Below are 72,089 nucleotides of genomic sequence, written 5' to 3'. Positions count from 1 at the left end.
GGAGCGGTGATGGGCTCCATCTCCACTCTCTGAAGCTAACTGTAGCTGGTGTGCATTCTTAGCCCAACAACACCATTTTTCATCTCATTTCCCCCAATCATTGCACTTCCCTTAACAAGCCAAAAGCCTTTTGAGAGACTCTTCTAATTTTCTACTAGATGAACTTTTTATACCACAGATAAACTCTGAACTCTCATGTGCTTTGGGCACAGCTATGTTTTTTACTAATAGGCAATTTTTTCTTGTTTCTTCCATTAAACTCTATATACGGAATACCTTTTATGTTAAATGAGGTTAGTACACCAATGGCTACTGGGAAGTGGTGTAGCTTTGATCCCACAGGTCTAGTAAGAAGTCATTTTATTGGATTCACACTATTGAAAGGGATATTGGGACCTCAGATGGGATGTGAGAAGCTTCGTCTGCCATATGTTGCATGGCTCTATATGCCTTGTAACCAACAAAACCAGTAAAGCTAAGTGATCATGAACTGGAAATCTTCTAATATACAATATGCAAAACAAACAAACAAACAAACAAAAACAACCTCTTCTACTTTATCTCAGCTACATAACCACAGTGAAAAGAGACTGTCTAAAAGAACTTCTCACCATGTAGAACTAGTTTTGGCCTCCTTTGAGAAAACACACTGTAGTGAGAAACAATGGTTCTTTCCTCCAATGTTCTAAAACTGTTTATGTCTACTCAGACACAAAATCTTAAACCAAACATTGGTTGACCACTGCCTCAAATTCTGAGCCACCATTCCCCAGCACACTTTGCTGCAGGAGAGATGATAGGTCTAGAGTTTTCCATAGCATGCATGGTACCCTCTCATGCCAAAGACACTAGAACAAATGAATGAAGCTGTATTCAGGCACCAGCTTAACCTCTCATTATTCAGTGAGCTGTGTGGTTATTCTTCTCAGCTCTTCTGTCCATTCAGAGAAGCTCCTACTGTGCTAACATCAGCCCAAATTGTTTGGGGATCTAGTATTTCAAAACATGATTATAGTAACAGACATACAGTAAATGCTAACTTCCTCTGTTTCTCCCTCTCCTGTTCTTGTAAAATTATAAAAAATATCTTTCATTTACTCCCACTAGATCCGGCACCACAGTGCCTCTGGTAGATATCTTGCCAGAAACATACATCTCAACTCCCTGCCGCCCAGTGTCTCTGCTGCCACATACTCTCCCAAACTCAATTGTCCACAAGAAAGAACACACAACACAATAACCTCTGATCCAATTTATAAGATGTAATTGCCCACCTAAACATACAAAGCCCTGTACACATCCATCCCTTAAGAATATTCATAACAACCTGAAAATACACAGAGTGAAATCTAATGTCAGCCTCCGTGTTCTCTCCACGGCTTCTCTTCCAGTCCCTCCAGTCTCCCATCCTTTTCATTCCAGACTTCTCTTCCCTCAAACTTTTTTCCTGCTCATCCTTCATTCTCATCCAATGACTGAGTCATCCAATGACTCATCCTCATTCTATCTTATACCGACCTACACCTGCGTGATGACATCATCCCACACTGTCCTCCTTGTTTTTATAACATTCTGAATATATTCCTTGATTGTCTATGCATTCAATTCTATATACATCCTGTTGTCTAAGTACATTACATTGCGGATGCCTGTATAGATTTGTCAACCCATCTGTTTCCCAGTTGATGAAAAATCCAAAGGAATTTTCGTTTTAGTAAACATTATTAAAGGCTGCTAAAATACAGAATAAATGACAAAGATGATATCCTAAATGTTTAGAAAAATTGAGAAAAATATATTATCAGCATAAATTTTACTCTGCACCTCTTTTTTTGATCTTAGGAATAGACAATTACTAGCAAATGTTAACTTATAAGCCAAGCAGAAAAGATAGCACCTCAGATAAGAGAATGTTCCATTTTTCCAGTGTTCTGTCTATGACCACTGACTTCTATTTCATGGTAAGTCTCCCACCATATTACCCAGGAGTGTTTTAACTCTTCTCTGGTTCTTTATGTATTCCCATAGATTTTACCATATAATTGGGCATATAACCACATAACCTTCTTGAGTCTATTTATAGTTGCATAGTCACCCACTGACATGATTGACTATTATATGAAGAAATACTTCTTTAAAAAAAAAAAAAACGAAGTCAGTGCTTCAAAGTCTGAGGAGTTCCTTCTAACTAATAACCCTGGGTCACCAGCCAGCTGGAGCTGAGGTGACCTGAGGGAATGTGAGCTGCTGATAAGCTGGGGGAGTTCAGGCAGTTGTCATTCAGAGATCAGATAAGCAAAAGGCATCAAGAAAACATCCACTCCAGTGGGCAGACAGAGAGAGCTTGCACAGAGTCCAGGTAAATAATTTGACACTGCTGCCAGGCAGCAAAAATAATGTGGAGAGGCAGGCTGGAGGGATAAAGAAGAAAGATAGCTGGTGTGGGAAGAGCGCTTAAGGAGAGCTTGACCCAGAGATGGGTTACTACCTCCCTCAGTTTTATATTCTCTGACTTCATAGCCCCTCACTTGGGCCAGACTCCATTGAATCTGTCTCCGAGCAAGGCCTTTGGTAACAACTAACAGGTGGCTTCCTGTCTCTGTGGCAGACACTGAATCTCTACTTGTTATAGTAGAGGGCAGATGTATTTCTCCAGCCTCGGCATTTCTCCGATGCTGGCGTTGAGATGAGACCACGCACTCTGCTCTGCCTAATGTCGTACACTTTGATCACTGTAGCATCATCACCCATTTCCTATTTGAAGGTTGACAGGCCCTTCAGCCCTTTCCCATGTGGAAATCCTTCTTCTCTTCAAATAAATTTAGGGTTGTTTATTTCAGTTCTCTACACCTCCTTCAATTCCAGTCTTCACTGAGATGAGTCAAGGATATATGAACCTCACCTTCCAGATGTGGATTCCCTACTGTTTAAAACAAGAGAAAATAATATATTCTACATGCCTATAAAATTCCTTTCTGATTTTAGCATGATGTTGGTATCAAATGCACACCCATTTATTAAGATGTTTCTTCCATTAATGTGCACCTGAATTACTAGGGGAAGTTGAGAAAGTCTAGATGCTAATTCAGTTGAGACGGAGTATCAGAACTGCACAACTAGCATGTAGACCACAAAGCCAGTAGTTACAGATTCGTGTGGGAGAGTGTATAGAGTGTAGACCATTCTCTGTGTCGGGAGAAAAACTTTTGAGGGTAAAATGTTCCTCTAATTCTATCTGTTCCCAAATTCCTTCATTTTCTATGTTTCAATACTGATATAAAGTTATACATTTTCCTATACAAATAAATCAGCCTTAAATTTACTTCAAGCATTTACTAATGTTTATCTGACATTAATTTTTCTAAATTTAAATTTTACATACATAATAGTTGCAAGAATTTATTACTTGTTGAAGATATTTTGATTTTCTTACATGTTTCTTATATATATTTTGAGGTTTGAATGTACATAGAATAAAGTTAGCAAAGAAGGATTATTAGTAAAATCTGTAGTATGGGATATTGTGGTTAAACATGATACTCGGGAGTCATGTGAGTAAACATGATGGCCAGAACAGAGTCATGTGAGTAAACATGATGCCCAGGACAGAGTCATGTGAGTAAACATGATGCCCAGGAGAGAGTCATGTGAGTAAACATGATGCCCAGGACAGAGTCATGTGAGTAAACATGATGCCCAGGACAGAGTCATGTGAGTAAACATGATGGCCAGAAGAGAGTCATGTAAGTATACATGGTACCCAGGAGAGAGTCATGTGAGTAAACATGATGCCCAGGACAGAGTCATGTGAGTAAACATGATGCCCAGGACAGAGTCATGTGAGTAAACATGATGGCCAGAAGAGAGTCATGTAAGTAAACATGGTACCCAGGAGAGAGTCATGGCACTAAAGATGAAGCTATCAGATGAAGTTCATGCTAGTCAATATCAACAGAGAGCAAGGAATTCAACTCTTTTTTATCATAGCTCCAGAAAACTCTGTAACAAGACAATGAGAAAAATGAATGGCATACCAGTAACACAAAGAAATGAAGGAGACAGTTTATATTTTAAAACAAAGACACTGAAAATGACAAGTAAGACTCATTATTACAACAAAAGTCCAAAACTAGAGTCTAAGCTAAACAAGTTCAGGACCATTTCCCTCAGCCCTCAGAAACAGAGAGGAGGGAATAGATAATGAGCTCTAACCTAGTATGACTGGGACAAATAAAAATCTTCATCAAAGTTATTTTAGTATTTTACAAATGTCTGTGCTTCCTTGGATCACTTTAAGGGACTGCAGAAAAAGCAACTGCTCTCTTGTATGAAACATCCTTAAAATAGGTTAACATATTGAGAGTTTGTTAGGAGAGACTAATATTGCTTTGGCCATTAGGACTCTTCATAATTAATATGACTATTTTCTATGTTCTTTTGTGCCCAATGTTAATGCTTTCTGACTTTTAACACGTTATTGGAAAAACCAAACCACTCAAGAATACTACTTTTTAATAACAAAATTAATTATAATTGAATTACAATTACTGTCCTCTTCCCCTTGCTCTATAAAGCCTTCCTTGTTTAGCTACCATCCCTCGAAACCCTCTAATCCCTGCCTTCAAGTTGATTGGCATTTTTCTTTGATTATTGTTGGTCCATATTTTATATACACATATGCACACACTCCCCACACACAAACCTCTTGCTAATATTGGTGGTTTGTATATGGCTTCATAGTTGACTTCTCTGCATTTGACAACCAATAGACCACTTGCCCCTGCAAAAGAAAGACTAGCTGACTAGCTTTCCTTCGCCCAGTAGTAATCATTTCCTGTAGTTGGATTTTTTTTTTTTATCTAGGAGTTCGAACCTATGAAATTTCCCCCATTCCATGTTAACGGGTCCATGGATACGGCTGTTTCTCTGGTCTTGTTTATGTACCCATTTTTTATGACAGACTGTCTCACAGATGTCTTGGCATTCTGTCTCTTATTTAAAAATTTCCCCTACTCTGTAATGTTCCCTAACTCCTAGACGCAAGAGATGTGATGTTATTGTTGGCTCCCCCATAATCTGTTGATCTTTGCATTGTGTCCAGTTGTGGTTCTCTTTGATGGGTTTCATTTAACAAAGAGAGGCTTCCTTGATAAAAAGGCAATAGCTACAGTCCTCTGCAGGTTTATGGGGAGGAATTCTAATATAGTAACGAATTATGCGGGTCTATCAAAATGGCTATAGCAGATTCATTTCTGAACTCCATAAACCCACTAGCCCCTGAAAGCTGACTGTATTTCACATAAAAGGCATAGTGTTCCTTGTGTTCAGTGGGTCTTGAGTCAAATTAGTCAGCTATAGGTTGCCACGGACATGTGGATGCCACTTATGTACCTACTCGGTATAGTAGAGAAGAACCATTTCTGTCTCGATATTTGAAGTTTCCTCCACCCAGTGTAGGATCCCATTAGTAAATGCACTTAACCTGCTCTCTTCCTTCTCCTTCATCTAATTGTATGGATTGGGAAAAAAATCTCAGCATGGGAACGTTGGCATTTCTGCTCTTTATAGAATACGCTGCTCAGGGAAGCCATGCCAACAAGTGAAAGATGAGGCTTTGAAAATGAAGGAAGGGTACAGAGGTCAAGGGCTTAGAAAATCTCTGGGGCGATGTCTTTCTGATTGAGGAATCAGTTATAGGAAGTGGATCAGCATATGTAAAGCAATGATTTCCATATAGAATGCAGTAAAGGTAAGAGTTTGTGTTGTCTGTGGGATATTTTGTCAGTATTGTTCTATTTAATAGGGATACCTTTGAATCCAAACATGACTTACCTTCATTCTCTATGACAACTTGAGAAAGCTTATTCTTACAGGAGACATGTTGATGATTATGTATGCATGTTTTACAATATGCATAAACAATTGTCTCAAAAAACAGTAAAAGGGGGAAGTTGACCCTGAAATTTCACAATCTCCAGCTTACTCTTTCTCATACTTGAGAACACAAAACCTCTGAACTTATACTACTCAAGCTTGAAAATTTGAATTATGATGTGTCCTTCCTGATAAAAGCAGCTAGAATTAAATCCATGTGACAATGGATTAGGAAGCATAAAACACATCAAAAAAGTCTGTCGGTACTGTCCTATGTCTATGAGTATATTTAACATTGTTTGATAAGGTATATTTGCTGAGCATAGTGGCAGAGGCTCAGAGTTCTAGAAATCAGGAAGCTGAGCAGGGAAATCACAATGAATTAGACTATAGTCTGGCCTAGACAGTGAGTTCAAAGCCATCTTGAGATACAAGGTAAAATTCTCTCTTAAACATCAAAACAAGGAAATAAAAGGAAGAAAGAAAGGAAGGAAAAGAGAGACAATAAAAATGAATTGTTTTCATGTACACGAATTGTGTCTTTTCATAGAAAAGTGGAATTTAAGTAATTTATACTATCCAGAAGCATTATTATCCTTTATTTACTGGGAAAATTCTTATTATATCTTACAATACACATTTTCTTCTGGAATAATAAATTTTGCCGTGTACACTAAGAATGGAGCGATTTTATATCTAAGTTCTGTGATTGGCTAAAAGTATGTGCTTGTCATATAAAGACCTTTAATTGTGAATTATATGCATATCACTTAGGGAGTTTATCTAATGATGTAAATATCACCTTTTGTTGTTGTTACACATTAAGAGATTTATTAATTTCAGTTATATGTAGTTTTGAATAACATTTGTTAGCCTATTTCAGTGAAAGCACCTTTAAAATGTCAAGCAAGCAGATGTTCTATCATAACCATGAATAAAAATGAGGGCATAGCAAGACTAAATATAGGGTAGTTTATTATGTTAATATTACTTAACATTCAGTAGCATTAAAATTGTATATAATTAATGAGATGACAAGGAAAGACTTCCAAGTTCATAATTTACAAAAAAGTTGGAATGCTGTTAATGATTTTTCAAAGTCAAGTGATTTGTTAGCTTTAAATAATTTTAAAATAAAGGTAAGCAGATGTTGTGAGTAACATTATTTAATAATGCCTGATCCTGATGACAGCCAATACCATCTCAAGTCTAATATTTCAGTCAGTGCTACTATACTTTTACTACAAAGATATTTTCCTCATCCACAGAGGACAAAATTTAAAATTCCCTCCAAATTTGTTAAGGTACAAATAGTGCTAAGACTTTACCTTACTTTCTCCTAGCTGTAATAAAATTATCCCGACAAGACAACTTCACGAAGAAAATTTATTTTTAACTTAATCTTGCAGGAAGATACAATATAGTTCATGATGGCAGAAATGCCCTGGCAGAGAACAGTGAAGGGAGACGTGCAGGTAATACCACCAGGTTAGAGACTCGCTTTGTATCTGTATTCAGGAGGCAGGAGTCACCAGTGCGCATACTCTGCTGGCTTTCCTTTTTTTCTACAGCAGCACAGGGAAGCATGTGTCCTACTTTTAAGCTGGGTCTATTATCTTCAGCCCTACTAAAATAATCTCTTATAGGCCTGGCTAGAAAGTTGTCTTCCAGCAGATTCTAGATTCTGTCAAGTTGACAAGTTAACCACTACAAATTTACATATGAGCTGGTGTAATGGTGCAGACCTTTAATACCAACACTTGGCAGGTAGAGGTAGAGGCTATTTCTGTGAGCTCAAACTTCAGGGCTAGCTTGGTCTACACACTGAATTTTAGGGCAAACAGAACTACACAGAAGGAGACCAACCACACAACAACAACAACAACAACAACAACAACAACAACAACAACAACAACGAACTACTCACATATGTTCTTCATCGACATAAATAACTTTGGGATGTTCAATGAACAGATTAGGCACAGTAAAAAGGCAACAAACGCGTAACAATAACAAAAACACATTGTAATAAACTTGTGACTGTGTCTTCTGTTTCTAAAATTTCTATTTAATATTTTTAACTGTGGCTATCTGAACCCATGAAAAGTAAATCTGAGGCTAAGTGCTGTGTGTGTGTGTGTGTGTGTGTGTGTGTGTGTGTGTGACAGTCATGTCACTATTTGAATATCTGCTTATTATTTGGGAAATTGCTACTGGAATCTGTGAAAGTTTATCATATATAATCTTATATATGTTTTATATATTATATATTTGTTTTAAGTTAAACATAAATAAATTGACAATAATCTTAAACTATATCTCTCTAACTTAATATAGAAAATTCATAAAATGGTGCTTAAAGTGTTAATGAAAACTTCAGCAATATAGAGCAAAGAGTTCCGAGATTATTAATGACATGTATTCTTATGAATATTCATTATGAACTAAATATAACCGCTGCACATGGTACAGGCAACTTTTAAAGTTAGAAACTACATATATAGAAAGAAAAGTTCTATTCTAGACAATGTCTTATCTTTTCAGCTTAAATATCTGTAAATATCATGTTGACAGAATTCTTATCATCATGACCTGAAGGAGGCCTTGTTCAATTCTTTTTTAAAGTAATTTAAAACAAACCCTCTCTAATAAAATATGTAGGTATATATCAAAAAGATTTTTGTAAAATAAGAAACATCTATCCACAATTGTTACCAATTCATACAGAAAGGTTTCTTGTTATTCATTATAATGAAAACATTTTTGAATGATGAGAATATTACATCTATTTACATTATACCTGAAAACAAATCCTGATATAAATATCTCTTCTTTTCTCATACCTTGTCATACAAAGATTTAAAAATATTTAAATAATGGGAATATAAAATAAAAAGGTCAATGTGATAAAAGATTAACATTACTATTATTTCAGAATTTTGAAAGACGTCATTTTAGGCACATAGTTATCTCATAAATCAGGTTTCATCACCATCCTTCTATGGACATTTATAACATAAATATCAAAGAAGAAAGCAACATGCATGAGGCTTTGATCTAAATGAATATAGTGTGCTTAGAATTAAAAGGATAACCAAATTTTCATTCCAACAAGGGTGAAAATATGTCATGCAAGGCAAAAATGTCCTTTCTCACATCCTACCAACCTATAAAATTTTCCAGTGTGTTATATAAAAACAAATCTGTAAAATATATTAAAAGCTTTTTTCGGCATGTCTTCAGTAAAAGTAATACCTATCTTTAAAACATTTGGACAAATAACCAAATATTAACACCAGATTATAAATGGTTTTAAAACATATCGATTGACTTCTAATTGCTGTAGGAAAGCATCACTACCAACCTATTTGGCTAAAAAAATTTTTTAAAATGGTTCAAAGTACAAATTGATAGGAAAGTACAGAGATGGAAAGGAAATTTCCTGTAAGAAACACACACACACACACACACACACACACACACACACACACACGTTACGTTAAACCATCCCACTACTCTACCTCCGGCCCCAGCAGTCTCGCTGCCTCCAGGGCTAGCCCCACGCAGCAACTGCGCATGTTACAAACCCCTGTAACCAGGTAAAATCAAAACTCTAGAGGCTGGTAATTTATCAGTCAGGTTTGTATCTGTCAATTCTCACCCCACAAAATGCCCAAACACGGAACTCAGAGCCAATTGATATTGATATAAACTGCTCATCTAGATAAGACAAATTGTCTTGAAATAATCCACCCCTTATAAGATATTTATAGCTACCTGCAGCTGTTTAAAACCACACGAATCTGGGTTGTTCTTCTCTTCTTCCATATTCCCTCCTTTTCTCTTCTCTCCTATCTCTCCTGCCCCTCAAAAACCCTCATATATATGCACATGTCTCTATCTCTTTCTGTGAGTGTGTGTTATATGTGCATGCTTGAGTGTGCATTCTTGGATGTCAGAGTAGGGCACTGGTATCATCCTCTATCAAACCATACTTTATTCTTTTGATTCAGTGTCTCTCACTCAGCCTAAATCTGGGTTGACGACTAGCAAGCTCCACAGACCCTCTTACTCCTTCCTCCACAGAGCCTACCTGAGAAGGTTGAAGGATAGCTAAACCTTCTATTTAACCTCTTGACGTAATTAAATTCATGCTAGTGTATAAAAACATAACATGCTGAAATTAGGCGGACCAAAGTCGATACTTCTCAATGAGTGATATATTGAAATATGCATTCAATAGACAAAGTATAAGTTCCAGCATGACCTTCACAGCTTAAGTGATTTCTTACTACCAGAATTATTAGCAGATGTATTTGTGCTAATAATTTGAACAGAACGATATACACATTTTCTTTTATGTGCTTCGTAAATTTTTCCTCCATTCTTTTCTTGATACTAAATACAGATCCTAAATCTTCTTAGGTTATTTTTTGTAATAGCACTCCACCACCAGCTAGCGATACATTTGGATAGCTTCCATAGATGTTTCTAAGGAATTATGGCAGAATGTGTAACTTGAAAGATACCAAAAGTATTTTTTTTTATAGTTCTGAATGTCGTAAGTTCCAAATAAGTCTGTTGCTAATGTCAGTGAATTTGGATGGATGATTCTTTCCACAGACTACAGGAAGTGTTTGTTCTTTGCCTCTTCTCACATCCACAGCAATCCCATTGCGTCTCCACTGTGGCCATCCTTTTCCACAAATGCCTGTTTGTCTCTTACTCAATAGCTCATTAGGACATTCTCTTCTTCTTTTCTTTTTTTTTTTTATTTATCGGATAGTTTATGGATTTACATTTCAAATGGTATTCCCTTTCCCGGTTTCCCCCCCTCTCCCATCCCTCCTCCCCTGCTTCTATGAAGATCCTCCCCTTCCCACCCACGCACTCCCACCTCAACACCCTGGCATTCCCCTGTTTTCCAGTGCACCCTGCCAGAAACGCTATCCCTACTTAGATAAGGGCCGTGAGTCCAGTACATCCCCAGTCTGGGATTAATTGCTTTTTTCCTTGTTTACTATTAACTAAGAAAGATAACGTCTTGTTTTTGAGGAAACCTGATGCGCTTGCTTTATATTTGCTCAACACTATGGCAACACCGATGGGGAGAAGTCAGAAAAAGTGTAAGAACCTACGCTAAATGCCAACAGGTAGTTAAAACACACACCTGATGCCACTCCAAAGCAAACCAGCTCACAAACTTAGTGATAAGCAGCAGTGGAATGATGGGTTCAGTTCTTCACTGAATCTTGGGACTTAAACCAAGTCTCACTTCTGTCCCAAGGGGAGCTTCACCACCACCAAAACTGCTTCATTTTAATTTAAGGCTTAATTGTTGGGATCAAATCAACAGCTACTAAACTAGTGTCCCCAGCAAGGAACTTTGGTAGAGCACTATTGTAGCTAATTGGCACTCAGTTTCCATTCCATTCTTTCCCACAACCACTAAACTAATTAATCCTGTGATTTTACGATTCATAACTATTCCGCAGGAGTGAGCTGGAGAGATGCGTCTTCATTTTTAGACAACTTGTTTCTCTTCCAAAAGATCTGGGCTCCTTGGGGCAACAGATAAGCAGGTGGTGAACAGACATTCATATTGAAAAGATAAATAAGCACACATACAGACAATACATTAGAAAACAAACATTTAAGTAAGATGCTACTTAGCTACCCTTTTCTTTTATGATAAGCTCACTTTATTATTTTTTTTTTGTGGTTCAATGCCTTTCTTTTTTTTTTTTATTAACTTGAGTATTTCTTATATACATTTCGAGTGTTATTCCCTTTCCCGGTTTCCAGGCAAACATCCCCCTCCCCCCTCCCCTTCCTTATGGGTGTTCCCCTCCCAACCCTCCCCCCATTGCCGCCCTCCCCCCATAGACTAGTTCACTGGGGGTTCAGTCTTAGCAGGACCCAGGGCTTCCCCTTCCACTGGTGCTCTTACTAGGATATTCATTGCTACCTATGGGGTCAGAGTCCAGGGTCAGTCCATGTATAGTCTTTAGGTAGTGGATAAGCTCACTTTAAATTCACATCTTTCTTAGACAAAATGTAGTTTTCCTAATATGCTAATTGAGTCATGATCCTTTTCTAAATTAACAAAGCTTAGCAACATTTTACACAATAAGCTTAAGTTTAAATCCAAACTCTTTAACTCAGTTCCCACTGATATAAAAATGGTGCATGTCATTTATTTTTATATCCTGTTTTCCTGATCACTTTAATGTAAGAAATAAGTGCCCCTCCCCCAACCTTCTCTGTTTAATACTTACCACAGTTCGTCTCTTTGGAGATAGTCAGGATTGCAAGCGATTTTTAAAAACTGATCTGATTTATTTATTGTTTTTGCTACTTTTTTCTTTGCTTCAACTACACTCAATAGATTGGCAGCCATTAAAAGCTAATTTGCAACATACCCAAATTGGCAGTAGTTTTAATTGTGTAAAAAATAAGGCACATATCACAAATCTAGTGACTTACTGAACGAGTTTTTCCTTGCTAGTTTTAATGTCTATACTTGTGGAACTCTACTGAAAAAAAAGAGTCATATTCTCAATGTCCCTAATTTGTCAACAGATCCTGATGTCTATAAAGCCTTCTTTGAATAAATTATGTATTTTTAGACTTTTAATTTGTTATTTAGATATTTTATACACGTAGATGTTATATTCTGATCACTCCCAATTTCCCAATTAGTCCTTTCCCATATTCATATCTCTTTGATACATTATAAGTCCAATTGAGTTTCAGTAGGGCCATCTGCTTTAACCGACCTAGAAACATTTACATCAGTGTTCATGGGCACTGTGTCTTGATTATGATTTCAATTGTTATGTTACTAAAACTCTTTCATGAAATTGCTTCCACCTAAGAATCTGAAACTGGGGATAACCTAAGAATGTGTTCCTAGGCTTAGGCACTCACATTTGACTTCAGTGTCAAAATAATAAACTATCTCTTGTCCCCTCAAAAGGGACAGTTATATTTTGTGTTCATGTTACTAAAAGCATCATGTTTTCATCTTAGCATTGTTCTCAGCCCTCTCTATGCTCAGTAGAGAAAGGAAAAGTGTCCATCATAATGACATACTATTCTTTCTAGAACACAGATATGCTTTCCTTTAACTCTTTTGGTCAATTACATCCTTTGAAATCTATTTTTCTCTGTCTAACAGCAGTGAGTTCTACAATTAGGTGTTGAAAGGGACGTTAGAGAAAGGCTAAAATCCAACAAGGGGAACCCAAGTACTAAGTCTATTGCTTAAGAAATGACATCAGCATATTTAGATATGGTACATAAACCTGATCACCACTATTTTCCCCCTAGTATCTACATTTTTAAATTACACAAATTTCACTAGCTATTTTATTATGCTTTGAGGAAATAGCCTGACTCAATTACAGATTTTATAATTTATAGCCCACTTCATGTTCAGTTGTGTGTATTTTAGAACATTAAGATGACAATAAAACTTACTAATACGTATAGAGGTAATATATATAGTCTTTCAATATAGGATTTCTCTTTCCTGGAACTTGCTTAGTAGACAAAGCAGACAAGGTGAGACTTGAACTCAGAGATGGTTTCCTCTGCCGACCAATGCTGGGATTTTAGGTGTGAGCCACCACTACTGTCTTAATAGCTGAGTATTTGTGAAGTGCTCTCATTGATTACCTACAAAGGTCAGAAAAATTTATTGGAGTAATCTCTAACAACAAAATGGGTTGTCAATACACAAGGGGAAAAATTTGTTGTTCTGCAGGAAAAGTCTGAGGAAATGTTCAGGTAAAATTGGGAGGAACTGTGGCTGTCTCAGTTTTTCTTTGTGTTTAGTACTGAAGCAGGGAGGTGAGTGAAGAACACAATGTCAGTTTACCTAAGGAAGGTAGACATTTTAGTCAGGCTCACGAGTCCAATATATTCTGTGTGGATTTTGTGCATAGAACTAGCACACTGTACAAAAAAATTAATAAAACCAAAGTAGAACCCAAAGAAGTTAAGCTCTCATATATAGTTGCAGAATAACATGATCTGCAGCTAGTTCTGGACTGGGAACAGTCTTGTAGGCTGGTTCTCTTCTGTGTAAGATGTTTCTTTATGCCCATGTGTTTGAACCATGTGTTCTATGTATTGCAGAAAATTAATCTTGTGATTTTTTGTATTTTACATAATATGCAATATTTATTTTATAGACAGACTTCTTTCCTAGAAAGGATTTTTGGCTAGAAAATAGAGAGGCTTATTCTCTTTGTGTTTCCTGTAAGTTGGTTTGCAATAAGAGTAACTGTAAAAGCGTGTGTTTATTATGACCCAGAAAATTTGGAACCGCACACAGAGAGTAACGGGATTAAAACTGGACACAACAAATTACTATGAAAAATTAATATTCGTTTTCACTGTTTAAAAACTTTCCTACTTTCCTACTTTCCTCTATTTGCCATATCTCGGTGCCAACAACCATCCAGATGGTTGGTAGATCTTTGGGACTTGACATTATTTAAAAGGTCACAGAGGAAAATGACAACGGGCACCTTGTTCTTATCAGAGACCGAACATCTGTGTTCTCGCTCCAGTTTTGAGTCATCAGTGGACCAGGTTCCCAGAGCAGCTCTTTCCAACTTTCTTTCTATATGAACTATGTACACTACTTGACTTTTCTCTTTAAAACCGTCACGTACACGACATGTACCACAATGCACAAAACATGCTGTCACTTACATTTTGCATTAAGTGAAATGAGCCTTTCAACTTAGAAACATGACATAGATTCATATCATGGTGTCAACATTTGAGCAGTGTCCCTGTAGAAGGTCTAATCTTTTGCCTATACCAACACTATAGCTTAGATTTACTGTGGTGCCTTAAGAGTATAAGCTAATAGATAAACAAGCTGTCCTGTTTGCACTACTGCTTAATGGTTAAGTTCTGTGGCTCAAAGGCTCTTTTCGTATTCAACTTTAGAACATAAAAATGCTTTAAAATTATTAGTCCAATAGACAATTTTACTATCCTCCAGGATTCTTGCCTCTATTTGCACACCTCTAATTTTTTCTCTTGTACGTAGGCATTTTTAAATGTAGATGCTATGGGGAGGCATATATTGGGGAAAGGAAATCTTTCTTTTCATCATCTAGACATTTGCTGTCTCTGCCAAGGCAATAAGACCTAGGGCTAATATTGAACAGTCAGCGGCCATTAATTAGGAAAGAAAGTCTATGTTATGCTTATAGATGTTTTATATTTAGTGAATTGCATTATTTTCTTCTTTCCATATATCTATTCCAATAATTACAGAAACCATATTCATCAGTAGGATCTTGTGCTTAACTTTTTCCTCACATTTAATGTCTAGATTCCTGGCTTAGTTTGTGTTAATTAACTCTCCCACAACTTGTGAAAATATGCCAATATTTACTTAGGCTCTTGTCCCGTTAGTATGCTTCCTTGATACAGGCAGTTTATCTACTTGACATTTGAGGATAATTCATATTCTGTGTATCTTTTGGGGTAAGTACTTTAAAATTAAACCTTGGCATTCTCAAGTGTCTTTAACTGTTTCTTGATTGGAATTGAGAGATCTCTAGTGTCAGAAATGTTGAGAGAAGATACCAATTAGTTTGAACGTATGAAGGACTAAGTTACCATTGAGCCTTTGTTCATGTGGATATGGGAAAAGGCTAATGGGGGTGTATATGACTTACACTGCAGTTGTTATATTAACTCGTATGTATTTGTGTATTACCATAATAAATATAACCTCTAAATGTACTCAGGAAAAGATAACCAAGAGGATTTTTTATAAGAATAATTGACTTCCAAGTTTAAGGATATGAATGAATACTTGATACAGAAATCTAAACTTATAAGAATGTTATTAGAATAACACATGCCTGTCTACCTCAAGTGGCAAATTACTATTTAGAATCAGGAGATAGCTTGATTCATTAACATATGATTTGTAACTCAACTAATTTTTTTGAAAATGTCTTTATAAAATTAACTGTATAACAAAACGCAGAATGGTCACTTTTTTTTTCTTTTGAAATTACCCAACTCATAACCCTTTTTTTCTTTTTGAATAAGTTAATTGCGTGTGTGTGTGTGTATATGTGTGTGTGTATTGTTCGAGTGTATCATTTCGTGTATGTGTACATATAAATGCAAATGGATTTATAAATGCAGAGTAGGAAGGCAGGTCTATTTTTCTATCATTCTTCACCTCATTTTCTTGGATAAGATCTTCTTGTGAACCCGGTGCGAGTCTGGTACCCTCAAAGCTCAACTGATCCTTTCATCTCTGACCCTTACAGCATTAGGATTACAGAAACATTTCCAGCTTTTAAATGTGTCTTAGGGATATGAACTCAGGTCTTCATGCTAGTCCAGCAAGGGCTCTTACCACCTGAGCTATTTCAATATATATCTTAGTTACTTTTGTAATACAACCTCTAATATAAATGCATACCTGTCTATAAGACTGAGCTATACTAGTCAGCCCTTACTTTTATGCTCAAGTTTGGTGATCATTGATAACCATGTTCCAAGTTAGCTAATCAAATTCTTTTTCTTAGATGCATAGACTTGGGGTTTTGAGACACATTGCATCACTGTGGGAGTTTTACCAGATAGAAATATGTCTCATCCAGAAAGAATGAAAAACAATGTTCCTAGAAAGAAAAGGCTAGAAAAGAAAGCAAAGAGTAGGTGTCACTTGTCACCGAGAGGAAGAAGACAAACAATGAAAGCTACCCAAGTCTTCTCTCTAGTTGAGAAAGTTTGCTTACTGTCATTTTTATGGATTTTTGTAATAGATGTTCAGCTTTTATTCTAATTACTTCAAATTGAGTTGTATTTCCTGCAAACTATGACTCTGAATAATAATAATCTTGTGCAAATTCTTTTCTGTTTCCAGCTATAAGTCCTCTAGAGCCCTTTTATGGCTTCTTTTACAGGAATGCCATTGAAGACATCATATCTTTTTTACATTTTGCCAGGTATGTCATTATGCATTTCTACAAATACCACCTTCAAACTTGATCATGAGATTAATTAAGTTTTCTCCAGGCTTTCTAGTAAACTACCATTATTAATTACTCAAACATCATCATTTAATATGGTAAAATTTTTGTATTTCTTTAATTGTGACTGTAGACACATTTATGCATGTATGTGTGTTGGTACATTGTGCGAATGTGCTTGGAGAGTCTGTTAAACAGTATTCCTTAGGAACATTGTCCATCTCCTTTGACATAGAGATATTCCATTGAACTGGTATTCAACAATCAGGCTAGACCAAAAGCTCCGGGGATTCTCCTATCTCTGCCTCAGTGATAGGATTACTAAATCGTGCTTTAGCCTTTATGTGAATTCTGGGGATCCTACTCAGATGGTCATGCGTGCCAGGCAGAAGCTTTACCAACTGATCCATTCCATGAGCCCCAAAGTCAACTTAATGCATGTCAATAGCAAAGTTTACCATTTTGGAAATCATCTGTATATACTTTACCAAGGCATATTTGTCCAGAGAAGAGTTTGATGTCCATTTTTAATGGGGCAGTTTTTATTGGTTACTTTTTCTCATACACTATAACCAGAAGATATCTTAAGGAACAAAGGTTCATTTTGGCTGTTTCAATGACATCCATTCTATCATGACCTGGAAGACGTGATGTTTGCATAATGAAGCAAAAGGTGATGTATATTTCTCCTCCACTCACTATCTCTTTTGTATCTCTCCAGAACTGTAGCTCATGAAATAGTGGTAACAATAACTGAAGGGGGTGATCTCCCCTCTTCATTTAGTCTTTTTTAGAAGCACCCCCAGAGACACATCCAGAAATACGTATCCTTGGTAATTCTTAACCCAACCAAGCTGTAAATAATCATTAACTATCACCCAGTCTGAAATAGTCTCATTTGAGAGCCATTATTAACCCCTCCTAAAGTACAAGCTCAGTAAGTGACATACAGAGAAAAAAGGGCTTTGCTGATATGTAGCGACCTATCATTTGCTGGTGCATATCACTGACTTCAAGGCCATAGATAGGCCATAAAAGTAGGCTGTAGACTTTGAACTATAAGAAATCAAAAAGTTCATTTTCCTCATCAAATGGTCATCAAATGGTCATTTTTCTGTTTAGGAAGACCACTGCCTTTTTTTCTTTCTTTCTTTTTTTTTTTTTATTAACATGAGTATTTCTTATTTACATTTCGAGTGTTATTCCCTTTCCCGGTTTCCGGGAAATCATCCCCCTAATCCCTCCCCATCCCCTTCTTTATGGGTGTTACCCTCCCCATCCTCCCCCCATTGCCGCCCTCCCCCCAACAGTCACGTTCACTGGGGGTTCAGTCTTAGCAGGACCCAGGGCTTCCCCTTCCACTGGTGCTCTTACTAGGATATTCATTGCTACCTATGAGGTCAGAGTCCAGGGTCAGTCCATCTATAGTACTTAGGTAGTGGCTTAGTCCCTGGAAGATCTGGTTGCTTGGCATTGTTGTTCATAAGGGGTCTCGAGATCCTTCAGGCTCTTCAAGTTCTTTCTCTGATTCCTTCAACGGGGGTCCCGTTCTCAGTTCAGTGGTTTGCTGCTGGCATTCGCCTCTGTATTTGCTGTATTCTGGCTGTCTCTCAGGAGCGATCTACATCCGTCTCCTGTCGGCCTGCACTTCTTCGCTTCATCCATCTTGTCTAACTGGATGGCTGTATATATATATGGGCCACATGTGGGGCAGACTCTGAATGGGTGTTCCTTCTTGTCTGTTTTAATCTTTGCCTCTCTACTCGCTGCCAAGGGTATTCTTGTTCCCCTTTTAAAGAAGGAGTGAAGCATTCACATTTTGATCATCTGTCTTGAGTTTCATTTGTTCTAGGCATCTAGGGTAATTCAAGCATTTGGGCTAATAGCCACTTATCAATGAGTGCATACCATGTGTGTTTTTCTGTGATTGGGTTACCTCACTCAGGATGATATTTTCCAGTTCCAACCATTTGCCTACGAATTTCATAAAGTCATTGTTTTTGATAGCAGAGTAATATTCCATTGTGTAGATGTACCACATTTTCTGTATCCATTCCTCTGTTGAAAGGCATCTGGGTTCTTTCCAGCTTCTGGCTATTATAAATAAGGCTGCGATGAACATAGTGGAGCACGTGTCTCTTTTATATGTTGAGGCATCTTTTGGGTATATGCCCAAGAGAGGTATAGCTGGATCCTCAGGCAGTTCAATGTCCAATTTTCTGAGGAACCTCCAGACTGATTTCCAGAATGGTTTTACCAGTCTGCAATCCCACCAACAATGGAGGAGTGTTCCTCTTTCTCCACATCCTCGCCAGCATCTGCTGTCACCTGAGTTTTTGATCTTAGCCAATCGCACTGGTGTGAGGTGAAATCTCAGGGTTGTTTTGATTTGCATTTCCCTTATGACTAAAGATGTTGAACATTTCTTTAGGTGTTTCTCAGCCATTTGGCATTCCTCAGCTGTGAATTCTTTGTTTAGCTCTGAACCCCATTTTTTAATAGGGTTATTTGTTTCCCTGCGGTCTAACTTCTTGAGTTCTTTGTATATTTTGGATATAAGGCCTCTCTCTGTTGTAGGATTGGTAAAGATCTTTCCCCAATCTGTTGGTTGCCGTTTTGTCCTAACCACAGTGTCCTTTGCCTTACAGAAGCTTTGCAGTTTTATGAGACCCCATTTGTCGATTCTTGATCTTAGAGCATAAGCCATTGGTGTTTTGTTCAGGAAAATTTTTCCCGTGCCCATGTGTTCCAGATGCTTCTTTAGTTTGTCTTCCATTAGTTTGAGTGTGTCTGGTTTGATGTGGAGGTCCTTGATCCACTTGGACTTAAGCTTTGTACAGGGTGATAAGCATGGATCGATCTGCATTCTTCTACATGTTGACCTCCAGTTGAACCAGCACCATTTGCTGAAAATGCTATCTTTTTTCCATTTGATGGTTTTGGCTCCTTTGTCAAAAATCAAGTGCCCATAGGTGTGTGGGTTCATTTCTGGGTCTTCAATTCTATTCCATTGGTCTATCTGTCTGTCTCTGTACCAATACCATGCAGTTTTTATCACTATTGCTTTGTAATACTGCTTGAGTTCAGGGATAGTGATTCCCCCTGAAGTCCTTTTATTGTTGAGGATAGCTTTAGCTATCCTGGGTTTTTTGTTATTCCAGATGAATTTGCAAATTGTTCTGTCTAACTCTTTGAAGAATTGGATTGGTATTTTGATGGGGATTGCATTGAATCTGTAGATTGCTTTTGGTAAAATGGCCATTTTTACTATATTAATCCTGCCAATTCATGAGCATGGGAGATCTTTCCATCTTCTGAGGTCTTCTTCAATTTCTTTCCTCAGAGTCTTGAAGTTCATATTGTACAGATCCTTTACTTGCTTGGTTAAAGTCACACCGAGGTACTTTATATTATTCGGATCTATTATGAAGGGTGTCGTTTCCCTAATTTCTTTCTCGGCTTATTTCTCTTTTGTGTAGAGGAAGGCTACTGATTTATTTGAGTTAATTTTATACCCAGCCACTTTGCTGAAGTTGTTTATCAGCTTTAGTAGTTCTCTGGTGGAACTTTTGGGATCACTTAAATATACTATCATATCATCTGCCAATAGTGATATTTTGACCTCTTCTTTTCCGATCTGTATCCCCTTGACCTCCTTTTGTTGTCTGATTGCTCTGGCTAGAACATCAGAACTATATTGAATAAGTAGGGAGAGAGTGGGCAGCCTTGTCTAGTCCCTGATTTTAGTGGGATTGCTTCAAGTTTCTCTCCATTTAGTTTAATGTTAGCAACTGGTTTGCTGTATATGGCTTTTACTATGTTTAGGTATGGGCCTTGAATTCCTATTCTTTCCAGGATTTTTATCATGAAGGGGTGTTGGATTTTGTGAAATGCTTTCTCCGCATCTAATGAAATGATCATGTGGTTCTGTTCTTTCAGTTTGTTTATATAATGGATCACGTTGATGGTTTTCCATATATTAAACCATCCCTGCATGCCTGGGATGAAGCCTACTTGATCATGGTGGATGATTGTTTTGATGTGCTCTTGGATTCGATTTGCCAGAATTTTATTGAGTATTTTTGCGTCAATATTCATAAGGAAAATTGGTCTGAAGTTCTCTTTCTTTGTTGGGTCTTTGTGTGGTTTAGGTATAAGAGTAATTGTGGCTTCATAGAAGGAATTCAGTAGTGCTCCATCTGTCTCAATTTTGTGGAATAGTTTGGATAGTATTGGTATGAGGTCATCTATGAAGGTCTGATAGAATTCTGCACTAAACCTGTCTGGACCTGGGCTCTTTTTGGTTGGGAGACCTTTAATGACTGCTTCTATTTCCTTAGGAGTTATGGGGTTGTTTAATTGGTTTTTCTGTTCCTGATTTAACTTCAGTACCTGGTATTTGTCTAGGAAGTTGTCCATTTCCTGCAGATTTTCAAGTTTTGTTGAATATAGGCTTTTATAGTAAGATCTGATGATTTTTTCAATTTCCTCTGAATCTGTAGTTATGTCTCCCTTTTCATTTCTGATTTGTTAATTTGGACAAACTCTCGGTGTCCTCTTGTTATTCTGGCTAAGGGTTTATCTATCTTGTTGATTTTCTCAAAGAACCAACTTTTGGTTCTGTTGATTCTTTCTATCGTCCTTTTTGTTTCTACTTGGTTGATTTCAGCTCTGAGTTTGAATATTTCCTGCCTTCTACTCCTCCTGGGTGTATTTGCTTCTTTTTGTTGTAGAGCTTTTAGGTGTGTTGTCAAGCTACTGACATATGCTCTTTCCTGTTTCTTTCTGCAGGCACTCAGCGCTATGAGTTTTCCTCTTAGCACAGCTTTCATTGTGTCCCATAAGTTTGGGTATGTTGTACCTTCATTTTCATTAAATTCTAAAAAGTCCTTAATTTCTTTCTTTATTTCTTCCTTGACCAGGTTATCATTGAGTAGAGCATTGTTCAATTTCCTCGTATATGTGGGCGTTCTTCCCTTATTGTTATTGAAGACCAGCTTTAGGCCGTGGTGATCTGATAGCACGCATGGGATTATTTCTATCTTTCTGTACCAGTTGAGGCCCGTTTTTTGACCAATTATATGGTCAATTTTGGAGAAAGTACCATGAGGATTTGAGAAGAAGGTATATCTGTTGGCTTTAGGATAAAATGTTCTATAAATATCTGTTAAGTCCATTTGGCTCATGACTTCTCTTAGTCTGTCTACGTTGCTGTTTAATTTCTGTTTCCATAATCTGTCCACTGATGAGAGTGGGGTGTTGAAATCTCCTACTATTATCGTGTGAGGTGTAATGTGTGTTTTGAGCTTTAATAAGGTTTCTTTTACGTATGTAGGTGCCCTTGTATTTGGGGCATAGATATTTAGGATTGAGAGTTCATCTTGGTGGATTTTTCCTTTGATGAATACAAAGTGTCCTTCCTTATCTTTTTTGATGACTTTTAGTTGAAAATTGATTTTATTTGATATTAGAATGGCTATTGCAAATTGCTTCTTCCGACCATTTGCTTGGAAAATTGTTTTCCAGCCTTTCACTCTGAGGTAGTGCCTGTCTTTTTCTCTGAGGTGTGTTTCCTGTAGGCAGCAGAATGCAGGGTCCTTGTTGCGTATCCAGTTTGTTAATCTATGTCTTTTTATTGGGCAGTTGAGGACATTGATGTTGAGATATATTAAGGAATAGTGATTATTGCTTCCTCTTATATTCATATTTGGACATGAGGTTATGTTTGTGTGCTTCTCTTCTCTTTGTTTTGTTGCCAAGACGATTAGTTTCTTGCTTTTTCTAGGGTATAGCTTGCCTCCTTATTTTGGGCTTTACCATTTATTATCCTTTGTAGTGCTGGATTTGTAGAAAGATATTGTGTAAATTTGGTTTTGTCATGGAATATCTTGGTTTCTCCATCTATGTTAATTGAGAGTTTTGCAGGATACAGTAACCTGGGCTGGCATTTGTGTTGTCTTAGGGTCTGTATGACATCTGTCCAGGATCTTCTGGCTTTCATAGTTTCTAGGGAAAAGTCTGGTGTGATTCTGATAGGTCCGCCTTTATATGTTACTTGACCTTTTTCCCTTACTGCTTTTAATATTCTTTCTTTATTTTGTGCATTTGTTGTTTTGACTATTATGTGATGGGAGGTGTTTCTTTTCTGGTTCAATCTATTTGGAGTTCTGTAGGCTACTTGTATGCTTATGGGTATCTTATGGGGTTAGGGAAGTTTTCTTCTATGATTTTGTTGAAGATATTTACTGGTCCTGTGAGCTGGGAGTCTTCACTCTCTTCTATACCTATTATCCTTAGGTTTGATCTTCTCATTGAGTCCTAGATTTCCTGTATGTTTTGGACCAGTAGCTTTTTCTGCTTTACATTATCTTTGACAGTTGAGTCGATGATTTCTATGGAATCTTCTGCTCCTGAGATTCTCTCTTCCATCTCTTGTATTCTGTTGGTGAAGCTCGTATCTACAGCTCCTTGTCTCTTCTTTTGGTTTTCTATATCCAGGGTTGTTTCCATGTCTTCTTTCTTGATTGCTTCTATTTCCATTTTTAATTCCTTCAACTGTTTGATTGTGTTTTCCTGGAATTCTTTCAGGGATTTTTGTGACTCCTCTCTATGGGCTTCACTTGTTTATTTTTGTTTTCCTGGAATTCTTTTAGGGATTTTTGCGATTCCTCTCTATAGGCTTCTACTTGTTCTCTAAGGGAGTTCTCCATGTCTTTCTTGAAGTCCTCCAGCATCATGATCAAATATGATTTTGAAACTAGATCTTGCTTTTCTGGTGTGTTTGGATATTCCATGTTTTCTTTGGTGGGAGAATTGGGCTCTGATGATGCCATGTAGTCTTGGTTTCTTTTGCTTGGGTTCCTGCGCTTGCCTCTCGCCATCAGATTATCTCTAGTGTTACTTTGTTCTGCTATTTATGACAGCGGTTAGACTGTCCTATAAGCCTGTGTTTCAGGAGTGCTGTAGACCTGTTTTCCTGTTTTCTTTCAGCCTGTTATGGGGACAGAGTGTTCTGTTTTCGGGTGTGTAGTTTTTCCTAACTACAAGTCTTCAGCTGTTCCTGTGGGCCTGTGTCTTAGGAAGACCTGAGCCACCCTTTCCGGGAGCTTCCGTGCACCAGGGTTCCAGATGGCCTTTGGTGTTTTCCTCTGGAATCAGTAATGTGTGCAGAGTGCAGTCTCTTCTGGTTTCCCAGGCGTGTCTGCCTCTCTGAAGGTTTAGCTCTCCCTCCCATGGGATTTGGGTGCAGAGAACTGTTTATCTGGTCGGTCCCTTCAGGTTCTGGCGGTGTCTCAGACGCAGGGGACCTGCCGCTCCTTGGCCCTCCCCCACGGGAACCCAGAGGCCTTATACAGTTTCCTCTTGGGCCAGGGATGTGGGCAGGGGTGGGCAGTGTTGGTGGTCTCTTCTGCTCTGCAGCCTCAGGAGTGCCCACCTGTCTAGGCGTTGAGGTCTCTCTCCCATGGGGTCTGGGAGCAGAGAGCTGCTGTGGGCCGGGATCCACGGGTGTGGGACTCCCGCTAAATACCGGAAGTGTCTGGTCCTAGAGGAATTTTGCCTCTGTGTGTCCTGAGTTCACCAGGCAGGTCGCTTGCAGCAGAAAAGTTGGTCTTACCTGTGGTCCTGAGGCTCAAGTTTGCTCGTGGGGTGTTGCTTATGAGCTCTCTGTGACCACAGCAACCAGGAAGATCTGCTGTCTCTTAAAATTTTATAATCCCCCCAAAGTGTTTCTCTAGAACTCCTGGCGAGCTTGGCAGTTGTTGCCTGCTCCTGAATTCAGGACCCCTGGATTCCTCAGTGCTCTGTGTGACCCCAGCCACGTTCAGCATCCGCCAGAGGCAATGAATTAGGATGTTGCCTTCTCTCACACCAGCTGGTCACAACTTCTCGGCAAGTCAGCCGCGCCCTTGAACTGGGCGAGGTGAAGGTCCAGACCACCCCTAAGGGAACCTGGTGTCCAAGGCCACCTGGTCTGAAGCGCAGGGGTTTCCGGGATCTGGAGATGAGATAGGTCCTCTCAGATCTGCCCTGAGCTGGAGGACGCTTGGAGTTGTCTGCTCCGGACGCCAGGGCGGGGCGCGCGGCTGTCCCCTCCAGATGCGATCTGCGTGACTCGCTGGTGGTTTCTCTGATCTGTGAGGCGCACACGTGGGTCCTGAGGCTGGTAGAGCGCCCCCACTCTTCGGCGGGTGCAGCTGCGTCTGGCGCGATGCAAAGAGGGAGGAATTCCCCCTTGACTCTGAGTTCCCCTCCCAGCTACCTTGTAAGGACTCCTATCCTTTTTTTCTTTTAAAGACTTATATGTGGCAGGGGTGTGGGATGGGGTGTACTTGAAACCATGGTTAACCTAAATGCTTGAAAGGCCTTGCAGTAATGAAAGGATGCAGCTAAAACTTGGTAAGATTGGTCTGTATACATATTAACATTTTGGCAAAAGTACCAGTATTTGTCTTTAAATAAAGGACTAAATCTACTGCCTCTTAGAAACTAATTTTAATTTAATGTTTATGGATGTATTTACTTCATTTTACACACACACATATATATGTATATGTATACATATATATATATATATATATATATATATATATATGGTCTGCACATATGCATATGCACTAGTCATGTACAGTGATCCCATGGGACTGTTGTGGTTGATGGCTGTGGGCCACCTTATGGGTGCTAGGAACTGCTATTGAGCCCTCTGAAAGAAGTATAAGTAGTCTTAACTTTTGAATCAATTCTCCAGCCCAATTAAAAGATAAGTTTTAACAAGCAGAATGATGTTTTAAATGAGCCTTTTTTTTCTATCTTCCAACTGAAGTCATAATTGGTTAAGCTTAGTTTGTAGGAGAAGGAACCTACAACAAATGGCATACTCCTTATTTAAGGATGTCCTAAAGAGTCTTCTACATTAAGAACAATCTTTGAATACAATCCACATTCTTATAGCTGTATATTGATATTAAAATCTTGGACATGGCCATTTTTAATAATAAAATTAGATATCCATCTAACCCTTGGAAAAACACTTTTGCTATTATACTTTAATAAGTAGTTTTGGGATGAATGAAAGTGGTTTCCTTTATTAATTCCTTATGTGTGATGATTTTGAACTCCTTAAAACTATGACTTCATTCAATTAAAAAGAATGAATCCGTTTTCTCCATAACTTATGCCTGTAATTGGAAGACAGGTAGGTTACTACATATTGATAACAAATAGTTTTGTGAATACATTATTTTTTTGCATTTGGCATCCACTCAACTAAATTTTCAAATCTGTTTTTATTTAAAAAGGCATGAATATCAGGATAGAAATATATATGTAAAATGTATATTTAACTTAGGAAGTCTAAAAATAATATTAATGAAATAAACCTCAGAATATTTTGGCAAAATTTAAATGCTTGACTAAAAGCAGAAATATATCATTTTCTATTAATTCTATTTTTATTGGGGAAAAGTGAGTCACTGTTATGCATAATTCATAAAGAGATTAGGAATATTACACTCTTCCTTTGGTTTTATTTTCTTTTCAAAGAAGAAAATATTTTTGGGATCTTTGTGATCCAATGAATTTTGGAGAAACTATATAATTATTCTTTCTTTTGTGTGTGTGTGTTTCTTTGTGTGTTTCTGACTTTGTTTCTTTCTTTCTCTTTCTTCTCTTTCTTTTCTTTTTCCTCTAGTTTTCCCCCTTCTGTCTACTTTCTTATACTTCTCCCTTTCCTCCTCTATCTCTGCTTCTTTATCTTTTTCCTTCTTCTTTACATTAGAAATTAAATTTAGGGCTCTTTAAACACATGAGGAACCCATTCTGTCAGTCAGCTACACCCCAGTACCAGGCTTATTTCCTTAGCACAATTCTCAAAATATTTAAAATATTAATGTAATATGTCTCTCTGTATGTCTCCCTATATCTTGTGGGAAATGGACACACACACACACACACACACACACACACACACACACACACGCACACACACACACACACACTCAGAGAGAGAAAGAGAGAGAGAGACACAGAGAGACAGAGACAGAGAGAGACAGAGATAGAGAAACAGAGGCAGAGAGACAGAGACAGAGACAAGACAGACAGAGACAGAGACAGAAACAGAGATAGAGAGGCAGGGGACAGAAAAAAGAAGAGATCCAAAGTTTCAAACCATGTAAGTACATGTTTTCTTTCCATCAAGTTTCTCATGTACACAAAGTATACATAAGGATACAGGTATACATGTCTCTCAGTTTACTTGAAGTTTTAAGGCTTTCTTTTTGTACTGATATTAAGAAGTGAGTAGAAGTAATCCTAGCATCTAATACTAAAGTATGTCAAGTAAAGGGCTGATACAGTGGTTCACTCTGCCTTACCTTTTCTTTTGTACAAGTCATGGAAAAATTTATCATTAATACCACATTTCTTCTTAAAATAAAAATCATTGTCTTTCCACAGGGGGAAATATAGCTTTATTTCTACATTGAAATTATACCAAGCTATAACTCTAGTTCATAAGGTTCATAAAATACTTAGAATCTTGATGAAATAAATCATTACAATAGCAATATTCATCACCATTATTATTTCTTTAGAAAGAAAATTGGCTTTGGGGTATTCCTTGACTAATCCCATATGCCACCTCAAAATTTGTGTTTTAAAGAAAATACATTAGGTGTTTCCTGGATCACATCCCTAGACATTAAAATTCTTGATTAAATACAGAAGCCCTCTGCAGCCTCACCTCCCACTGGTTTAATATAGAAAATCTTGCAGTAAGTACGAAAATTATATTTACATTTTCAAACTCACAATTCCATTGCATAATATGTGAGAGAAACTTGAGGTCACCTCTACCCTGACTGATTGTTGACGAAGTTAATTGTTTGGATTCAACTTCCCTCTTTGCCTGATTTCAATTATGAAAATAGCCGAACAGAACCAAGAAACAGGAAAACATTCTAAAGTCAGTTTTCAAGCACAAATAGCTGGCCAGCATCCTATGCAAGGCAAACAGATGATGCCACTGAATGCTACAGCAACTTGAACTATTGATATCTTGTGATATATCACAAGACAGGCAAGCAAACGCTAGCATAAACAGGCATGTGTGTTGACAAATACACTGGAAATCTCAATGAGTTGTTGCAACACATTTTAAAAATTTTGTAACACTAGTAATATATACATTTAACTTAAGAGGGAAAACTGGGCCAAACAGAATTATTTTCTTTCTGCCTTAATGTCTAGCCTGCTTTAAGACTCTGAAAGTCAAGACCAAAGAAGAAATGCACATGCCTTTTAGAGTCATCTCATGTCACAGTGGTGTTCATTTCTCTCAGCAAACATTTAATAGTAGTTTTGTGATCTGTTTTATAATTTCCTCCAATAATTTGTGAAATGCTTAGAATTTAATATAAACAATCTAAAGCTTGTGAGAAAGTTAGCATTTCTCATGGCCTGTGTAGACGTCATGGTCTGTGACTACCAAGCAACTGGTCAGATATGGAATCATGAAAATATCCTGGTGCTTGGGTGAAAACATCTCCTTTTGTGATCATACTGAAAGTGTGTTATGATGGGAACTTTACTAGCTAAACCTCAAGCTTTTGTTCATCTCTTTTTTTGAATCTCATTATACTTGACTAAATGTGGACAGCTAACCTTATCAGCATTCAAAGGGTAAAAGCCTCTTTACAGATCAAATCAGTAGGTGATCTGGTCTTGACTTCATAATGAAAAATCAGAGTTTTTTCTTAAGGTAACTAGAGCATGAGCTAAAAAGAACATACTTTGATAAACATCATGCCATTCGATTACATTCATCAGTACATCAAGAGAACTATAACAAATCAAGAAATAAATCATAGATCTAGACATTTTTCTAACTCATATAAAAAAGGCTTTAACCTAGAGGTTTACTCCGCAAAATGTTGGAAATACTCCATAGAATCCAGCAACCTAATGAAAAATGGCAAGTGATTCGACCCGATAGCCTTTTATTACGTAAGATTCCAGCGTCCAACCACATGTGTTCCTAGAGGATATTCAGAGAGTGCTGCCTGCTCATTCAGGTCTTCAGAAGAGTGTGGCTCTTAGAGGTGGTAGAACTTAGGTTTCCATTTTGTTGTGACTATAAATAGAGTCTCAGGTTCAAAGCTAACTGTTCCTCTAGCAGCAGGCATTCTCCCTCAATCTCCATCAATGCCAGCAGAAGTAGAGGTGAACTTTCCTACAATGTCTATCTCTAATTTCTATGGCAATTTTTTATGTTTTCAAGAGTTCCTGTGACTGTATTGGGAAAAACATAATCAGGTAGTCCTTGATACTAGTGATGCCTGCAATTTTTTCTTCCATACATGATAATATCTAGATAGTTTCTTCAATATAGTCTTGAATAGATTGGAAGCAAGACCACATTATCCCTGTATACCATAGCTCATAATCTTACAATAGCTACTTTAAATTAATCTGTTGCTAGAAATAGCATCAACTATTGGCTACTCAATTTATTGTGGTCCCAGTTTCATAGGTTTTAGTCCATATGTTTTAGTTCTACTCAGGTCCAAGGTAAGGCAGACCATTATGGCACAGGAGAATATAACAATGTGTTTTCATATCAGGATGGACAGAACCAGAGGGAAGAGAGGTAGGAAGGGACCAGAAATGAGATGGCTCCCAGGGACACAACTTTAAAGAATATCTTTCTCTTTGCAGTCCTCAAGCCCATTTATCACTACTTCCCAATAATGGTCTTACAGTATAAATCCATCTAGATATTAATACATAAATTAGGTCAGAGTCCTTGAATTCTATCCTTGTTGTAGGAGCTCATCAGCTGGCTTCCAAGTGTGAACCCATAACATTATTTCATCTTCACATAATGATATACATATTATGCTGTGTTTATATTCTTGTAGATATATACTTGAACTGTTTTAAAGTAAAAGCTATCTTAAATTCACAATTATTTCTATGAGGAGAACTAGAGATAATATGACATTATTCAATGTTTATCCACATATTTTTAACACAGGACCACAGTATATAAAGTGAAAAATATTAATTATATTTATTATGAAATATGAGGTGAATTCTATCTTACTTGTTAACCTGTCTATATAAATTATTATCTAGAATTTGTCAAAACCTATGAAAAGGGTGGCTTCTTTATACCATAAATCATTCTCAAAGTATCTTTAATTGCTTAAATCAGGGACTGGTAGCTTATGAGTGACAAGTACTGCCTGATGACATCTGATTTAAGAAATTTCCATTGAAAAACTCAGGGTTAGTGGAATTCCTACTACTTTTCTGACAAAATTCCAGAGCAATCATTTAAATGAAAAGCCTAAATATTCATTATCTGACGTTCTCTTCTCCTTTTAGCTTAGGAAATCTACCTCAATAGAATGGACTGCATCTGTGCATTGAGAGCCCATATCCTAAATACGTGCATTAAGTAAAACAAGCAGAGCCCGGAAAGAAATGATCCCAAGTTATGACTAAACGTAAGTGTGAACAGAATGACACCAGCAAGTGCATCCTTGTCCTCAGTCACAGGCTGCCCCACTTAAACGTACAATCAGAAGGTAAACACTGAGTCTGATCTTTGGCTTGACATTAGCTACTCAATCAAATCACCATTCAATACCATATTCACTTAAAGCCTGTACTTAATTTTTTTAAATGAATTTTTTTGAGATAATAATATAACTATCATTTTCTTCTCCCTTTCCTTCATCCAAAGTCCCACAAACTGCCAATTGCTATATTGAAAATGTTTGGCTTTTTAAACTTTTATTGTTGTTACACACACACACTCCTAGTTACCACCTGCCCAGAGAGTCGATAAAATGTATGATGATCTTTGAATATATTTTATCAGGGGTGATAATTTAGTATTAGATAATGAACCAGTGTGCTCGTCCCTGAAGAAGACTATTTTTCCTGGAATCACATCTCTTAATTGCCAGTAGTTAGCTTTCCCTTATCTGTGGTAGGATGTCTACTGATATCATCCTTATTTGGGTCATGTTTAGGTAACTGTATTGATGAGACTCCATGGGAGTAGGGTTTGACATGTCTAAGAGACTCAATCTTATAGCAAACGTCCATCTCCTTGATGTGGGGGAAAATTGCATCTAAGTGTGGGTAGAGATCTTTAAAATGCATTGGGGATTGCATGCATGTAGTGTAGTTATAGATTCTCCTCCAAGATCCAGGACTTCAGAATCCTTAAATGGTTGGCTAGGTTTCAAGCACCAGCCATGATTTCACACTTTTATGTAATCCTCTGTAGTTATGTTTCAAAGATGGGACTATCGAAATCTCTTATTTTCTGCAGAAACTGCTGTCATGAATATTACATGGATATATCTGCTTAATGTTGGACATAGAATGCTAGATTCCTCTCAGTTTCTGTGGGAATAGTAGTCTCTTGCAAGAAGAAACCGTTTCTCTGGTTTCCTGTTGATGTTCTAGAAATAATGCTATTAAGGTTTTAATCTGAAAGAGTTCTTTGTCATCAATCATCCCACTGATTTTTCTCCTTGGGGCTTAGACCTGACATTAGATGTTCAGATGGCAGTGAATTGTTCTGTTATACAGCATAGCACTGTTCATGAACCTGTAATGAGTAATATTGTAGGTAAGAGAGCAGATAGTGTACAACCATCTCTTATGAAAATTATACTTAGGGTCTGTTCTGACCTTTCTTAACATCTTGTTTTTCTTTACTTTTTCCAATCTGTGATAATCAAAGAGAAAAGGGGAAAAAAGTTGTGGTTCCATTATACTCAGAACATTATACTAACTTTCTATAATTTGGACATAATTGAAAATTGTCTTTCTAACATCTCTGAAATTAGACCGGGCCTTTATAAAAGGAAAATATGAACAGACAGAAGGATGACACAAATCATGTTTAAATACTGGATCCCAGCTTCTTAAATATAAACATAAATATATGTGATCTGACAGGTAATTTTAACACATCAGATTTTCTAGGCATGATGTATAAATGTTGGCTAGGTACTCAAGTTGTTTCTATGAAGGTGTTTTAATGATTTGCTTAGGTTTAAACTGGTAGATTTTTAATAAAGCACATTTTTCTAATACACTGTGTATATTGTTTGGGTCATTAGTCGACCCAACAACAACAACAACAGCAACTCCTTGAAGCAATTACAAATTGTGTAACAGGCAGCCTTAGACTTGACCTTCAGCACTTGAGTATAATGGTCTAAATGATTGCATTCTCCTTCCCAATCCACAGACTATAATATACAATCCACATGCCTCACATCAAGGTAACAGCATTAGGAAATAGCTAAAACTGTCGTGAAACAATAAGGCCATGGTGGTAAGACTTCATGAGTGAGATCACTCCCTATACCTGGGAGAGATTGAGTGGGAAAAATATCACACTACAGTTCCTGCTATAGACGGGTTCAAACACCTGGGAAGGTAGGGAGTGGGAGGAAGCATGATGTAACTGACAGAAAGCGTGACTAAGGCACTGCTTGTCAGTAGAGCTAAGGAGGTGCAAGGGCCCTGCGTTAGTTTTGTCTGAAGACCTTGGGCAAGTAAATCGGAAAATGTTTAAACTTCCTTACAAAGAAGTAAGGACATTTATAAATATTTTAATAAGTTAAGTGTGGAAATACATAGAGTGAAGGCTTGGATGTATTTCTACTTTCATTGTAGTCTTTTCCTATAAGCTTAGTGGCATGACAAGATCAAGGTAATGTGACAAGATTAAAGATGGGGTAGGTGTTACAGTGTAAGCGCAATGGAGACTCAAAAGAAAAGGTGGTTGAAGTGATGGAGAATAGTGAAAAAAAACTCATAAAAGAACTAAGTTTGGGTTGAGGTTTGAAAAGGTAGACAGAAATAAGCAAACATTTTAAGAAAGATTAAATCTCAGGGGTCAGCAATAGTAAGAGCATGACTCATAAAACAGCAAGTAATGAATTATAGCATTAATTCTGTGCTTCAACTATATTTAGAGCTTTAAATTTTGAAATAATATCTAAATATATTACATGTGTGTTCCAATGTACTGAATGTCCATAAAATTATATAACATCCCATGTTTTTAATTAATCATTGTATTCATTTAATTTCAAATGATATTCTCCTTCCCAGTTACCCCTCCACAACCCCCCATCCTTTCCCCCCCCTCTACCCTTCCCCTTTGCATCTATGAGAGTGATCTTCCACCCACTCACTGACTCCTGTCTCACCAATATGCTGGGGCATCAAACCTCTACAGGACCAAGGGTTTCCCATCCCTTTGATGTCAGATAAGGCCAACCTCTGTATTTGGAGCCATGGTTCCCTTCATGAGCATTCGTTTTCGTTGGTGGTTTAGTACCTTGGGAGCTTTAGTACCTTGGGAGCTCTGGGTGGTCTGGTTAGTTGACATTGTTCTTCCTATGGGGTTGCAATCCCCTTCAGCTCCTTCAGTCCTTTGCCTGGCTCTTCCATTGGCGTCTCTGGGCTCAGTCTGATGGTCAGGTTGATTGGTCAGGTACTGGTAGAACCTCTCAGGGAATGGCTATATCAGGCTCCTGTTGGCAAGTGCTTTTTGGCATCAGCAATAGTATCTGGGTTTGGTGTCTGCAGATGGGATGGATCTGTAGGTGGGGCGGACACTGAAATCCCATGTTGTTAACCTGGGATGTATTTATTACTTTATTGAATGCTGGTGGCCATGCACACATTCACATGTCAAATGACTAATTGATGGCTACTGCAAATCTGGCTTTCTTATATATCAATTCCATCTTGATCATAATTATATATGATTGAAATGTTTGCATCAATGTCATAAATACCATTTTTGACAAGAATAACTAAATAAATATTGGCTGATCATTTACTTGTATACTTAACAAATATGTGAATGAACATTAAGAAGAAACACTCATGATAAAGTTTAGTTCATAAGTTAAGTTCTTCAAGGAAACCAATGTTTATTTTTGCTCAGTGTTTGTGGGTCTAGTCCTTCCGGCAGGGAAGGCATTGTTTCAGGGACAATAGCATCTGCAGTCAAGAGTGGAGGCGATATGAATATTGGTGTTCAGCAAAGGATAGTTTTGCTTACATTTGGGGTGGGGCATTCTGTTCAATTAAGCCTTTCTGGAAACACACCATAGATACACTGAGAGCTATATGCTCTTGCCAATTCTCAGACACTTAAAGCTGACAATTAAACTCAACTCTCAAGACTGGTCATTTTTCTGACTCTCTAACCATCTCTCTAGTGTTGTCAATGCCTCACTTTCAATAGCAGAAGAGTGAAAAAGAAATCCTCATTGGATTTTGTTCTTCGTAAAGAAAGGAGTTGTATTTTATTGCGGGTGATCTTATACCTGGTCAAGGTATTCATTGTTCAACCTACACCTGTATGCTCATATTATGATGATTATGCGTTGCTCATTGTTCTTTCGATGTAGAGAATTACTTGAAGAAAATCTGAATATGTGAGGTTACCTCATAAAATAAAGTTTAACTTCACATTTCATAAGTGGCATTTTAGCTGTTTGTAAAGATAGGAGAGAGAATTATAACTTTGTAATGACCTTTAGTTCTTCAAACCATCATTCACCAGTGAGACCCACAACCAGTCTGCCCTTTTCCGATCAGGAAGCAAAAATTTATGCCTATGTAGCATCAGAGCTTCTTGGTTATAATCAAGAGGAACATAAAGGTGAACATTTTCATTAGTGTATGTCATGGACATTGTAGAGCAAAAAATCATTACCAACCCCTGTCCCATTTGTCTTCCCTGAGGAGCCATTTAAAGAATGTAGTAGGGGAGTAGGGGTCCACCACGTTCTTGAAATAAGTTTTAAAGTTTCATAGAAAGACTCTCAAGTAATAGTGTGTTTCTCAGCATTAGAGACCATGCAACAATGGTAAGCCAGAGATAGATGCTTCAGGAATAGTGCCTTCCAAATTAGGGCTGTTGATTGAAATCTAAGCAATAGATGTGAGCCTTAAGCTCATGTAAAGAGAGTTAATAAAATGTTCTATGTATTTAATTAATCATGGTCATTACAGGGCAAAGAATTAAGAATAATGGATCATGTGTCTGGGCCTATCGAACACTTCACAGTTGCACAAAATCTATATGAGAATTCAAACATTTTGATTCTGGATCACTAAGAACTTTGCAGTTGAAGTTTAAGGATACCAATTAAAAGTTGTTGGGAGACAATCAATTGTTGGCTGAACAAAAATTGATCACTATTTCATTAAAGACCACAAAATTACCTTTTAAGCTAATGGATTCATAAATGAAGGTCCAAGTTTTAATTGTTATTTCCACAAAGGAGTAATGTGTAAACTGTCGATCTCTAAACTCGACATTCTGCAGGAAATCAGTTTTTCTTAACTTTCTGCAAAATTAAATGGACATGCATTTCTGTTACATAGGACATGGCATTCCAGTTCATTAGACCCTGATGAATACTGATAGGCTTGCCAAAGCGTGCATATTTGTATTATAGTTTAAAAAGCATTACGTATCTACACTCTTCAGTATATTAGAGATGACATGTTTCTGGCCACACATTTTTACTAATGAAGGATTATATATGAGTGGGTGCTGTATTCCAACTGCCTGGTGGATGCCTGAAACTACACATAGCACTTAACCCTACATATGATATTCTTTCCTGGACATACTTATTTATGATTCAGTTTATTTCATAAACTAAAAACAATACTGTATTAATGGTATAACCAATACCAAAATAGAATATTTATAGAATTTTCTATAGTAAAATTTCTATAAATATGGACTTTCTATCACATTGTCTCATTACACTGTCCTCATCTTTTCTCCATTAAGAGCAAGTCATATAGACAATGCCTATGATGAAGCAAGCTGAATGACATTGGCACTGAGCAGAACGTTAGGTACCATTGGTCTGTGATATTACATTTGAAAGCTACCAGCTGTTTGTGAATAACTGAATATAGAGAAAGCCAAACTTCCTAAAAGGCAAGATTACTATAAGAATATTAATTTACTGTTAGACACTACATATTTCATAGTATGTGATTTAACTGTGCTAATCGCACTAATAATTTTACATACCAACCATCAGGTCACAGTTTATAGCTGATAAACAGAGAACTCAGGTTTTTATGGTTGGTATTGAATTAGGATATTTAAAACCAACTTTGTCTAAATCCCAGTGATCGGTTGTGTATTTCCATTAGAGTCTTCATAACTCTCTGGATTTACTACTTGCTAAGTACCTTGCCACTGTCGCTTTGTGCTTTGATGGTTTGAATGAGAATGTCTCCCACAGGCTCATGTATTTGAATACCTAGTCCCGCAGTCTAGTCAGTGGTGCTCAAAGGAGACATTGTAAAAGGTATCATTGGAAGAAGTGTGTCACTGGAGGAGGGTTTTACAGCTTAAGGCCTTCTTTTTTGTTGCATTTCTTTGCTTTTTGCTTGCGTTCAAAGATGCAAAATTTCAGCTTCTGTTCCTGTTGCCAGGATGAATTCTTATTCTTCTGGTATCCAAAGCCCAAATAAACTCTTTCTTTTGTATGTTGCCCTGGCCATAGTGTTTTATTATAGCAATAGAAAGCCAATTAATGGTGATCTTTTCATAAGTCTTGCTTAAATCCATGGAATTCCTAAGATGTGACACAGTCTAGGCCAGAATTGAGTTTGCACGATGGGATGTGGACTGTCTTGCTTCTCCACTGCCATTAGATCTAATCTCAGTCCAACTCCTGGTTCCACATGAATATGAAAGACATGGAACAGAGGCTTCCCATTCCTCCTGTCTGAGGCAAGGAGGTGAAGAACGACACTCCGTCTGCCAGCAAGCTGCAAATGAGCAAATTCACTCAAGTTCAAATGAGTTCAGCCTAGACCCACTGTGTTAGAGATGTTTATGGCTGTGAGGGCGGAAAGGATAAATGAATGCTGTTCTATAGGGTGGAGCATTTTCTAAGCTTGCAACTAAGAAACCTGTAGCTCATTCCCTTGCCTCTCGCTGATGACGAAATTAGGCAGAATGTGTATAAGAGGAACAAAAACGATAGGTTGATGTGTCTATGCTCTTTAGGGATAAGAATAGTGTAATGCTTATCCTGAGAGATGATGTTGGCTATATTAAGGTAGATGAATGATTTTTTTCATCTGTAAGCAGTACTTTCTGCTCCATCGTGGCCTAGAGAACATGAGAACAAAGAGGAAGGAAAGAATGTCATCTTAATCCTTGGCATTGAATCTTAACGTTGAAACATAGACAAACATGGCTACCAAAGACACGCCTTAGTCTGTCCCTTTTCTTCTGTAATCACTGCTGAAAGAAGGATGAGCTGGACTCAACCATGGGAGTTTGGAAGTTCCACTTAGAATCAATGAATACCAGTTTAATGCCAAATCTAGTCTATTTATCTAGTCTGTTTGATTTATTGCTGTAAATAAAGTTTTACTGAACACACTCATATCTGTTCACTACACATCGTGGACTGCTTCTTGTGCTCTACAATTTGTCATGTACAGAGGTAAAATACTGAGATCTCATAAACATAAACAATCCTACTTAGGAAATATTTACTAATCCTTGTATAGCAGTTTTCAACCTGTGAACCACAACCTGCTTGGGGGTTAAATGACCCTTTCACAGTGGTCACCTAAGACCATTGGGAAATACTGGTATTTATGTTATGATTCATAAAAGTAAGAAAATTACAGTTAAAAATATAAAAAAGATATGGCTGGGGTCACCACAATGTAAGGAAATGTGTGAAAGATCCAGCACTAGGAAGGCTAAGAACCACTGTTCTAAATGCCGTGACTGAGGGTATGGCTTATGCTTTCAGAGTAGAGAGTAGTAGGAAAGTATAGCTGTATCGAGAAAGGGGAGATTATAGGCAGCATTGCAATTGGAGTTGTATTAATGGTAAATGCAAATTAAAATGGGAAAGGAAACATGGTGTCTGGGAGTTCTCACTCACCTCCCATTTGAGATTTGAGGAAATGATTCATTCTGCCATTTGCTAGCTGCACAATACTATTTAATAGCTTACTTACCTCAGTAAAACTTTTTTCTGATACAGTATATTTTACAATATTAATGCCATCTGAAATTTTTAACTTAATAAGTAGGTAGAGATTTGAGACAAGAAAAAAAATATGGGGCATTCCATAAAGTTAACCCAGGCTGAATATATTTTTTATGAAATGTCTGGAATGTGTAGGCCAGCATGTATTTTAAAGGTATTTATTATTCTCCAAATTAGATAGATTATCTATATATAGATAATATAGATAGATATATGATAATAGATAATATGCGATTGTCTATAAATGTTTAAAGACATTTTTCACTGCTCCCATTGTGTGTGTGTGTGTGTGAGTATGTGTGTGTGTGTATGTGTGTGTGCATATGTGTGTGTGCGTGCACATTTAAAATTATTTCTTAGCAATTGTCCCAATAGTAATATGTTTGGATCTGGGAGAGGATACATACATTACTACAGAGCATATGTTATCTATTCTGTGCACCCTCCACTCCTGGCACGTCTCAAAGAACCAAGTAATTGCTGTCCTCATTTCAAAGTTTGTCTAGTTGTTACCATTCAGATTACAGTGGTGGCTGCTTCCCCAATCCATTTGCTTGTTCTTTGTCTGTTTTCACACCCCTCCTCACTGTGTAATCACTCATTCTTTCTCATTTATCACAGCCTTTCCCAGTCCTGACTACACTATCTCCCTATTTTTGTCATGGTGCACTGGTACATTACAAATACAATTAAACCTCTTACGATACAGCAGCTTTTGGCCAACGGAGCCCAGCTTCAAGGTTGAAAGATTTCTGATATTACCTCTGATATCAGTTCTTTCCCATTTATCGGCAATGTCCGGACTAATGCAGCAGTGTTGCATTAATTAAAGGAAGCATCTAGTAATACTGCTGTTTTTGCTGGGCTGACACGGAATCAGGAGGCTCATGCCTGCTCATGTTTTAAGAACCATTTATCACCCATGTCATCCCAAAGCAGCCAGCTGTCTGAGCCAAGCTTCATTTGCATTTCATCAACCCCAGCTTTTTTTCCTTCCATCTCACTCGCAAGTCTTTGTATAGCAGCTTTAATTTTTTTTAAATGCACATTTCCAAAGAAATAGCTTAGCTAAATTTAGGATGCTATGTAGAAAGAGGATTTGAATACCTGACATACAGCTTCAATAGATGATGGCCAAAGAGGTCTGAAAAATTATGCTTTGATTTTGTTCTGTTCCTCGATGAGCTGGTAGAGTGATGGCGAGGGCTGTAGCCATAATCAAACTCCCTACACATGCTCATGAATTTCATGTGGATGTGTACTGTCCAACAGCAAGCATAAAGTTTCCACTTCACTTCTTGGTCATGAGAACGGTTTATTAGAATAAGAAGTGAAGTGTACTTGATTCATTTTCATCATTTGTTCTGCACTTGGCTTGCTATCCTCTCTACCGCACCCCCACAGTCTACACCCGCCTCTATCCATCAAAGCATTTGTACATGCATTTTGGCAATAGATCAAATTTCCCCAATGCAGAGGAAAATCAACTTACATAGCTGTGTAATTTGAAACTAGTTTGAAATGAGAGGTGCATTTGCTTTTATCATTCCAAAGCATGTAAAATGACTATTCCTATATGCAATTTTTGACTATCCCACTCCTTTGTATTTGAATTGTAATGACTCTAGAGAAAATGTAAAACTTCCATCTCAAACCATATGCAGTAACTGACCATGAATCATCTTTGTGGTAAATCCTTCAAAGGTTTAAGAGTAGCAGGGGACTTGTGTGTATAGAGAAAGTGTGAAAAAGAGTTCTTCCACTCAATTCTGTGGACTTTCTGTGTCCTCAATGTTGTTTCCAAACCAAATCTCTCGAGATCACTTTTGGGGTCAATTACACTGTTTTATGTCTTCCTTCTTAACCCAGATGGTCAGCAACAGTGGACGCCTGTCTCCCTCTGAGACCACTTGAGGAGGGTAATTTAAAGGACTTTCTGATAAAGCCCTTCAGTAAGTGTGGGGGTAGTTTCAGATTCCATTCAGTGACCTAGAAACTTGGAAGCTCTGTGCCTTATCTAATCCCTCTGGATTTCTCATCTCAGTAGTTAATTATTTCAACAAGTTTTCTCCCAAAGAAAGTGATCTTTTGAAATTCCTATTAAACTGGGTAGACAAAGTAGTAAATTTAGCTTGTATCCAGAGCACATTTTGAGATGCATATCATTTAAAAATGTAATTACCAATGAATCATTTTGAGCAACCCACACAAACTGTCTAATACTCTCAATATGAGTTTGATTACCAGGATGCATTTCTACACTTGTTGGTATGCGGAAGAGATCCTTACTCTTCATTATCAAGCTACCATGCATCACTGGAGCAGTAACATATGTGTGAGCGAGGAAAGCTTTGTATTCTACAATCATGTTTAATACAACCTGGATACTATAAATTATATATGCGTATTCTATACACAATGTGTGCTTGATTTTCATTGATTTGAAAACTGGGAAACTCACAACCTTTCTTCAAAAGTAAATGTTTTCATTCTATACTATTTCTATTGACATCTTTTCAAATATTCAGAAGATATTAATTCTCCCTTACCTTTCCATATTTTCTGCTCATGCTTCTATTTTGTACCGATTTCACTTTTGATTCATGAGGTAAGGCTGCCATGTTTTGAACAGAGACCTTCCCCTTTCACCATTGTGGATGTAAATCTGGTATATTACAACTCGGCCACATATATTCACGATTATTAAGTCAGGCTCACCTTTTTTTCTAGCAATATTCTTAATAACATTTTTGTAAATGTTTTTCTTGTGGCTACTTTAAATTTCCTTTCTAATTTTTCAAAATCCCTGTAATATCATGGATTTTGAAAGAATGGAGTCAATTCTACTGACACTCATAAGAGTATATTTATTGAAACCAACTTATTTAGTTTCTGAGTAAATATATATATATACTCTTGATATATCCCTCTTTTGAAAGATAAATAATTTTCCCTTGATAATAGGCTGTGGTGTTTAAAACACTGCCTGAGTATGTATATCAAACTGTATTTTGATATAAAAATTATATTTTAGAATAGCTTTTGATTTCTATAAAAATTATATAGAATATTGCTATGAATCTCGGACCCAATTTCTCATCTTTGAAGTATTCCTTGACCAGAACTAAAAAGACCCGATATTAATCTTTATATTAATTAAAGTTGGTACATGTTTCAAAATTTCTTTCTTTTTAAAAAAATGCCATTTTGTTCTGGGAAAGATTTGTGGGATGTTCCTACATGTTGATTACTTCCTGCAAAGAAATTGGAAAGGACAATGACAACTCGAAGGACAACTCACTCCTCTTATGGTTTCATGTCTGTTGCTGTGTTAAATACTTTGATCAAAAGCAGTCTTGGGAGCGTGAGGATTTATTTAACAGTACTATTGAGAGAGTTCAAGGCAGGAACTTGGAGGCAGGCATTACCTGCTGCTAAGGAACTCACTTTACAGCCAAAGAAGCCCAGCAAGAACAATAGAGGATGCTGTTTGTTGTGCAGATCTCATGGTCATGTCATGCTGAACTAGTTCTCTATATAATTCACGATCTCCTGGCTGGGGAATGGTGCCACCAAATGTGGGTTGGGTCATCCAACATCACTTTACAGTCAACTGAATCCCTCACAGGCCAGTTGAATCTAGGCAATTCCTCAACTTAGATTCTCTTCCCAACTAATTCTATGATATATCAGGCTGACAGTTAATGCTAATCTGGACAGTCTCTAGTGTCTTAGCTGTAACTATGATGTTTACACTGTTAAATCATGACATCAATAGAGTTTGTTTACCATGTGTTTTAAAATATATACATATGTATGTATGTATGTATATATACATATATGCTGGTACTAAAAACTTAATGTCTTTAGAGAAAAGTAGGCAAAACAATAATTGTTTTGTTGTTGATTGTGTATGGGGCATTAGATTAAACTTTGCAGATAAAACCCATCTGGGGTTAGGGGGAAGACTGAAGGAGCTAAAGGGGATAGCAACCCCATAGGAAGGCCAAGAGTGTCAACTAATCCAGAGCCCTGGTCTAGACCCCTGGTACATGTGTAGCAGAGGACTGCGTTGTCTTGCCTCAGTGGGAGATGATGTGCCTAATCTTATAGAGACTTGATGCCCCATGGAAGGGGAATTCCAAGGGTGGAAGGGGGAACAGCCTCTCAGAGGCAAATAGGGCGGGTGGATTGGGTAAAGAACTCTGGGAGAAGACCAACATTTGGAATTTAAATAAATAAAATAATTAACCCTAACAAACAAAACCCCTACAATTTGGGATATGGCATGTTCTCAATCAATACTGGTTATTTCTCATTACTACTAAATTATAAGTATATGAAACACAGGAGTCACAAGACTAATGAGTACATTCACTGAATGAGAACAGGTAATATGACTCAGTAGTAAACACGAAATTAGTATGTGGGAATCTATGACTCAATTCTCTCTCTCTCTCTCTCTCTCTCTCTCTCTCTCTCACACACACACACACACACACACACAGACACAGACACAGACACACACACACACACACACACACACACACACACACACAAAGACACCCGAACCCAATTAGCCCTTCATTTTGCCTGTCTGCTTTTAAGACACAGTCTCAATACATCCTCAGATTCATGATCCTGCTTTTCAGCCTACTCGTTTGTCAGGAACAGATTCCCATATTACATGCTTACCTTACATATTTGTCATAGGAAAGCCTTCATCTATCAAATAGCCCATCAAGTACTGCACACAGAACTGAATTACACAGCCAAATTCTTTGTCTAATGGCTTTTTAATTGTCTGCGAATCCTTCTATTTTAAAATAAAATAGTAGTGATTTTCAAAATCTTATTTACCATTTCCAAAACAACTGGGAACACAGGAATTAAAAATTAAAATTTTGTTGCAACATGAAAGTGATTCTCCTATATTAAAAATTATGCTTTAAGATTTGGGTACAGAGGGAAGTAGAGTTCAGAGATTTCCAAAATGTCCCATGAGGGAACAAATCTTTAATCTTACCCTTATCCTCAGCTTTATGATATAAGAGCTCAGTCTAAAGATTCCCTTTCATGTCTACTCATCATTGAGAAAATATAAGAAAGAGATATAAAAGGAAACTAAATGAAGTTTCCAATGGCATTGGGATAATAGAATCGGATTAAAAATATAAACAGATTAGAGTGAACCTATAAAACTCAAATAGCTGCTAAGGTTCTAACAAGTAAACAAGTAAAGCCATACAGACATGGGTTGAGGCAGGGGTTTCTAGCATGGAGATGTTTTTCTAACAGAAGGGGTTTTGTTGTTTGTTTTTTAATTATTATTTGTACATTTAGAAAGGAAGATCTGTAAATTAAGAAACCCAAATGCATCCATCCTTGGATGAATGCTGTTATTTACTCATAGAAAGATGCCTGTCCATACATAGCTCCATATTCTGTTGATCTTTACAGTGTTTCATAGAAAATTGTATATAAGTCTAAACCTAGCTTCTCTGTGTTAAAAGGAAAATATCCTAGTTAGGGAAAAGAAAAGTCTATTTCTTTACAAAAGAAGTGAATACAATCAAACACTGGATAAGATTTTTGTATATTAGAGCTGTACATTGATTATTGTATAAAAACACATTATTAAAATTTCTGTAGTTTCAAATTCAATTGCTCTTGCTACTGGAAATCTCTCGAAGCTTAAAGTCTCTTGAAGTAGGTCCTATAAGTTGCTGTGTTTTGTTACAGGGCAGACATTTTTTAGTAGAGGAAAGTGCTTTGAATAAACTGTGCTGTAAGATCTACCCTATTTTGGGTTGGGGATTTAGCTCAGCCGTAGAGCGCTTGCCTAGCAAGCACAAGGCCCTGGGTTCGGTCCCCAGCTCCGAAAAAAAGATAAAAGAAAAAAAAAAGATCTACCCTATTTTAATATGCATGGCCTTTATAGGTATTCTTTATTCTTTAGGGTAGGCTCTTTTAAGAAGTAGCATCACTCCTGTCTGCAAATGTTACCAATTGGACATTGTATTACTGCCGTCACAGATAAAGGAAGCAAACAGGCAGGCTAGCAAGCAAACAAACAAACACACAAACAAAAAACAGTATGATCTATTCCCAGATGGGCGAAAACAAACAAACAAACAAACAAACAAAACATCTCAGGAGAATTGGGTGTCACACAGAAATGTAGTTACTATTTGCATAAATTAACATAGTTATAATTTAATCAAATTTATAAATTTTTCTGATGGCTAGGATCAATCTAAAATATAAATTTGTTTAGACATGTTTGAGAAATTAGAAGCCTAAAATGATGTAGTAGTGACAATCACAGAGTGGCCGCCCTGCTTTACGGTTCCGAGGCACTTATCTGTCTACTATTTTAGTGTGGCTAGGTAGTTCAGTGGTCATCTCTGCAATAGTTACCCAGAGAACAGTTTCCTGATGCCTAGCCATTGGTCTATGTACAACTATCTTTGGCCTTTTTGTACCCTCTGCACATTATTTAAAAGTCTTGATCAGGAGTTCTAATCATACAAATCATAGGTATTTTTTTTCTTTTGTATATTTAGATCATGCACACACACACAAAAAAATTTGCATTACCTAAGTCCCATGTACTTGGAGTATGGAATGACAGAGCCAGCCATTAATGTAAGTCACTGCAAGTATGATTGGAGGAGGCAGAGAATTTGGTTAGTTTTTCCTTATTAATTTTAACTTGACTTTGCTAACATAGGTCTTATGTATTATTTTTAACTATATATCAAAAAGCTCATTGACTTAATGTCCTAAACAAAGTATAAAATAAAAATATGAAAACCTATTGAACCAGACCCCAATAAAACAGAAATGTCCACAAAATTTTACTATGATGTTTATACAAAAATGAAAACTATTAGCTCACTTTTCTCCATTTCTTAGTTGTTGAGACAGTGAAGTCGCCTCACAGCTCTTCTCCTCTGTCTGATATTCTTATAAGTATTGAAGGGCGGGGAAGATGGTTACAGAGAGGATACATACCAAAATCCAGAGATTGTTCTAGAAGTTTCATTTTGAAACTCATCCCGCATCACGTTCCTATTAAGCACGATTGTCAGGATTTTAACTTAAGTGAATGTGACGTGGCATATGGACTAAGTTTCTTTTAAGTTTCTCATGGATTTAAAATATAAGGGAAAATTGATCATTTGGCCAATATGTTTTTGGTTTTGAAAAACTTCCAAATGTTTAAAAAAGAGTCTTCCGAAAAACCAAATCCATATGCACCCAGGTTTTCCCATGGTTACTACTGAATGATGAAAGGAACTAGAACTGAGGCAGAAAGGGTGGGGAGCATGGTGCATATGTTGTGAGAAACTCCCTCCATGGATATTCCCCAAAATTGGCTAAAAATTAAATGTGGTCCTTATGGCAACTTAACCAAAAGAATCTAACACTTCTATTTTTAGCTATGTGATTATAAATAATATTAGTCTGTCATGAAATGATCCCATGAACACACCAGAAATGGGAAAAGTTAGAAATTTAAAAGACACCCAGTTTTACTTCTTCTCCAGGTTCTCTTGCTGTCTGTGGAGGAGGTGTTGAAGGTTACAGCATGCAGCTGAATTATAACATGACTTATCAGTTTCAGTTCTTTGGGCACAGGTAAAGCAGTCGAAACATCTGGCATCACCATTGCAAATACACAGCAGTTTCCTTCACAGCATCTACAGACCTTTAGAAGACAGTGTACATTATAAACAATATTACGGCATTCAGTTCTGTCAGAGAAGTATTTGAAATGCCATACTGAAAGCGAGGAGTATAGTTCTAACTGAGAGGACAGGAAGGTGTGAGGGTGCAGTGTTGGGTGAGTCCCGGATAGAGAATAAAGAATGAATATGGAGTGCATATAACCAAGTTACATTTTGTACATGCATGGATTCTTAATTAAATAAAATACATTTAAAAATTTTGAACACATAGCATATAAGGATCACAGTAAGTTCAAGTCCAGCCTGGTCAATAAAGTGAGTTCTGGCCTACATGGGTTTATACATTGTGATTTTGTCCTTAAACAAATAAAATAAAAGTCTGTATTTGGATAATTAGCTGTGGGTTGTTTTCCTGAAATTATGGAACAAACATATTGTGTTTTATTTACATATTAAAGTTTTTGAACATATATAAATAATGTTTTACAAAGTAATGTTGAGTGATTGAGCACACATGAATTTGATGAACACCTAAAAATTGAAGAGGCACATTAAAAGTAACACAGCATTCAATTCTATCTATTCATAATCTATAAACCACCTATAAATCATTTTTTCAAATCTCCATCTTTCACCTATACATATCTATACCAACTTTGAAAGATATAAAGAACAAGATAGGAAAACTGTTAGTTAAACATATGTAGACTTTGGATGAACACAGTAAAACATGGTGTATAAAACGAGAGAGCCCTTGCTCAAGCCAGGGTGTGTTAGAGACACTGACATACATACTTTATTCCAAAATTACTCTTTTATATATGGGAATTCATACAATGGATCAACTTCCATTTTAACAATGTAAAATCTCTTCTCTATAAGTAATGATATGTTTCCTCAAATGCACTAACACTACACCAGAAAACTGGTACCCGATCTCCCTCTTGATGTTTTAGATTTTGTACAGTTGGTGGTTTAAAATACATGGGATCAAGCATGACAAATAAAACCATGAGTAATTGGCTAATTGCAAGTGATGTTGGCCGTTCCCCTTTTAATGAAAGAGTGATTAATTGCATTTGTGAATACCCCAGGAGAACAAATTGTTACACAATTATGGAGCAACATTTATTTGGTAGCACGTATATACTCACGTGACAAGAACGTAATCTGATGGAATTAAATTCTGTCTGTCTACATCTGTCTGATCCTCATCTGGATGTGTTCTCTCGTAAAATATCCACGGAGAGTTCTGGAAATGATTATAGCTCCCCTCCAAATAAAATTAGGAATAAGACCAAAGCAGAAAAGGGCAACATAAACAATGAGTCTGACATTCCCTTCAATTCCAAAAGACAATGACCTGCCTTTAAAATGAGGAGAGTTGTCATGATGCTTTAACCACTGTCAGGCAATAGTCTGCCATGCCTTTAATCTCGGCCTTTAGGAAACAGAGGTAGAGAGAGAGATCTTCAGCGCCAGGTCCTGGACAGCCAGGGTATACATAGAAAGCGTCTTAAGACCACCCCAAAAAAGTTAACTGAACACTGAACATCAAAATGAATATCAAAAGTAACAGATTACGCATCAACAAATACATTAGAAAACTATAAATCTGTGGTAGTAGATTGAATAAATAGAGTGGTTGGAATTTTCATTAGATTGTGAGAAGCATGGGCATCACACACATGAACAGGACAGTTGCTCTCTCCAAAACTCTTACTAGAAATAGAAAGACTATAATGTTTCTAATATGGAGAATTTTGAAATTGTTATCATAAACAAGTGGTCAAAATTAATCTTCAGCAACAAGATGGAAAAAGGAAAATATGAATTACTAATGTGAATGCTCCAAGGAAAGATTGGTCCTACTTCCATGATACTTCTGCCAGGAATATGTAACCTAATTAATAATAAAAACTAAACAGAAAGTGCAAATGGAGAAAAGTACAGAATAATTGAGCTAGGACTTTTAAAGGTATCTAGGTCAAGAAACCAATGGAAATGGAAAAGTTGTTTTAGAGTAAAATCCAGTCATGATGTCTAAATATAATAACTACCCTTAAAAATTTTTGTTTTAACTATGAAGTGTCACAGGATTCTTAACAAACAAATGCTCTTCATAAGAGTCACATACCACATGAAGCTCAAGAAGAAGAAAGACAAAAGTATGGATGTTTCAGTTCTTCTTAGAGGGGAGAACAAAATAGTCACAGGAGGAAATACAGACATAAAATGTAGAGCAGAGACTGAATGAAAGACCATCCAGAGACTGCCACACATGGGGATCCATCCTACATGCAGTCATCAAACCCAGTCACTATTGGGGATGCCAAGAAGTGCATGCTGACAGGAGCCTGATATAGCTCTCTGCTAAGAGGCTCTGCCACAGCATGACAAATACAGAGGTGGATGATTGCAGCCAACCTTTGGACTAAGAACATTGTCCTCAATGGAGGAGTTAGAGGAAGGACTGAGGTAACTGAGGGAGGGTTGCAACCCCGTTGGAAGAACAGCAGCATCAACCAACCAGACACCCCAGAGCTCCCAGGGACTAAACCACCAACCAAAGAGTACACATGGAGCAACCCATGGCTCCAGCTGCATATGTAGCAGAGGATGGCCTTGTCAGGCATCAATGGGAGGGAAGGCCCTTGGTCTTGTGGAGGCTCAGTGCCCCAGTATAGGGGAATGGCAGTGCAGGGAGTCGAGTCAGGAGTGGGTGAGTAGGTGGGGGAGCACCCTCATGGAAGCAGGGGTGGGGTTCCAGAGGGGAAACTGAGAAAGGGTATATTTGAAATGTAAATAAAGAAAATATCCAATAAAAGAAAAGAAAAACAAATAAAAGAGTGTACTCTTGATTCTCTGTTGGTGATTACATCTCTCTTCCTCCCCTTTAAGTGTTAGCCTATCTTGCCATACTTGTAAGCATTTAAAATGAGTGAAGAGACCTTAAAACCCTGGTCATTTCATCATATGAAGAAATCTAACCTTCAGTGATATATTGAAACAGTTTGGGGTAAGTATGAATTTTATTGGAAATAATTGAGAATCTTGAATCTGTATGTAGAAAAGGTTGAGCTACTTATGGCTAAATCCTCACTATTTTGGAAACGGCTTACAAATTTTAAGCTGACCAGTTTTAATTTAAGCCAACTAGGTAAAGCTGGCTGTTTCATTAATACCTAAGACAACAACATCCACTCTTTCACCGGTTCAGAGACTGTTGATTGAGTATTTGTTTTGACCCAGGCAATGGGGATAAGATAGTAAGCAAAGCCAAGCCAGATCGTTGACTTCATTCTGCTAATATTCTAGAGGGAGAAAGAAGAGAAGTGCTAAGGAGATTCCGTTATATTTGGTATAGGCTTCAGATGTTGTTTACACAACAGGGAGAAGTGAGTAAGAAACAGATAAGACTCTTGATGACCTACGCCATTGTCAATGGAGTAGGGAAAGGTCACAAAACATTTTGTAGAATAATTTTTTCTGGCTCACTGGGAAGAGACAATTCACACCAAGCCTGATGACCTCAGTTGTTACTCTTTGCCCTCCACACACCAGTTTGACTTTACATGTGCATGACAACGCACATGCCCACACATACACATGCCCACGCCAATTAGTGAGAGAATAAATACACGCAAGGAAACATATTTCATTCTTCTTTTCATTTTTGTGGACTATTTAGTCATGGAAAATAAAACTCTTGGACCAGAAGAGCTGGAGTGATGACTCAAAAGGTAACAGTTCTTGCTTATTCTGCATAGGATACAAATGTGTTTCTCCACAGACAGGTCAGATGGCTCACAACTGCTTGTATCTCCCGTTCTTGGGGATCTGATAACTTCTTTGGTCTGCATGGACACCTGGATGCATTTTCACACATGCATAGACATGCAGCAAGAAGAACAACACGCACACACACACACACACACACACACACACACACACACACACACACACACATTTAAAACTTAATACTTAGATTACAGATGCTACAAAACAATGATCGTACTTTGCAGATACCAATTGAAGAGTACAGAAGAAAGCATGTCAGTGAGTAAGTCTCAGTGGTTAACTTTGCTAACATGACAAACTATTAGTTCCATCATCATGAGCAAGCGTCCGTCTGTCATTGTTTCATCGTTTTAATTAATGGGGTGAGAAAGCTCAAATCAACAAACATCCAACTGTCTTCTCGAAATCACTATAGTATATGTATCTTCTCGCTCTTTCTTTTTTCAGTTTTACTATTTACAAAAGTCTCTTTGTGCAACTACTTTTCACCCTGTTGATGTGGATGGTTCTCCTTTTAAATGCTTGAGGGACCTGGGGTCACTATATTTTCAGTTGTATTTTTCCAGAAAACCCCTGAAAGGACCACTATCAAAGGTGGCGATTACCTGAGAATACAGCCACTGAGGATGCCGGAAATTTGTTTCTGTTTAGGGAGCACAGTGAAAATCCTGACTCCTGAAAGTTTCCCTCATTCATTCTAGTTTAGATTGCCTTGAGAAGGCAGGGTGTTGAGGTCTGGCTTTGGATTTGTGAACATGTGTTTTATATTGGAGCAGCTCTCCTTGCCTGGTTTTGGGCACAGAAGGTATAAATGCTGACTTGGCATTTAACTTCTTGGAGTGATTTCAATTTTCTCTATTTGGTGAGCGATTGTTGTGTAATAGCATTTTCCCCACTTTTAGGGGAAAATACCCATAAAGGTATGACATACTGTTTAATGTTAGTTATGTGCAAGAGAAGGGATTTTTTTCTGAAATCAAAACAGAATCACTGGGCTAACTTCATAAGTATGAAAGGTACGAAGTTATGACGGAAGAGTATTTTTCATATTTGCCTGGTAGGAACCATCGCAAAGGCTTCCAGAATCACAGAGACCATCATGGGCATCTACAAAAGTTGTTAAAATTTTCCAAGAATGAATTATTTTTTTAAGTTTAAGGTCTTCTACAAGAACGTCTGGACAGCAACTCTCTGTTTAAATTGCATGTCTAAGCACTCTTATACATGTTTTTGACTTTTTATCAAAAATTATTGTTTCAACATATCAAATATAATCTTCATTTTGCTTTTAAATCTTAACTTTGCCCATCTTCTTGTCGTCGTATCTGTGTTTCATATGGTGAGGATGTTCTATTGTATCATCCTGACATTCTCAGGTATACTTAAAAATGAAAAAAATTTAAATTATCCTTACATATTTCATGGGACATGTGTGTATGTATGTAAGTCAGAGGATGATGCTCAGGGTTGACTTCTCTCCCTCTAGCATGTAGGTTCTGGGAATGGGGCTCGGAATGCAAGTACCTTAACTACTTAAATCATCTCAGTTGCCAAATGGATTATTTTCCAACAGCACGTCCTTCTTCTGGCTGCTGTTTAGATTGATGCTTCTACTAAATACATGGCAATGTCCTATAAAAATACCAAAAGACTGTGCTATGGAGACAGTGATACCTTCCATTCTATGCTTCCATGGAAATTTTGGATGCTTATTTCCTGTCTTTGACTAGTAGTGAGTGGGAAAGGAAACTTCATCTCAGAACTTACCTGCAAAACATAACTTATCATGGAGTCTTCAGCTATCCTATTAGCTTAGTTAAGGAGGGAAGTGATAGACAGACAGAAAGAGGTAGAACCAGGCTGACCCAATTTTCCAGCCTTTCAAGCTCAGACATGATACAGATGATTGAACTCCCTCAGCCCAGCGTCTCAAAGATTCACCTGGTTCTGAAATTACCAAATGCTCTCCGAGGTGCAGCCAGCTGAGGATATGCCAGAAGAGAGAAAATGTTCAGTCATGTGCACTCACCACCTGACTTCCTGAAGTAGAAATGTTATGTCAATAAGGGTTTCTTAAGTCACGGTTGGTATATATTGAGCAAGAGGAGATAAGAAAAACAAACTTGACGTTAAATTTCATAGTGATCAATTATAGAACACCTACACTTAAGATTCACGCACAGATTGCTTTGTTAAATGGCTGCATTATATTAAAACATTCATAAGTCTATCATTTTCCAACTACATACCTCCCTGATTTTAAATGTCCACTATTCTTTAGAGAAGGTGCTGGCTAAGACTGGTTAAAAGCAAACATAACAAGGGAGTAGCATAAATCAAAGTATAAATCGCATTCAGCAAATAAAACATAAACCCATTGTGCTAGTTCATATTTATGACTATCATTGGATTATAATGTCAATAAACATACAACTATTATATATTATTATGTAAAATGTTCTGATTACATTAATAAATATATTGTTTAAATAACAGGTATATTTGAAAAGGAGAGAAATTTCTAAATTCATATAATATGAATTATTTTTCCATAATCTGAGTATAAAGTAACATTATGTGAAACAACTGGAGATACAGGATTTTTATTTTGATCATTGCATATTTGAGGGCTCGGCTAATATTCCCTTGCCGCTCCCTCCTGGAGACAAAAATAAATGCAAATAACTACTTAAACAGTGACACAAATCCATGTTAATAAATTAGTACATTCATGAAAGGACTCCCAATTTTACTGGCTAAAAGCGCACCAATATAGACTACATTATGTAGTTTCAAAGGCTCACTGATAAGTGCCTGTATTCAAATCCATTTCTTTGCCCTTTGTGTTCTTATCTTCCCTGGGCCAGCAGACAATCCTGCTTTTCACTAACCTTTGGCACTCCACCATCAGCAGTAAGCCCTGCTCGCCCTCAGCCCTGAGCGCTGTTAATTAGCATCACCTGTGGTATGTGGCATTTGAAGCTGGCCCATCAGCAGCACACACCCGCTTTGGTGTTTGCAGGTAGCACAAGACTCGGTATCGCTGAGCCCTGGGGAGTCCAACTGCTTGCCCTAAAGCAACAGCTAAATGCCCAGCATCCTCAACCAGCTTGCTGGAGCCTCTCCTGGCAACTGCGCTGCAGTAGCATCAGAGTGCAGTAATAACAAACAAGAACTGCACAGGTCGAGATCATGAGGCCATACCCAGAGAGAAAAACGATCCCTCCATTTTCAAATTAAAGAGAAATTGTTGGTATAAAAAAAAAAAACCAAGGAGCTATTTTCTGCCTCTTTAAGATGAAATGTATTTGTTTTTGTATTGAGAATTTTACATTTTGAACCTCTTGTAGCTATGAAGTTTTACACATGTTCAGCTTTTGGCATAGTTTGTTTTTAACCCGTATCCCTTTAAAAAGCCTATCAGGGTGTGTTTTCCCATAAAATATTTTAGTAGTGTAAAGCATTTCATGCATACATTAAGAGGATACAGTTGACACATTTTTAATAAAAAAAAACCATAGCAATGCATAACAAAACATGTAATGAGTGAATTTTACTGAACAATGGATAAAACCTAGGAAGCTAAAGCAAAGGGACTTTAAATGGCTTCGTTTCTGTTCTTATAAAATTGTACCATTTTCATTTTCATTCCCTTTTCCTTGCCAGGAAGAATTTAGCTGTGACAGTTAATGGTTATATTTTGTTGAAGTGAAGTTCTTTTAATGCCAAGCTATTATATCTTCGACATACATAGACGGGAAGGTGCCAAGATTTCTAACAAGTAGGTACACATTCCTCTTTAAACAGAAAGGCACTAAAGAGCCATTGTGCTTCCAGATTGATGTATTGAGAGATATGCAACTGAATTGTCAGTCTATTAAAAACTCTCTCTAAGGAAAATGATTCCATAGAATATATCCTAAAATATAGTCTTTGATCTCCTTGCTTGATTAGAATTAAACAGAAAAAGATACATGCTTTATTAAATAATATTATAAATACACAGGTCAAGCAGAAATGTTGGCTCTGATGGACCAGGTCTCACTACCAAGGTATCATGTTATAGCCTGCTTCTTTCCTGTACTTTTTACATATAAATATAAAACTTAAAAATATATAGGGGGCTGGGGATTTAGCTCAGTGATAGAGCGCTTACCTAGGAAGTGCAAGGCCCTGGGTTCGGTCCCCAGCTCCGAAAAAAAGAACCAAAAAAAAAATATATATATATAGAAATATAGGGTTCGAATTAAATGATTTCCTTTACCATGAGATGACTCATAAGTATCAAAAGGCAATAGCCAGTGCAATAGAGTAATTATTATGATTTAATGTCTCTTCTATATTTAGAACATGTAAGCCATTCATTGTTCATCTTGGATATCATATGGAACAAAGTGTTGTGCCAGGCATAGTCCTCTCACTCAGCTCCACTCTCTTGGTCCTGTAATGCTATTTTCTCTACATTATGGCCCTTCCTCAAAGAGCTTGAGTCCCTTAATGTCAAAAAAAAAAAGAGTACGCTTTAAGAATGAGTCTTCACACCTGCATGTGTTTCAGCATCGGTAATGGGGTGCACTTCTTTACCAATGTGTTCAGAAAGCAGCTGGAGTCTGGGACTCCAATTTCTTTGCTGGAATGGCTTCAACTGACATAATTTTAATTACAACTGCTCATTTACATATTTTAGATAAGACAGGACAACTCACGGGACACTTCAATTCTATAAATAAATAAAAGGAAAATAAAATACCTAAACAAAATAATGCATAAATCATATAGCTACACATGTTATCAAAGTACTGAAAAGAATTTAAAATATAAAATTAGTCACTAAAGGATTTTGGTTATAACTTCAATACAATATGTAGGTAGCATTTTTAAAAACAGGACTTCTATACTCTTAGTTCCTCAGCATAATACAAAATTTGTATTTTAAATAGTGCATGCATGATTGTTAAACTTGATTGTCAAATTAGTGATATTTATAATCACCATGGAATAAACTTTTGCGCTTACCACTTAGGTCAACTTCCATAAGAGGCTCACCTTAAGTGTTGATGGAGCCATTCCCTGGTTGTAATCCTGGATGGAATATAAAGTCTATAAATGGAACACATCTATGTATCATTCTGTCTCCTGACTGTGGCTACAAGATGACTAGATGACTAGCTGCCTCAAACTCTTGCCGCCATGACTTGCCTGCCTCAATGGACTGAGTTACCAAACTATCAGTCAAAACACTTCCTTCTTCCCTTCCTCCTCCTTTCTAGTAATGTTGTTATCATCATCATCATGATCATCATATGCATGCATTGCGTTATGTTTGCATATGGATGTCAGAAGATAGTTTCATGGAGTTCTTTCTGTCTGCACACTGTTATGTGGACTGCAAGTCATAGTGACTAAGAGAAATTGCTAATCAGTAGTGAATTTCTTAGCAAAGTGAAGCCTTGGATAAAAGGTTGATCTTGCCAGCTTTAGGGACTTGTAGGAACTGCTATCAAGCAGCTAATTCCTACTATAGAGCTTCAGTCACTAAAATTTCTCCTACAATGTTAGCGTTGAGCATTTTGAATCCAAAACATTCCTTGTTAGTTTCTATGAGACTGTATCTTTATTCCCATGCCTAATGCACAGGACAGAGGTAGAAATGAGGATTGTCACCTGTCTAGACTGAAAAAGTTTCCTTTTGTTAAATGATGGTGAAATGGACAGAAGAGCTCAAACCTGAATTCAAATGCTCATTGAGTCAGCTCAAATCTAATACAGAAACAAAACACAAGGTAACAGAGAAATGTAATTAAAGCAAACATTACCAAACCATTAAACAATACCTTAAGAGTGCATTACAATGCTCAGAGCAAACAACTCTAGTGACAAACTACAAGTTCCACTATCACACACACACACACACACACACACACACACACACACACGAGACACATATACATGTATATACATATGTATGTATGTTTATGCACACATACACATCCTCAACAATTCATTGGAGTCAGAGCTTTGTATAATGCACAATGTGACCATGTGAAAAATACAGTCACTGAAGTGGAAAATATTTTTTTGCATTCTCCTACGTTAGCGCTGCCCTTTTCTGTCAGGTGGCGCATGCCTGTGTCCCACAATGGGAGCAATATTTACAAGGTGCATTTTACATAATTCGAGGGAATGACTATCTACTCTTCCAGTGAAAAGAATTCCCCCAGCACTCCTGCTTGCCATTCAGCCTGCTGCTTCGTTTATTCTATTGTATATCCTGCAGAGTGATACATTGCAGTGGCTTTGCCTGTGGTACGGAAGTGGAGTCATCCATCATTACAATCACGGGAACTGAGGACCTTATGGACTGAGAGTAAATTATGAAGCTATGAGGAAGGCGATCATTTGTGCAGAAACAGCTATTTTATGTTTCTGCACTGGGAACCATCTTTCCTTTCTTGTTTGGAGTGAAAGAGTAAACGCCACAAGACCAGTTCTTTTTTGTCTTTGGATTCATGCTGAAGAAACAGAATGCAATCAATAGAAAATACACTTAACACATCTTGAATGGAATGGTCTTTTTCTTGTTTATTTTGAATTTCAGATGTAATTCTCTCTTGACCTGCTCTTACTGCTTTGCGGCTGTGGGTCCTCCAGATTTAAGTGTGTTATAAATGGATAAATTTCACCAGGAGGAATAATTTAAACTAACTGATTTGAGATCCAGGCTAGGCACTACAAAGAAAAAAGTTGTCAATTGTCTTTGTAGACTTCAGTCATCTACAGTCTAACTAGCTAACTCGTTGCTTTTCTTCTCTTTTATTTTAGCCCTTCTTCTACAATGAAATATCAATGACTGAGAATATGATCTATATTCTGAAGTTAGTGGAAACTTTCTTTGTCTGTTAGTCTTTTTTTTTCTTAGTGAATTAGAACCCATTTATCACATAATATGCAAAAAAAAAGTGACTGAGTAATTTCTACGAAAAACAACTTACTTTAGGATTAAATAATTAAATTGAAATAATCTTTGTTACAAAACATGGCTCTGCAGGAAGAAAGAGAAAGGACCTGAGATCAATGTCCTAGCACCCTTCTAAAAATCTTGCCACAGAAACAGACTATAATCTGAACAATGAAGAGATAGGGATAAGAAGTTCCTTGGGGCATGAAGGACAGACAAGGTAGCAAAATCAGTAACGTCCATGTTGACTGAGTTTTTCTCAAAAACAAGAGTGCAGCATAATTGAGGTTGACATCTACCATTGTCACTTGCATAAACACAACAATAGGACACACATGAATACAGTGTTTTCTTTTTATTTGTGTAAATATGCATTTGTGTTTGAGTGTTTATATTTGTGTGGATCCAAGTATGCGAGAGTATAAATAGCACAGATTTCTTCATCATACAGAGGCCAGAAATTCCCACTTTGATTCTTGAGATAGAATTTCTTGCTTTATCAGGTTCTCAACTGTTCAGTTTGTTAGGACCTAGATGGAATGTTAAGACCTAGTTAAATATTAAGGCATAGGTAACAGTTACCTGAATAGTCTGACATTAAGAAGAAAACTTTCTCATATGTTTCTGCTGTTACTAGGAAACTTTTAAAGAGCCAAGTTGGTTACATATTCTGTTATGTTTTGTGTCCTTGGAAACTAATCACAATAGGGGTCAGTAGAACTTATTTGTATAGTTACCCACAATACGCTTGGACCCAAATCAACCACCCAACATCCTGTCCTGTGCTTGTGTAAAAACTTTTATGGTATAAGCTGCCCCTGGGATGGACCCCAAGATAGGAGAGAGACATGCCTCAATATAAGAAACTATTTGGAATAAAATTTCCATTTTGAGTAGGGGTTGACTAAAGTTGAAGTTTCTAAGACCTCCCTGTTAAACTGACATTTTACTTCACAGAAAGAGAGATGTAGGTGTGGAACTGACATTGTGGTTGACAAGTTAAGACATGATTGTTATGCAAGGCAAGTCCCATACCACAGTTGAATACTCCATCCAATGGAAAGATGATAAATGTATGGCAGGCACTGTGTGCATGTCAAATGTGGCATTTACTGTGTGCATGCTGTGTGGTAGGAACTCTGCATGTCACGTATAGTAGGCATGCAAGCCATAAGGTCAATGTGGAGGTCTAAGGACAAATCTGTCTAGTTGGCTTTCTGCTTTCTCCTTTAAGTCATGTCTGGGAATCAAACAGATTTTTTGAGCCCAAGAAGAAAGCACCCCTTTAAATAGATAACAAGACTTTAAAGAAATAATGTTAAGAAAAATGTAAAAATCTTGAAAAGTGGATTAATTTATATTGCATTGAAAGATTCCTATATGAGAAATAAATATTCAAATGAAATTAAGCTTGTACTTCTTATGACAAATGTCTATCTTTCATATTGGGTAAACACACACACACAAACTTTGCTACTCTAGATACTGGATGTTGAAGCAAAATTCCAACAGATCAAGTTCTAATAAAGTATAAATGTTGGAAAAGAAATCAAACTTCACTGCATGGTGCAAACTGTTATTACTTGTATAGGTATATATAGCATTACCATGTGTGAATGCAAATTTTGCTTAAACAAATCAAAGGCTCAGAATGGCAGTCAGATTAGCTTTCGTTTTCAAAAGTTTATTGGCTTCAGCTGTCAGTTTAAATGGACCCAGTCTCTCCTGCTTTATTGGCACCAGTCTCTACTCTGCCTTTCACTCAGCAATCCAAAGAGACCTTCTCTTGCCAAGTTGGTAAAATTATGTAAACATTAGTATAAAAATAGATGTGTGTGCACTTTTACTAAAATCTTGAAAGTCTGGATGCTTATAAGTATAGGAGTGACAGGAACATCAACTAAATATAGATAATTCTTGAAATTCTCACAAGTGTCATTTGTGCCCATGATTTTCCGTTGTGAGCAGGCTGTTCATCACAGGAAGGACTAATGGTGTGCTTGAAAGTTTCTCTGACAGAGAGGCAAACGCACCGAAGTTCTAGAATTTCACATAGCCTCGAAATGAAATACTGTGAGTCCAATTTCAAAGACAGATTTATAGGCATGATTGTGTAACCTAGGTGGCCTGGATTTCACATGCCCAGTCCAGAATAGATTAAATTCACATGGCTTTCCCAAGGAGCTAAGCAGCTTTGGATGCTTGGTCTGCCTTTCCTACAGGCTGAGTCATACGATCCACAGTTAGTGACTACTGAAGCTGAGGAAATAGCTTTATAGTGTTGTTCTAAGACCTTTTTCAAGACTACACTATAATTTAAAAACAATTTGTGTAACTGACAGAGCACAAGATCTGCATGCAGTATTTTAGTGACACTTCTAACAAGGACTTTAATGTGACTCGATTTTCTAGTTGCATAATTTGCTGCATGAATAATTATTATAAGATTCTTTGTGGACTAGTTGAATGAGGAGAGTAAGATAATCTAGTGTGTGAGGCTCATACACTAAACACATGTAGGATATAGAACATGCATCTTAATCACATAGTGTGGCCGAATTGTATATGCCTATGTTTGAGCCTAAGAAGACTTAGAATTTTTCACTTAGAAAAACTTCCACATGTAAGCAAAGTACTAAACAATTGAAAAGTCATGTGACTTTGGAATAATACATGTGATTCTATCACCAGAAAAAAAATCAAAATAACATTGCCCAGTCTTGTCTGCTGCCCCTTTCTTGATCAACATCCAGAAGTTTCACTTATCAGATTTCTGGGCTCTATACTTTTCATGTACTGGAAAATAACTATTTTCTCTCTTAAGCTCTTGTTCACCCTTATCCTGTGTGTATGTGTGTCCCTAATCATATGTCTGAGAGTCTGGGTACATGTGCCATAGTGTGGATGTGGATGTTAGACGACAACCTTACGAGTTAATTTTAGCCTTCCACCTTGTTGAAGACTGGGTCTCTGTTTTGTTTGCTATGGCAGGGGGTAGCCTAGCTGGTCTGCGTGCTTCTTGCTTCCTCTGTCTTAATTTCCATTTTGCTCTAGGATCACTGAGACAGTAGACAGATACTACAGCAGACTTCACATGGATTTTGGGGATTTCACATTAGGCTTCCCTGAGTCATCTCTCCATCCCTACGCAGCTATTCTTATAGATACCAAAGAGACACACGTGGCTCTTCTTACATCACCTTCCTCAAAAATGTCTTTACAAAATGCCCTTTAACTGTTGTACAAGTTGACTTTTTGCATTGCTAAGAGGAATCCCATGTCTCTAGGAGAGTAATCATTGTGTCTTAAGCATCCTATGGCTTATTGGCTCCATTTGCATGTTCTAATATGTGTGTACTCCTTTCCTGTCTACTGAAAAGACATCTAGCACCAGACAGTGGGGAATTAAATATCTTTTGTTTCAACAAAAAGGTCCTATGTCTTTAATTCAGAGAACACTTTGTTGTCTATTTTTTTTCGAGTCCATTGAGAACCTTATGTAAGCTATTTTTGGTGGATATACAATTTTTATCATTTATTAATAAAAAGGAAAATTTACATTATAGACATGATTTTGGATGATATTTTTACCTTTTAGATTATGAATATAATCACATCTTTTCTTTGTTCACTTTCTACCCTTTAAACTCTCTCCTTTTTAGTTTACTTTTCAAAACTAAAACAATACATAAACTATAAGTAAGAAAAGAAAAATAACTTTCAGGAGGTTGTATTAGCATTTCTCCTTCTATTAGCTAAACATAAAAATAGGTTTTTGGAATATCTTTTTCTTCAGGCGACTCATTTTTTCCTCAAAATTGTCATCAACAGTATAGCTAAAAAACAAAAACAACTAAACAAAGCAAATGAAAAAGCCTCATCTGGAGTAAGTAACATAAAGCTTGCAAAGACAGAAGCTGGACTGGGCCTCAGGACATCTACAGAGGATGGCCCTCCCCAGCAGGTGTTCCTGCAGTATGGAAAAGCCTTCATGCTGATCCTAACAAGTCAGAGTTTTGCCAGTATGGAGCTCCAGTTTTTTGGATATTTTTAACAATTTCATGCGGTCTTGACTGAGTTCCAGTCATGGTTTTAAAAAAAGAAAAAAACACAAAAACACACCCTGTTGTAAAAATATAAAAATAAAATGGTAATGTTGGTCTTTACCCCGCTATGTCCACACAGCGGTGTCCCAAGATATCTTGGCGGAAACACGTCCCAGCCACACACTTTCCTACACTCAAACCCTCACATAAAAGAACACACAACACAATAATCTTAGATCCAATTGATAAGATATAATTGCCCACTTATACATACAAAGCCCGGTACTATCCATCCCTTAGGAACATTAATAACAACCTGTAAATACATAGAGCGGAATCTTAACATCATCTGCCATCTTGTCCTGCCACGGCTTCTCACCATCTCTCTCTCCTGTCTCTTCTTCTCTGTTCTAGTCTCCTCCTCTCCCTTCAGACTTCTCTCCTGCCCATCCTTCCTTCTCCTCCAATGACAGGCCTCCTTCTCTCCTGTACCTGCCCCTCACCTGTACTTTACAAATTCAGTGGGGAGGTGGTTCTGGTGAAGTCACCTGAGTTCTGAGTACTTGACTAGGCAGCTGTCCTTGGGGCAGTGGAATTAGCATCAAAATACAGATAACTCCAGGGCAAACCACAAAAACACCCCACCACCCGGGGGGGGGGGGGGGGGGGGACACTGAAAAATCAACCTCAGAATTCAGGCAAACATTCACTCAACCCTTTCTTGGTTCTCATTTTTGTCACTGTGTTTTCCATGAGGTTGGAACCTGTGTTATTATGTGACCAGATCTCATGTATTTGTACCACCGAATATTTGAAGAAAGGTAGCAAAGGAATGCATTGAGTTTAAAATTTCAGATAACAGAATCAGATCTACAGCCATGAAGAAACCCAGAAATCTCATTCCAGAAAGCTTACATATGGACGAAATAGCAGTCAGCATTAGAGTTTGGAGTCTCGTCATGACTATAATCAAAGAGCAGAGTTGGCACATAATAGATATTAACTTAATGAGTGTATGTGCTGATGATACACACCACATAAGTGCCAACTAAAAGGCATAGCAGACACTGTTGCATACTACCATGGTAGAAAATTAAGGATGAAGGCTAGACATCAATTCTATTAGGCAAAATAAACAGCATAGGCATTTAGAATTATGAAAAAAAAAACCAAAAAACAGAAAAGTCCAAATGGTGAAATACAGACAAGAACCTGACAAGCACAGAATAAAGGGATCTTTCTGAAGATTAACAATGTGTAGCCTTGTGCCTAATTCTCTAATATACCTCATATACTATTATATTATCAACTTGGCAAGATCTACAGTCACCCAGGAGACAAATCACAGAGGCCTGGATGAGGGTGTTTGTAAATTATGAGTGGCATCACTGCCTGAACTCCAGCCTAGGACTGAAGAGAAAGGAGAGAGCAAACCAAGTACCAGCATTTATGCCACATTGCTTCCTGGCCATGAGTTAACACGATCAGCAGCTTCAAGCACCTGAACTCTCTCGTTCATACCATGATGGACTGCACCCCTAAACTTTCCTTATCTAAGTTGCTTTTCCCAGATGTGTCACTACCGCAATAAGAAAATTAATGGATGCAACTTCTCATATCCCATCGTGTCTAATTATCACTATGCTATAGATGAAAAAATACTTTACAGGAAAGTTTCGTTTTGTTTTCTGTTTTGATAATTTAAGTCACACTGCGTTCATAGAGACTGGCAAAATAAGCAAAACAGTGGATGGGGAACACTGGAAGAAAATGTTGTTTTAAGCCAAATATCAAGGCAAGCCAAAACAATTAGTGAATAGGATTACTCTTTGGGCAGACAGCTAAACCTGAAGCTTAGCTGACCCAAGGGTTCAGGCTAACACAACATGTAGAGGCACGCAGCAAAACATGGCAGATTATGATCGCAGATGGCTTTCGTATTCTACTCATTTCTCAACCACTTTAATTTTTCTAGTCCAATAATTCTGAGTACAGATTAGACTATATTTTGTACTTTGTCACAAGAACTTTACTTATATTTACCTACATTTTAATACTTGCTTTAATACTTTGTTTGTCAATAAAATATATATGACAAACAGTCTGAGAGATAAACATAGTTTTCTTTTTTGTGTAAGAATGTGTGTGTACGTGCGTGTGCATGTACGCACGTGTGTGTGCGTGCGTGTGTGTGTGTGTGTCTGTTGTTCTTGTTGTTGCACGTCTATGCATGCACTTATATGTGCTCGTTCCTTTTCAGTGGTTTGCATGTACTCCTGGAGCCCTAAGGTTCATGTCAACTATCTATCACCCTGGACTACTGCCTACCTTATATTGAGTCAGCCTTATCTAGATAACCCTGAGCTTGGTCTCTTGCCTAATCCACATAGCTAGTCTTATCTTGGTATTCCCAGTCTCTGCCAATCGTGCACAGAGATCACTCGTGAGCCAGCACATCCAGCTGGCTCTTAAATGGGGTTTGAAGAGTTGAATTCAAGCCTAATGCTTGAGCAGAAAATGATTTACCTATTGAACCATCTCCCCGTACCAAAAACTATATATGTCTAGGCATTGCATTTTGTCTTTTATAAGAGTATCTACTTATATTCAAGGTTGAAAATTCACGCATCTAAGACATATTCTTTATGTAATTGGGAGACATACTTCTGCAGCAGTTGATACTTGGCAACTAGATGAAATAAGATGACCAGAGAGTGTTAATGGAAAGAGGCTACTTCAATTTCAGTCTACATTAGGATAATAGGTAACTAACATTTACTAAGGGCTTAATTTTTATGTGTTCATAGTAATTATAACAGTTTCTCTTAACTTTGATACTGTTATTATTTTGAGTAATTACAATTCCGTGATGCACTGTACAGTGTTTCATTTCTACTTATTTTATAAGATTCAAAGTTTAATATCTTCTAGGTTACATCTCACTTAACACTACATATACAAACAAAATAAAATGCCCCTTCAGACTCTAGGAAATGATTGTCAACAGATACAATGTTTAAAAGGGGTGTTAGTATTTTTTAAATACACTAGAAAATTTTCATATGCTTTCAATTATGTAGATGTTTGTTTTCCTTCATATAACGCCAGATACAAAATATTTGCCATGTCTTTCCCATGTAATGACTAAGTTCTTCACACATTGGGCTTCCTTCAATCTAGATCCTCTGAATTTCTATGATCAGTTGGAAGGCAAATAAGAATCTTGTGGAAAGCACAAACAATTTAAAAGGTGAGCTTTATGCATGTAAGACTCTATCCCTCATTCTATGGACTTGAACTCAGTCATATGATGAAGCCAAAGAATTCTGCACAATGAAGTCTATTTTGTGGCCCATATAAAGAGGAAATACATATTTAATGAACAGCTTGTACAAATACCCCGGAGAACATAGAAGCAATATCTGTGTGAAAGGAAGAGAACTCCCCACACTACAAATAATTTAAAAGCATGTTTACAAGAAAATGAATAAGTAAATTGAGTCCATTTGTACAAGTGAATAAATGCAGCAGCAGCAAAACCAAATGAACTACACTTGTTAGGACAAGAGGGATGGATGTGTGGAAGCATAGGTGAACAAAATAGCAAGGCCTGGAAGAGCATACACAATGCAATATTTTCCAATAGAACTTGCAATTAATAAAAATTCAAATTGCTTTTAAGGTACATGATAAATATAGAAAATCATGAATCACTGGTCACAGAACATAGAATAGTGATTTTCTCTAAGAGTAAAACATGGTGTGAGTTTGGTGCAGAACACAAAGTGTCTGCATACTTTTTTAAAATGATCCTGTACAGTGGCTGGGTGCTCAGTTTCAATGTTAATCTTCTAGTTGTTCAACTGTGTAACTCATGCCATTATTTATAGCCAAAGTATTGCATTCTTGAATAAACTTTGACAATAGACAAAAGCACAAGAAGGATATTAGTATTTATTTATCATCGAATATTACAGATTTACCAAGCATCTGGTAGTGGCAAATTTTCCTAATCTTTGAATGCTTTGGGACTGTGCTGCTGGTTATTTTAAACAGCTTCTTAAAGCAGGACAAAGCAGTTAATTATATGCCTGTGGGTGTCTTGTGCTCAATTTCATTTTTGCTTTAATTACTGTTATTTTGTGATTTATTTTGATTACAATATCTAAGTTTTAACATGAGGATTTGCTAGTAAACTGCTTTTGAATATGTTGGAGGAAACTGTTTTCCATGCTAATATGCATTTGAAAAAAATGTCGTTTTTCAATTTCATGGGAGAGTTATGTTTTCTATATTTTACATTTTTAATGAGACTTAAGACTAAGACATAAAATAAAGTAGATTTTATCTTAAAGTCTACTGGAATAATTTATTTTATGAAATGGGAAACAGTAAAAGAAAACAAATAGCTTTATTGAATATGCTGTTAGAAACACCCCATCTATGCACTGGAAAGCCAATTTTCATTGGCTTGGAAACCTAAGACAGAACATTTTGGAATATAGATGTATAGACAAAGAAACAGTTTACAATATGATGTTACTTGTCTTTGGTTCAGGTATTAAGCTCAGAGCCTTATTATATTCAGAAGTTCTCAATGTAGAAAGATGGAGGATGTCTAAGCTAAACCCCTCTACTAATCCCGAAGATAAAATGTTTAAAATAAAATAAATAAAACTCACTGAATCTCATGGTACCCCTTTTTCATATAACACTCTAGCAAATGTTATTTCCCTTCATTTAAAGTATATCATCAGGGAAACAGAGCCCTGATTTAATGAGTCCACATTAACATGTAATACATGCAGAAGTATAGTTTTAAAAATTTAAGATGAAGCCCCAATGTCCAATTAATCTCCTTCTTGCACTGTTTTCATTTAGGTTTTAGCATTTGTGGATATGCATATTGTTCAAGCATCTTATTTTGACAAAGGTACACACAGAACCTCAAGCAAATACATTTGCATGAGGCTAGTCATGATATTTTGACAAGTTTAGGATGGATAAATATAAAACTAACTCAGGCACTGTGATGTCTGACAGCCGCTGGAGTTGGCTTCATTATTGTCATGGAAATTCTGTATAAAAATAAATTTGACAAGCTTTGTTGTGTTTGGTGCCATTGAAAAAGTTGTTTGTGTAATTTCTTTGATGATTAACTGGCTAGAGTTTTAATGATGCCATCGAAGAGCAAAACAACAAAGCATCATTCCCAGAGATTGCTACCCAGCCGCTCAGAGAACAGCACATTTGGTAAGCTCACCTTAAATACAAGCTGTTAGGTGAGCATAACATTTCAAAAGTTGGAAAAAAATAAAAGTTATAAGTTAGAATTTATAAAGAATTATCAAACAGTGAAATTTTATTCATTTGAACTAAAACATGTAGCTTTTTTATATTAATTCATCATTTTGATTAGTCCCTTTAAGGCTGTACTGTGTCTAATGAATCCATTATAACACAAACTGCTCTGAAGCACAATGATGCCTCCATCATTAGAGGAGGAAGAGAGGAACCTTTCTCAGAGGAGAATGAGATGGGGGATGATGGTAAGACCTAAAAGTGGGGGAGGTTTACTGAGAGAACAGGGGGGATGACTTGGGACGTAAAGTGAATAAAAAATAATTTTTTAAAAGCAGGAATGAGCCTCATTGTATACTTTTCTTTAAAAAAATTTTTTTCTCCACTATGTAGCAATGCACCCACTCTCTTTTCTGGCTGTCTGGTTTGGTAAATTGGGGCTTGCTACGTATTAGTCGTGCAAATGTAAAAATATAAAATAATTTATTTAAGCTAAATTTACAGCACAGAACCAAGAGATTAATAAAAAGAAAGAACATGAGATAATCTGAATGGAGAATGGAGGGTATTAAAAAAAATGAAAATCTCAATCTCCATCTGTGCCTAGAGCTGGGTCTATCCCACAGCTCTCAGACCCAAAACCTGCCAGCAGGGCAGAGTTGGTGTGCCAGGAACTCTCTCCTTCTTAAATCCACAGACCACAGGCCCACTTTCTCTCCACTGACTGTCCCAGAAGACAACTGCCAGGAGCACACAGGGCTCAGGCAACACAAGGTGGTCTTCGCACCCACAGCAAAATCTGTCCCATAGCACTCCAGACCCAAAACCTTCCCTGAGCTCCTCTCCCATAAGCACTTTCACTCCTAAGATACAGGCTCAAAGGCGGACAGGCCCACAGGATGAAAAATCTCCAGGCTGAGACAGCAAAACCAACTAACCATGGAGACAACCATGGAGATAGAAAACCTAGGAGTCATAGATACAAGCATCACCAATAGAATACAAGAGATTGAAGAGAGACTCTCAGGGGTAGAAGATACTATAGAAAACATTGACATAATGGTCAAAGAAAATGCAAAAAGCAAAAAGCTCCTAACCCAAAACATACAGGAAATCCATAAGCTCTAGAACAAAAAGAAGCAAATTTATCCAAGAGGAGCAGGAGCCAGAAATAATCAAACTCAGAGCTGAAATCAACCAAGTTTTTTTTTTTTTTAAAAAAAAAAGAACTATACAAAGAATAAAAAAATAAAAAGAATAAAAAATAAAAAAAATAACCCAGGAGCTAGATATTTGAGAAAGTCAACAAGACAGATTCACCCTTAGCCAGACTAACCAGAGTACAAAGAGACAGTATCCAAATTAACAAAATCAGAAATGAAAAGGGAGACATAACAACAGAAACTGAGAAAATTCAAAAAATCATTAGATTCTACCACAGAAGTCTATACTCCAAAAAACTGGAAAATTTGGAGGAAATGGACAATTTTCTAGACAGATACCAGGTACCAAAGTTAAATCAGGATCAGATAAACTGTCTAAACAGTCCCATTATCCCTAAAGAAATAGAAGCAGTCCTTAAAAGTCTCCCAACCAAAAAATGGGGACGAGAGGGGTTTAAAAAGAAGTCTATCAGACCTTCACAGAAGTTCTAATACCAATACTCTTCAAACTATTCCACAAAATAGAAACAAAAGGAACTCTACTCAATTCATTCTGTTTTGTGTGTGTGTGTGGGTGTGTGTCTAGTTTATTTCACATAGCATAATCTTTTTTTTCTTTATTTTTATTAACTTGAGTATTTCTTATATACATTTCGAGTGTTATTCCCTTTCCCGGTTTCCGGGCAAACATCCCCCTTTCCCCTCCCCTTCCTTATGGGTGTTCCCCTCCCAACCCTCACCCCATTTCCGCCCTCCCCCCAACAGTCTAGTTCACTGGGGGTTCAGTCTTAGCAGGACCAGTGCTTCCCCTTCCACTGGTGCTCTTACTAGGATATTCATTGCTACCCATGAGGTTAGAGTCCAGGGTCAGTCCATGTATAGTCTTTAGGTAGTGGCTTAGTCCCTGGAAGCTCTGGTTGCTTGGCATTGTTGTACATATGGGGTCTCGAGCCCCTTCAAGCTATTCAAGTTCTTTCTCTGATTCCTTCAATGGGAGTCCTATTCTCAGTTCAGTGGTTTGCTGCTGGCATTCGCCTCTGTATTTGCTGTATTCTGGCTGTGTCTCTCAGGAGCGATCTACATAGGGCTCCTGTCGGTCTGCACTTCTTTGCTTCATCCATCTTGTCTAATTGGGTGGCTGTATATGTATGGGCCACATGTGGGGCAGGCTCTGAATGGGTTGATCATCCGTCTTGAGGTTCATTTGTTCTAGGCGTCTAGGGTAATTCAAGCATTTGGGCTAATAGCCACTTATCAGTGAGTGCATACCATGTATGTCTTTCTGTGATTGGGTTAGCTCACTCAGGATGATATTTTCCAGTTCCAACCATTTGCCTACGAATTTCATAAACTCGTTGTTTTTGATAGCTGAGTAATATTCCATTGTGTAGATGTACCACATTTTCTGTATCCATTCCTCTGTTGAAGGGCAGCTGGGTTCTTTCCAGCTTCTGGCTATTATAAATAAGGCTGCGATGAACATAGTGGAGCACGTGTCTTTTTTATATGTTGGGGCATCTTTTGGGTATATGCCCAAGAGAGGTATAGCTGGATCCTCAGGCAGTTCAATGTCCAATTTTCTGAGGAACCTCCAGACTGATTTCCAGAATGGTTGTACCAGTCTGCAATCCCACCAACAATGGTGGAGTGTTCCTCTTTCTCTGCATCCTCGCCAGCATCTGCTGTCACCTGAGTTTTTGATCTTAGCCATTCTCACTGGTGTGAGGTGAAATCTCAGGGTTGTTTTGATTTGCATTTCCCTTATGACTAAAGATGTTGAACATTTCTTTAGGTGTTTCTCAGCCATTTGGCATTCCTCAGCTGTGAATTCTTTGTTTAGCTCTGAACCCCATTTTTAATAGGGTTATTTGTCTCTCTGCGGTCTAACTTCTTGAGTTCTTTGTATATTTTAGATATAAGGCCTCTATCTGTTGTAGGATTGGTAAAGATCTTTTCCCAATCTGTTGCTTACCGTTTTGTCCTAACCACAGTGTCCTTTGCCTTACAGAAGCTTTGCAGTTTTATGAGATCCCATTTGTCGATTCTTGATCTTAGAGCGTAAGCCATTGGTGTTTTGTTCAGAAAATTTTTTCCAGTGCCCATGTGTTCCAGATTCTTCCCTAGTTTTTCTTCTATTAGTTTGAGTGTGCCTGGTTTGATGTGGAGGTCCTTGATCCACTTGGACTTAAGCTTTGTACAGGGTGATAAGCATGGATCGATCTGCATTCTTCTACATGTTGACCTCCAGTTGAACCAGCACCATTTGCTGAAAATGCTATCTTTTTTCCATTGGATGGTTTTGGCTCCTTTGTCAAAAATCAAGTGACCACAGGTGTGTGGGTTCATTTCTGGGTCTTCAATTCTGTTCCATTGGTCTATCTGTCTGTCTCTGTACCAATACCATGCAGTTTTTATCACTATTGCTCTGTAATACTGCTTGAGTTCAGGGATAGTGATTCCCCCTGAAGTCCTTTTATTGTTGAGGATAGTTTTAGCTACCCTGGGTTTTTTGTTATTCCAGATGAATTTGCAAATTGTTCTGTCTAACTCTTTGAAGAATTGGATTGGTATTTTGATGGGGATTGCATTGAATCTGTAGATCGCTTTTGGTAAAATGGCCATTTTTACTATATTAATCCTGCCAATCCATGTGCATGGGAGATCTTTCCATCTTCTGAGGACTTCTTCAATTTCTTTCTTCAGAGTCTTGAAGTTCTTATTGTACAAATCTTTTACTTGCTTGGTTAAAGTCACACCGAGGTACTTTATATTATTTGGGTCTATTATGAAGGGTGTCGTTTCCCTAATTTCTTTCTCGGCTTGCTTCTCTTTTGTGTAGAGGAAGGCTACTGATTTATTTGAGTTAAATTTATACCCAGCCACTTTGCTGAAGTTGTTTATCAGCTTTAGTAGTTCTCTGGTGGAACTTTTGGGATCACTTAAATATACTATCATATCATCTGCAAATAGTGATATTTTCACTTCTTTTTTTCCGCTCTGTATCTCCTTGACCTCCTTTTGTTGTCTGATTCCTCTGGCTAGAACTTCAAGAACTATATTGAATAAGTAGGGAGAGAGTGGGCAGCCTTGTCTATTCCCTGATTTTAGTGGGATTGCTTCAAGTTTCTCTCCATTTAGTTTAATGTCAGCAACTGGTGTGCTGTATATGGCTTTTACTATGTTTAGGTATGGGCCTTGAATTCCTATTCTTTCCAGGACTTTTATCATGAAGGGGTGTTGAATTTTGTCAAATGCTTTCTCAGCATCTAATGAAATGATCCTGTGGTTTTGTTCTTTCAGTTTGTTTATATACTGGATCACGTTGATGGTTTTCCGTATATTAAACCATCCCTACATGCCTGGGATGAAGCCTACTTGATCATGGTGGATGATTGTTTTGATGTGCTCTTGGATTCGGTTTGCCAGAATTTTATTGAGTATTTTTGCGTCGATATTCATAAGGGAAATTGGTCTGAAGTTCTCTTTCTCTGTTGTGTCTTTGTGTGGTTTAGGTATAAGAGTAATTGTGGCTTTATAGAAGGAATTCGGTAGTGATCCATCTGTTTCAATTTTGTGGAATAGTTTGGATAATATTGGTATGAGGTCTTCGATGAAGGTTTGATAGAATTCTGTACTAAACCCGTCTGGACCTGGGCTCTTTTTGGTTGGGAGACCTTTAATGACTGCTTCTATTTCCTTAGGAGTTATGGGGTTGTTTAACTGGTTTATCTGTTCCTGATTTAACTTTGGTACCTGGTATCTGTCTAGGAAATTGTCCATTTCCTGTAGATTTTCAAGTTTTGTTGAATATAGGCTTTTATAATAAGATCTGATGATTTTTTTTGAATTTCCTCTGAATCTGTAGTTATGTCTCCCTTTTCATTTCTGATTTTGTTAATTTGGACACACTCTCTGTGTCCTCTCATTAGTCTGGCTAAGGGTTTATCTATCTTGTTGATTTTCTCAAAGAACCAACTTTTGGTTCTGTTGATTCTTTCTATGGTCCTTTTGGTTTCTACTTGGTTGATTTCAGCTCTGAGTTTGATTATTTCCTGCCTTCTACTCCTCCTGGGTGTATTTGCTTCTTTTTGTTCTAGACCTTTTGGGTGTGTTGTCAAGCTGCTGACATATGCTCTTTCCTGTTTCTTTCTGCAGGCACTCAGCGCTATGAGTTTTCCTCGTAGCACAGCTTTCATTGTGTCCCATAAGTTTGGGTATGTTCTACCTTCATTTTCATTAAATTCTAAAAAGTTTTTAATTTCTTTCTTTATTTCTTCCTTGACCAGGTTATCATTGAGTAGAGCATTGTTCAACTTCCACGTATATGTGGGCATTCTTCCCTTATTGTTATTGAAGACCAGTTTTAGGTCGTGGTGGTCTGATAGCACGCATGGGATTATTTCTATCTTTCTGTACCTGTTGAGGTCCGTTTTTTGACAAATTATATGGTCAATTTTGGAGAAAGTACCATGAGGAGCTGAGAAGAAGGTATATCCTTTTGCTTTAGGATAGAATGTTCTATAAATATCCGTTAAGTCCATTTGGCTCATGACTTCTCTTAGTCTGTCTACATCTCTGTTTAACTTCTGTTTCCATGATCTGTCCATTGATGAGAGTGGGGTGTTGAAATCTCCCACTATTATTGTGTGAGGTACAATGTGTGTTTTGAGCTTTAGTAAGGTTTCTTTTACGTATGTAGGTGCCCTTGTATTTGGGGCATAGATATTTAGGATTGAGAGTTCATCTTGGTGGATTTTTCCTTTGATGAATATGAAGTGTCCTTCCTTATCTTTTTTGATGAATTTTAGTTGAAAATTGATTTTATTTGATATTAGAATGGCTACTCCAGCTTGCTTCTTCTGACCATTTGCTTGGAAAGTTGTTTTCCAGCCTTTAACTCTGAGGTAGTGTCTGTCTTTGTCTCTGAGGTGTGTTTCCTGTAGGCAGCAGAATGCAGGGTCCTCGTTGCATATCCAGTTTGTTAATCCATGTCTTTTTATTGCGGAGTTGAGGCCATTGATGTTGAGAGATATTAAGGAATAGTGATTATTGCTTCCTGTTATATTCATATTTGGATGTGAGGTTGTGTTTGTGTGCTTTTCTTCTCTTTGTTTTGTTGCCAAGACG

Source organism: Rattus norvegicus, chromosome 11 (assembly GCF_036323735.1).
Source record: "Rattus norvegicus strain BN/NHsdMcwi chromosome 11, GRCr8, whole genome shotgun sequence".
Taxonomy (NCBI): Eukaryota; Metazoa; Chordata; class Mammalia; order Rodentia; family Muridae; genus Rattus; species Rattus norvegicus.
This window is presented reverse-complemented; position numbering follows the sequence as displayed.